The sequence below is a fragment of the Leptosomus discolor genome, chromosome 6 (assembly GCF_034619465.1).
Source record: "Leptosomus discolor isolate bLepDis1 chromosome 6, bLepDis1.hap2, whole genome shotgun sequence".
NCBI classification, from domain to species: Eukaryota; Metazoa; Chordata; class Aves; order Leptosomiformes; family Leptosomidae; genus Leptosomus; species Leptosomus discolor.
In genome coordinates, this window is record NC_141396.1 from 19,252,124 (window position 1) to 19,324,212 (window position 72,089).

Genomic DNA, 72,089 nt, shown 5'->3' on the forward strand with positions numbered 1-72,089 from the left:
ATATGAACTAATGCAAACCATCGGGAGAGCTGCTTCTGTGCGGCTGAGGAGCCGTATCATCTTTCCATCAATAACAAAGTATGATCATCTCTGCAGGATTATTCGTGCTGAGTTGCACACAAATGCTTTGCTCATATGCGTGCTGCATGAAAATCTCATGCTACAAGAAAAGCCACTTACTGATGTCCTGGGTTACCCTCTGCATTTCCTTCAATACAAAAACACAATGAAAAAAACCCAGTCGTTGTGCCTGAATAATAAACATTTTTTCTGCACAGGGAATATAAAATGATAGCAAATATTTGATTTCTTTTGATTCTGTAGTAAAATGATATTGCTTTTTAGTTTAAGTTGTCAGGACCTTCCTTTGTTTAGATTTAACTTGATATGACTGAATCCTTTAGAAATAATAGATGTGCTTTGGAACAGAAGACAACAGCTCAGAAGAAGAGCATCTATCCAAACAGCCGTACTTCTGCCTGTTGCTGAGTGGAGGTGGCAGGGAGTCTGCTGAGGTAGGAGCTGCTGCTCACTTATTTTGAAGAAATGTCTTTATTTCTTAATATATTTATAACATTCATATCCACTACTTTAACGCATTTCAGAGGAGCCAGATCTCCACACTGACGTCAAGAGAAGCAGTGAAAACAGGCCAATAACAATTTTTGGTTTTTAAGGCAGGCTCTGTGGCCGTGCAGGAAGGAGACTTCTTGTTACAAGCACAAATAAGAAAAAGGACATTCATAAAGAAGAAAGTAAGTAAATCATGTCAAAATTAATCAAGTTTTGCTGTAGCTCTTATACTTTGTTGCCAAAAAATGATCCTTCCTGCAGCAATATTTCTATCTGAATTATTAGGAGATTTGCTTGATTAAGGACTGCAAGATGTGGCTTTTGCACCAAAATTTCATTTTGGTCTATTGGCATTGTGGGCTTTTCTCATTCAACCAGAAATACTCAATATATTAAAATGAAAATGAACACTCAGCTACATCAACAACATCTTACTGTTTTCTCTCAATAGTTACAAACATCTATCCAAAACACAGTGACATTTTGTACTTTTGCAAAGAAGCTAAGTTAAAGCAGCTAAGTTAAAGCAAGTGGTGACCTTTTCCTGCCACCTGCAATAATCAAGTATGGCCTTATTGGCCTCCTAATCCCCCTCCATGCCCTGCTTCCAGATTTCTTCCTGGAACAGGGTATTAGTGGCTTGAAAGAGAACAAGAAATTGTGGTAAGGGTAGGAGTACATGCTCTCAGGTGAATAAACAGTGCAATTGAAAAGATTTTGTTTAAATGGAGATGTTTATCATTGAAGAGAAGAAAGGACCAATTTATTCAACTCGCATTTTTACGAGGTGGTTTGTTTTTGTTTATCATCATTGGGGCTTCCTAAAGTTTGGTTACAATTAATTTTCAGTTCAGAGGAGATGCTCTCATTTGCTCATCAATCATTCAGGAAATGAAAGTAGCCCCAACATTCACACACAGAAAGGAGCCTCCACCACAAACCTGCCAGTTACTGCAAGCAGCTCCTTTAACAGAAAACTTCTGCAAAAACACAAGATAACAAAACACACTATTTATGCATCAGACCAAACATAAATACACCCCTATAGCTAATAAAGCAGAAAAGAATTTGAAATTTTGAAAGGTACTTTTAAAAACCCTTCTAATGAATGTATATACGCAGAGCCAAGGAAAATTATGACGGTTCTCTTTGATGTGCCATCTCCTACAGACATGCCTTTTCTTTACCAACAAACCACACACGTCAAACTCTACCTGGGACTGGAGAGAAGCTGTGTCTGACTAGGAATCTACAATTCACTTACAAGGCCTCCTATTTCACTTGTAATTCTTTAACAGTTTCAAGTTGCTAGTCACATGGATTCAACAGTGGGCAACTTCCCTGCATGAATTATGGTTTCCAGTTCAAATTTCCATACTTGAGTAGAGGGGCAGACCCAGTTATTTGAATTTACAGATACAGTCCATCTCCACTGGAGCAACAGAGAGGGGGATTGCAGTACACTCAGCAAAGAGACCAAAAGGTGAGCAAGCATGGGCCACTGGTGCCACTGTGCATAGTGCCACTGAAGCATTGTCAAGGTGCCCTGCCAAGTCCTTGTAGTTGTAATCAGCATAGAAACCCACCTGAAATTTTCCAGAAAACAGTTTCCGCAGGACTGACATCTTCTACAGGTCAAAAAAATGTTCACTATTTCACCTCTCTGTCCCAAGCAGACAGGACAAGAACAAATGCTGACACATCCGCATTTCACACAAGACAGAAATTGTCATTTACAGACACCTCTGCGTTTTTCTCCTTTGGAGAAAAGATTTCATTCTCTGCACCAGAATCTGTCAGCACACACCAAACAATAATGACGTACCTATGCGTAGTTACTCAGCACTATGTACCTGAGCACCTACAGCTGAGCAAGCTACTCACTTAGTAAGCCAAATTTGGAGTCTCATTCCACTTTCCATGAAGAAATGCTCCATCAACATTCCACTGCTTATGCTCCTGTTCTGCCATCACAGAAAGCCTGGTGACTCAGAAGTGCCCACTCGTAGGCAAAAGAACATGGAAGATCCTAGGAAACAGAAGTACAAGAAAAGAAATCTCAAAACCAGGAAAGGTCTTTTTTTTAAAGTTTATTTTGAAGTGGGCTGGCCATAGAGGAAAACTTCTTTCCTCCTCCTCTGTGTTGCTTGAGTTCTCTAAGCGTGCTCTGAGTCCAGACTGTGATTGGGAGGGAGCTCACTCATCTTTGACATCAGTTGTAATGCAGATTTACTAGACTGAACGCATTCATTCTGGTTGAGAAATAGTTTCCTCATTTCACTGCTTTCTTTATTCCCTTAAGTTTCTCTCTGATCTCCCCATGTCACTATGATGACAGAGTGGTGTTTCCAGTCCCAAGCAATCATTCTGAGTATGTATTTCAACATTGTTGTGGTTAATTAACTTGTCAGATAGTAATCCAGGAGCAGTTGGATATATAGGTCCCTCAGATATGCTGCATATTTTATCATTGCCATATCCCTAATTATAACCATAGTTGTGATTAGAATGCTGAGATTCATGTTTTTACACCTCGCTCTTTCCTTGCCAATCCTAACTTTCATTTCAGCCTCTTCTCTCTGGCTCCAGCAGCAAATAAAACACACATCAGTGACAGGGAATGCCTGCCAAGGCACCAGGAGTGAGCCAATGCTGATCCCTCTTCCAGTAACATGTCCTGGCTGAGCGTGTCCAGACTAAAAAGTCATTACAGCCAAACTTACGCATCCTCAAAAGCAGCCAGTTTCACTAAGTGAACAGCACTGTCATCAGAAGCTTCTTGAACAGACTATCTTTAGCCTAACTGAGAAACTAGAAGCAGGTTTAAAACTAGCTTTTCTTTTTATATCGGAGGGCATTTCTTATGCTTAGTTGCAATAATAATACCTAACCCCTTGAAATGCTCATCCTTTCAGAGACCTATTAGGGTCCTTGCAATGATGGAATTCAGACCAACAGACCTGAAAAGAGACAGAAAAAGATAGAAGGCAACGTCAAAAAAGGACTTAGGCAGGACTCAAGTACCTGATCCCAGACTCTCTTTGCTTGGTTGCCTCCTAGCACTGGAGAAAACTCTATTTAACAGATATCTACTTTTTCCAGTTCACAATGCCCAGGTGCCCTGAGCTGCACCACTTTATACATCCAGAACTGTCTCAGCTCAGACAGAGCAGAGGAGCTCAGCATCAACCTGCGCTACACCCAGAGGCAGGACTTTAGCTCAGCCATGTGGCAGGAATCATTCAGTCATGGTGCAGTCGGTTTCCAAGTCTTAGAGGTGCAGGCAGATACCATGGTGGCTCCTGTCTTCTTGTAGAACAGAGGATAAGGTGGGGTCCTCTTAATTCATTATCAGTCTGATGCTTAGCTGCTTCTGCCGGTGGGCAAGAAAGCTGCAATTCTGAGCTGGATGTCTTTGCCACTAGGTGACAGTTTCATCCCCCATGAGGCAATGCTATCCATCCCATCAGCTCAAGCAATGACACTGTTCAGGGAAGAACTCACCATGCTCAGGGCACTCCAGTGCAAGCAGGGAGTTCTGGTTACTCTCTCTGCTGCCAGAAATGCTTGCATATGTTACTGTTCAAGTGCCAAACACAACTCATCTTGGGGGCAGAAACCACAGCTCACAACTTCGCTCTTCCTCATGAGTGCCCGAAGCATTAGTCTACAGTCCTGCAGCTTTTTTGTTTCTTTATATTCATGTTTTCTCTCCTTTTAATTAATTTTGGTTTGGCAGCACGCATTCAAAAGGAGAGCGGAAGAGTGTTCTTCCAGGATAGGCAGTTGCCTTGAAAATAAGACAAGTGGATTTGGATTCTCTCAGGTTGAGGAGGGAACTGAATGTAAGTCCCCTGCTTTCTCTGCAAGGGCTGTAAAAACCCACTGCTATGGGAAAGGTGTGTACCTGACAAGCAGCAAGCCATAACCCACTCCTTGAAGGAATGGACCTTGGAAGTGTCCCCAAGGCAGAGCCAGGACCAGGCTTCTGCAGGAAGGCTTCCCCCTGAAGCTTGAAGCCCATAGTAGGATATTTCACTCAGGTAATTATCCAGGCAACTTCTTGTTGAGCATTGACCTTTTCTTCAGGCTTTCTGACCACTAACCTAAAATGTTAGGGAAAAAAGAAAAATCAGTGATTTTCTCTAAAAATTGGTGTGGTAATAATGATGCTTTAAGGATTGAGTCAATATGTACAAGTGCTACACCGACCTTACAGTTTGGGTGAAATGGTCTTATACTTGATTTAGTTACTTTTTTGGCTGAGAAGTGCTTTTCCCCCATAACTTCTTTTCAAGAAATGTTAGTATTAGGTCTGGGTTGCTTAGAGCTAGTCAAACTGCAAAAAGGTTGTCTCAAGGCATGATCTTTCTGAAAAAATGCCAACAGATACTCACAAGCTGGGCTTAGATTACATGCTGAGTTTTGTAGGCTACTGTGAAGGTGTCAAATGATGACCACTTCAGGCATCCATAGCAAAGGCCTAGGGGCTGGAGAGGCTGTGACCCTGGCAGTCCTTTAAGCCCTACTGTCTTGTGTGCAAAAGCTCAAAAGCAGCTGAAATAACAGTTATCATGTTGATTCAGTACACAAATATACATATTTTTACTTCAGTTTTTGCTCTGCTTTGAGAAAAGTGCAATTTGAAAAAAAAAATCTATGAAATTAAATTGTGTATGTCCAAAAGCCAAGCCTGTTACGTTTTGCTACTCTTCTAACAGGATTTTCAGAAGTTCAACATACCACTGCTGTCCTGTAATAATACTTCATAATATGGTAAGATATGCTGCCTTATGTTTCTTCTTGGCCCAGAGTGAATAATTCAGTGTTGCATGTTTCATAGTCCAAGTCATAAATGTTGAAATTGATTACACAGAGGCATTGGAGTAGTCTCTCATTTTGTTTGCTTAAAGATCCACTGAAATGTGTTGAGACATTTACAATTCCCATGAAACTCAGGCTTTTAACTTGAAGCTTTTTATTTTTTCCCACCCACTGTCAGGACAGCAACTCCAAGGATGCAATACATGTTCAGAAATCACAAGAACGCTGAAAACCCCAGATACTGTCCGAGAAGGTGTGCTAGTTTTGGCTGGAATAGAGTTCATTGTCTTCACAGTAGCTAATATGTGGCTGTGCTTGGGATTTGTGCTGGAAACAGTGTTAATAATTCAGGGACATTTTCGTTACTGCTGAGCAGTGCTTACACAGCATCGAGGCCTTTTCTGCTTCTCACACCACCCCACCAGCAAGTAGGCTGGGGGTGCACAAGGAGTTGGGAGGGGACACGGCTGGGACAGCTGACCCCAACTGACTAAAGGGATATTCCATACCATATGACGTCATGCTCAGCCTATAAAGCTGCGGGAAGAAGAAGGAACTGTGGGATGTTTGGAGTTATGGTGTTTGTCTTCCCAAGTAGCTGTTATGCGTGATGGAGCCCCGCTTTCCTGGAGATGGCTGAACACCTGCCTGCCAATGGGAAGTGGTGAATGAATTCCTTGTTTTGCTTTGCTTGTGTGCGTGGCTTTTGCTTTAACTGTCTTTATCTCAACCTGCGAGTTTTCTCACTTTTACTCTTCTGATCCTCTGCCCCATCCCACCAAGGGTGTGTGTGTGTGTGTCAAGCAAGCGGCTGTGTGGGGCTTGGCTGCTGGCTGGGGTTAAACCACCACAGGAGGGAATATGTGATGAATATTGCTTAAGCTGGCTTTCTTCTAGCAGTGAACAGGTATTACCAGTACACAGGCACATGCTAATTCTCAGTGCTCTGTAACCTCAGTGGCAGTCCCTGTTCCTCTGCCTACAAAGAATATCAGTATTTAATGAAATTTCTGTTTACTGAAACTACCTTTTCTAACTCTCTTAACACCCCTTTTGGTAGCAGAAGAATGCAGTTGGACCCTCCCACCCCTTTCTGCTCCAGGATAAACAAACCCACCCCACTTTAGCTTTCTTCTCCTCTACCATATGCTCAGCCTTCTTCTCAGCCCCCCATTTTAATGGCCCACCACTGAATTAATCGGTCAGTAATTGCACTTGTTTAGAAAAAAAAAAAAATATTGCCGGTCTTCCTGCTGGAAGTAAGCCCAAATACATCAGAATGCAGAATGAAAGACACTAAAGGTGGGGTTTTTTTAAAGGTGAGATTTTGCTTCTTGTCTATGGAACCAGTTGTGGTCAGCTCAACAAGTGCTCCTGTTGAAGTCCGTACAAAGCTGGAGTAAATCTACTACGGGAAATGCAGTGAGTCGAGCATTGTTTGGTGTTCTTCATACAGGTGTAAATGACTCTATCCACTACTTCAAATCCGATGCCAAAGCAGGTTAATGTTTGCCATTTTGGAACAGAGATCAGAACAGATACTTGTGCGACTTCCCTAAGACACCCCCGGTGCAGGAGCTAGTTAATATATAGCTAGTATCTAACAGGCAGAGTGCAGACAAGGTAGTGCGGCCAGCATAAAAAGGGCACTAGCAACACCTGCTTTGAATTCTGAATATGCTGCCTGTGGAAAAAAAATCAGTGGAAGAATTCAGAAATTTATAAACATGTCAGCCACTTAATGGTGTTACATTACATACAATAGTGCGGATCTTCATCTATTTGTAAGTAATGTGCAAACTTTTTATGCAATGCTTAATTATTTTCTCTTCTGCAAGCTGACGGGTACTGAAATGGAGGCTCTGGCGTAGATCAAGGGAGCTGATGGAACAATCTCAGCAGCTTGCTCATTAGACCTCATACGTGACCAGGACTGGGCAGTATTTTCTGCACAGCATGTTCCTCTTCCCCAACCTCACAAGGCAAATTAGAGTACATCCAATTAAGACATAGAGGAAGCTTCAGCTAGAAGGAAATAACCTAATTCATATATCAGTGGGACATAAGGGCGATACATTCATCTTTATTAAAGCAAACAGAACAAGGATAACAATGCTCTGCAGTCCAGGGCCAGAACACAACCCCTAGTGTAAATAGAAGGTTTAAATATTATTCTTAGGAGGATCATCTTTTAAAGAGTTGCCAAAACCCTCACTGGCCAGAGCTAATGCCCTCTGACATGTAGGGAGTTGTATTTTTTTAAATGTTTTGTCTTCATGACAACCTTACCCTCTAATGAAGGGCCATTCCATGCACACCCCACTATAGCTTGCTGTGTTGCAGCTTGCTTTGTGCATGTTTCATACCTTGCAATCCTCCCTTCGTTGGTCGTATGTGCAGCACTATACTTCAATACCACTCTGATCAACTGGTTCCCTGTAATAATGTTTGGAATCATGGAATCGTTTAGGTTGGAAAAGACCTGTAAGCTCATCGAGTCCAACCATTAACCTAGTGCTGCCAAGGCCACCACTAAACCATGTCCCTAAGCACCACATCTACACTTCTTTCAGATAGAGATGGTGACTCAACCACTTCCCTGCGCAGCCTGTTCCAGTGCTTGAGAACCTTCGGTGAAGAAATTTTTCCTAGAGTCCAATCCAAACCTCCCCTGGTGCAACTTGAGGCCATTTCCTCTCATCCTATCACTAGCTACTTGGGAGAAGAGACTGACACCCACCTCACTACAACCTCCTTCAGGTAGTTGTAGAAAGTGTTAAGGTCTCCCCTCAGCCTCCTCTTCTCCAGGCTAAACAACCCCAGTTCCCTCTTCATATGACCTGTTCTCCAGACCCTTCACCAGCTTCATTGCCCTCCTCTGGACACGCTCCAGAACCTCAGTGTCTTTCTTGTGGTGAGGGACCCAAAACTGTACACAGTATTTGAGGTGCAGCCTCATTACCGCTGAGTACAGGAACTTACATCTCTGAAAAATTATGCAAGAAAACCACTTCAGAGATAAGAGTTTTCAGGTGGGCTGGGAAACATTCCTTGTCACAGATGAAATTTAAAAGTTTTTAATTTGCTTGAATGCAGTATGTGTTTTTTCTGGCATTGATGGGGAATGAAAATAATGTTGGTCTCAGACAATGGTAAATCAAAGTCTTTTAAAAAGACTGCATTCCACTGTCTCCTGATTGCACAACAGTTTCATGGAGAGGAGCACAGATGTGAGGCAAAGCAGTGCCCACCAAGAGAGAAGAGGAGGGCATGTGCTGACACTGGGGCACAACCAGATCACCTGGTCCTTCCTGATGCTGCGTATTCACTCTGCAAAGCCCCAGATATGTGGAGTGCTTGCTTTGCTTGCTGCATGCTTTTTCAAAAGAGGAGTATTACTGATGTCAGAGATGCCTATACTGCACAGTAAGGTGGGCAGCAGTGAAAACGAGTAACACTGTTGTAAGGCTTTTACACCTTCCAGCCCAAGGCCTCAAAGCTTCCCAGCTATTAGTGTAGCCTCAGGGTCTCCCCAGGACCCAGCAGTCCTGAGCACAGTGGTCCCCACAGTGCTTCCAGAGTGGCTGCTTGAGCTCGCAGCATCTTACTGAGAGTCCCTCTCCGCTGCTGAGCTGTTTCGGTTTTAGCTCTGTCAGGGAACATTTCAGTTGCATCACTGCAGAGCTATTCTGTTCTACAGGCAGCCTCCCAGCCTAATGCATGAGTTTTAAAAGCTTACTTAGTAAATATCAGATTTCATATTGCTTCATCTACCATTTCCCAGCCCAGTCCCAGGCCTAAGGACAAAAGCAATGATGTAACTTTGCATTTCTGGTCAGATTGCTGCAGGTCTCCTCTCCTCTTCCACCTCTCCCCTCTCCCAAGGTTTCTAAGTAACAAGCATTACCACTTCTACAGCAGTCACTGCAAACCCACATTGATACAAAACCAGGTGAGGCTGTGGCACCTCTTCAGGAACACAAGAGAAAGTGAGACCTAAGACACCCATGAACTGGTAGAAGGTAGAAACAACTTCAGTCTGCTCCTCGGTTTAAAGAGCCAGCTGCCAGGACAAAAGACTCTGAAAAATGTCCTTTACAAAGACTCACGGTAAATGAGAAAGGTCAGAGGTTACAAAGCTGCTAAAGAGATGGTCACTGTAGCTAATTAGATGGGCTGCTGCCTAGCTGTCTGAAACCCAAGGATTTGTCTGTGAGATACTGGATTTTGATTTTTTGGGGGGGCCTCCTGAGTCCCGTGTATTATGCCAATGCAGTTCATAAAGCACAAAGATATTTCTTTTCCCTTTCATTTATTATTCATACTTAAATGCATCACTGTGTTCTCCATTAGGTCTCTTTTCTAGAAAAAGTAGGTGAAGGTATATAACAGATAGAGCTGCAAAATCTTTCATACCCAGCATAAGTGGACACCTGTGAACTTAAAAATGAAAATTATTTCAGTGCAAATTTTTTCATTAGGAAAAAGTTTTAGCATTTTAAATAGCCAGTTCCAACATTTTCCTGATGTATTTTTCAGTTAAAAATTAAACAAAATTCCTATTAGGGTTGTTTTAGCTTGGCATCTCCAAGTCAGCATCTCTCCCCCTTTCTTAGCATGTCTCTCTTCTTTCCCTGCTGGAGATAAGCTGGGGGATTTGCATGCTATTTTCTTACTGACTCATTTTCCAAATATGGCTGTTTAACAAATATTATTTCTGCAGGCAGCCATCCCCTTCAGATCCTTCATAAAGGAAATTACTCAATCAATAAAGTTAATTTGCACTCCCCCCTCAAGCAGCCACCCACCCCAGCAGATGTTCAGAAACAGACTAAAACAAAGCCAGAAACCCACTCAGATCCAAACATCTCTTGCCAACGTCCTCCTGCAGCTAAGGTTGAAATTAATACTTTGTCTATGCTAGGAAGCAATGCAGAAAGCAAGACTATGTTCTGCTGCTTTAATTAGCTAACTGAAAGATTAATAAACAGCAGTGATGAGCTCTGGTCCATTCTCACTATGTTTACAGTCAACCCACTTCTACTATAAATATTGTTTTCATGTTGAAACAAATTCAAAGGTGACATTAACCCTACCTAGGTGTCCCCTGCGTATAGCACAAATGACTGCAGTTCTGAAACTAGCCCAGTGGGACAGAGGAACTGGTCTTACTGCTTTGTTTCATCCCAGGAAGAGGACCACACTGTAAAGGGAGCACAGACTTACCTGGAGATCCTGAGGAAATCCTGCAGCTTATGTATGGATGTCACTGAGGAGACCCTCAAAACTTCTTGAGTAGGGTCTGTTTTTGCAAAGCGGCAACCTGTGGCAAGTAATCACAGGAGGAAAACACACAACACTCTTTTTACATCTCTTTTGATTGCAATAAGATAAATGAGGTTCAATATTGCATATACTAAAAGAAAGGATCTTGGGATCTAATCTAATCTCCTTTCCATGAACATAGTGTTTATGGAACAAGTCCAGAATTAAACTGAGAAAGCTTAGAATTAAACTGAGAAAGCTTAGAATTAAACTGAGAAAGCTTAGAATTAAGTTCTCCTCCAGAAGGGTGTTACCTTGTCCAAATTCTTGCCACATGCAATCTCCCTGAACCTAACATATTGGCAAAAGCAGCACAGAAGTTGCCACTAGTTTGAGTTTCCTTGTCACACTTCGGTAGAAGGGGCACTGGCACCCTTAAGCACGACTGAGTGCATGTGTTAGCTGGCCTTAAACAAAGTTTGGAAGATGAGATCAAAATGAAGGTTTAAATTTAATGTTTAAGAAAAAAAATAAAATTACAGTTGTTCTCAGGCACATTATCAAGAAAGCTTGTTAACAACTGAAGCAGGTCTCTACAGAGGCAGCAGGTACAGGGGAAAAAAAAAAAAAGAAGAAGAAAAAGCACTTGGTTATGGAGAAGGGTATTTCATGGGCAAAACAAACATCATGAAATGACTCAGAAATGCAATACCAACGTAGAGCATAACATGAGAGGTGTGAAGGAACTGGGACCATCAATTGTAAGCCTATGATACGAAGCTAAAACCAAGGGGGAAAGCACTGTGAATAATGATAGCAGGAAAGAGAATAAAAGGAGAAACTGATCTATCTACTCACTATCTACTCACCAGGATAAGAAGAAAGTAATGTGTTCTTAGCCGAGTGTGGCTAACCAGGGCACTTGTAGAATAGGTCTGTTCACATGCCTAAAAAAACCCTCTTCCATCTCCGCAGCATTGGGGGTCTCACTGCCCTAGGCACTGCAGGGCACTATTTACCAGGCATCGCCATTTAAGAGACAAAATTAGCCCATCTCCCAGGGGTTTATCTCCTGAGTTTATCCTTGTGAGCTGAAAGGCAGAGGGGGAACAAATGAGCTAACTCACCCTGTGAGTCAGGGCAGAGGCTGGGTAGAGGGTGCTGTGGCTGCCCTGGGAACCCCCTGCAGGTTCATGCCACCTCACATGGGTGGGATGGGAAATTCCAGAGTAGGGGCTACCTGGGGAGGATGCCCCATGCTTTGGTGTTGTACTAATAAGGAAGGAGTGGTTGAGGACTGACAGCTTTACATTCAGACCTTAGCAACTGCACATACCTGTGACTGCTGGTTTAGCAGCAATTTCCATCCTGCTGACACAGCCAGCACTGGGAGAGCTGGTTGCAGAGAAATTAACCACTGTAATTTCAGGCAGATCTGTTGCTATTAAAAGGAGACAGACTTTAAATGATGAACAGAGCGAAATCTTCTGTAAGATCTCATAAGTCAGCAACTAATTTGGTAGGAGATCCAACCTGAAAGGATGGAAACTGGTAACAGAGTGCAGCTGGCTTCTCAGATGTGCAGAGAGCAAACAGAATAGTCCCTGTGGCTGCTAAAATTAATGGCAAAAGCTCATGGCTTCACAAGCCCATTGGCTGCTTGAACTGAATTGGTAACAAAAGATGATGAGCGAAATTCTTCTGCAATTTAAACAAATACCTGTGACATGTTGTATATAATGAGATTGAAACATGGAGATCCAGCACATTCCTACCAACAGCTCCTGAGTATGAATAACTGCTTCGATCTCTTTGTCCTGCTTATTGCAGGGCAGCAGAGTATCAGATCAATTTACTTTAGTTTTTCTACATAACTACCTCACATAAATACTGTCAGAAGAGTCCAGCTCCATCTGCATCTCCTGTTGAAAAGAATAGATCCTGGAGGTTAAGGATTTTTTTAGGAATCTTTATGACATACGAGAGCTAGAGTTGCAAAGTAGCGTTGGGTGTCTCATCCTGCCTGGGTAGGGAGTCACTCTATTTAACTAACACAAGCTCCTAAAGGTCAGGGCTGATGACAGACTGCACACAGGTGGAGTTTCCAAACCTTAAGACAACCCTTTACACCTCCTCCCCAGATTACCACAGCTGACCTACAGCAGCTGTCTCTGCCATTTAAGCTCGGTTTTTGCCTAACCACTGTAAAGGTATTATTTACAGTTCAAATTCCTGACTTGGATGCATCCAAATCCAGGGGGTGGCTGCTCTGGACTGATCACTAACAGCAGTAAGTTCTATGCTAACAGCTTAGGGCTCAACTATTGTCTTTGTACAGGAAAAAGGCCAGATATTAATGAACATGGAGAACATTATAAAACCATTAACAAGCTTTTTTTTTTTTTTTTTTTTTTTTAAATTCTGCTTTCCTTGGCTTCTACTTTGATGTACAACTGCATTACTTTTTAAGTCTTCTGTAGTTTTTTTTCCATTTAGTAAGAAATTTTCCAGTCACAAAGCCCTCTTTCTTTTGCTGCTGTCACATTTGTGGTCTCTCCATGCCACCAAAGTGGCATGCTCAGTGCTAAGGGAGGAGCTTTGCCTTCTGGCCTTCCAGTATTGAGTTTTACCATTACATTTAGGAAAAAAAATGCCTGGGGCTTTTGGGAAATTGTCAAAAAGTAATTTTTCTTTGAATGCAAAGCACAAACTCTCCATATACATTTCACCATTGACAAAAGCACTGGGTGTGGTGAAAGCTAAACAAGCCTTGATCCATCTGCTTCTGGAGAACCACGGAGGAACTTTTCCTCCCATTCCTTGGGACGGATGCCTCTGTTTGCTTCATGACCCACTCTGGAAGCTGGGCCTTGCACACATCCACAGTGCTGTTGATAGCAATCAGCTTTGGGCCGTGTTGCTGCTCCCCATTCTTACTTAGAATCACTTTGGCATCTGGGCATTGCTGGCTTGCTCGCATATTCATGGAAGCCAGGGAAAATCTTCTTGCCACCTCTCTTTGTGAACTTTGAAGAAGCACAACTGAAGCATTTAAAGGGCTGCTTGGAAAGGATCTATGACACTTTGAGCATTCTTAATGCAACCTTCACGGGTCATCACTCATCAAAGCTGGATTACTCCTCCTTTTCTATGTATTACTGATGCATGAAGAGATACAGATTCAGTTCAGCTTCAGCTCCTCAAACTAGAGATGTATATGTGTCTTGTGGTCTGTTGCATTAGAGGTGCTTGTACCTGTAGGCTTTTAGAGATGTGTATAATTGATCCTGTACTGAAGTGGAAGAAAACACATTTGACTCACAGAGTAAATGGAAACAATCGTCAGCCTGTGTGTGAACTACATTTAGATAAGTTCTCTTAGCAGCAGGTTATAACCCACTATCCTTTTGCTCTTAGGACATGGTATCTTTTCTCAGAAGCTATTAATAGTATGAAGCACTATCTAGTGCTTACTTTCTCACAGAGATGTTTTATTTATATTCACAACTGTGCATTCCTTACCACATTATTTTCTACCACTACCACTCCCAAATAAATATTCTTATTCCAGTGGTTGCTTGCGGGCAAATAAAAGCAGACCAGACAACATAGCTGCTTCACAACAGGTGGCTTTCCTTGCCCAAGATCTATGCTCCCAAAGCATTTAGCAACAAGAAACCTGTGAATCCACAGACTGAGTCTTTCACTGGGTTTCACTGCCTCAGTCTCAGGCTGATGGCCACACCAAGAAGCTTCCTATCTTCTGTCATAGCTAGGACACCTTTTTTTTCTGTCTGTAATTCTATGGTAAGGCTCTAGAGTGCCCTTTTACTTTTTCCAAGGTAAAATTCTTTAGTCACTCAATGCTCACAGTAGCTGGAACTAAGTCTAAGCTTCCTAGTAGTAAAATGTGAGGACATTTAAGAATGTGGGGACATAGTCATACCTGCTGGTCACCTATTTTAACCTGAGTCATGGCTTGGCAGCAGTTAAGAAGATGGGTGATAATAAAAATGTATTTGTTGGTGAAAGGTAATATACTTTGAAACAGTTTTTTTATATATACCCCACAGGCAAACATACTGTATACGATGAAGCGTGGTGTGAAGGTAGCCATGACCCGAGCTGGCACCTTGGCTCAAAAACCACAGCCACTGCTTATCTGCTTGCCAGTTTCCACGCTCTTCACACAGAGCTGCTAATAGCTTGAACAGTGCTGTACCAATGCAGCTACAGTGCTTGTACTCAGCTGGTTGCCTCATTGCTGCTCTGTGGGGTGGCTGCCTGGTATTCCCTTCTGTTGGCATGCTGAGAGATTTCCTCCACATGGTGCTATCTGTGGTGCTACATCTTTGGAAATTCTTGGCCCCACCTGCTGTTGTGCAATTGAGAGAACTCAGAATTATGAGAGCTGAAGACTGAATTTCTTACAGGCTGTTCAACTTTGGCTTTAGCCAGTCTCCTTCTGTGACTAGCAGAAGATGATAGCAGAATAAAGAAAATTAGTACCCGGTCCGCTCCCTTGGAAAGACAACTACTCTCTCCTACCACATCCATCCCCTTCTCAAAATCCAGCAGAGATTAAAGGAACTTAAAAGAATTTAACTTGTCTTCAGTTTCTTTAACCAATGACTATTGTAGTTTCCCACGTTGGCAAATGAACCTATATTAAGGCTTGTGGTGAGAAAGCACCTTACTCCATTTCCTGATGAAAGAAATTTTTTTTATTCCTGAGAATTTGCTTGCCATAGAATAGATCTTGGCCAGGAGCTGCAGGCAGAAATAAGAGTGTTTCGAGGCTGAATGCAGATGGTAAGCAGCTCACCACGTGCAGTTCCTGGAAGGGTTTTTCTGGGCACCTTTTTCTCCAAAGCCAGGGACAGACCTGAACAGATTTCAGTGTGAATTCTGATTTCACGTTACTGTTACCTTGAAAACTTATCTTGCAGCTGCAGCTGAATGTAGTATTACTTTCTTGTGCTAAGTTGCTCTATTCTACTTTCACCTATGGCCACGTTGCCATGGCAAAGTCACTCCTGCATGTGTATGTTTTAAATACATAACCTACAATGCCCTCTGGATTCCTTTGACATGGTAGGCATCTATTTTCCAGGTGATTTTCTTGTTTTAGATATAATCTGTAAAACAAACGGAGAATGTGCTACCAGTAGGCCAAATCGTGTTTCCACATTAGCATCACTAAAATCCGATGTACATGTTGTATGTTACATATGTGAGTACTCTTTAAGCATGTGCCTGTTTTTTTGGATCAAGCATCTAAATAACAAGTCTTTGGTTTCATGCTGTTATCATGCTGCAACATAACTCCTTGTGGTTTTCACAGCAAGTACAGAATATTCAATTATAGCAGCCTTTGGTTGAAAACAAGAACAGTGCAGATTTTATCCTTCATAGTATAACTTCTCTACATAAGATATAGGATTATTTATTTATTTATTCTTGTATTGACACAAATTTCCACTAGCCTGTCACAAGGACCAAACATTTATGATTTTATATGTCTGTGAATAAATAAATAAAAAGAGGTCAGATTAGATTCTCCGAACATGCACATTCATCCTCTCAAAGTATTAGCCAGAGAGCTCTTCAAAAGAGCAATTATTCAAAAACTGAAAAAGAAGTTACATATTGCTTACCTCAAGCAATGTCCTTCCATTTATTTATAAGGTACTCTGGAAGCATCTTTTCACTCTAAGAAGAAAGATTCTGGCAATTAGCAGAACATGAAAAGAGGGGGAGGTTGACTGCTGCAAGTTACAGAACTATTTATCAGTACAGATTCATGCCTTTTTTTTTTTTTTTTTTTCCTTTTGTTCCAGTGATTTTCATTACCAGAAAACAACAATCTGAGCTGAACACTTGCAGGAAAAGACAGGGTCTAGAAGGATTCCGTGAAATTGGTGTTTAACATTATAATGCAATCAACACTGGAGATGAAAAAAAGAATACATATTAAAATACAGGTGCTATTCCGGATGCTGTTCACTTCCAAGGGTACCCATTGGGAGCACATCCCTTTACTTTTTAATCGATTCAAATACATTCCAGAACTTAGAGAAAACAAATGAATGCTGTCCAGATAGCAAATTCTGGATGCTGTACCATAGAAAAATCTATGGAACTATTTAATACAGGCAGTATAAATCCTAAGACACAGCCTATATGCAATGCTATATAGTAGGTTTTACAATAAATAGTAGGAAATCCATTATTTTCAGCTATGCTAGCACTTCTTACATGTACACTAGAACAAGTGCCATTTTTCGCAATGATAAAATTCTCTTACATCAAGGCTGGTGACAGTTAAATTGTTCACATGAAGAGATTTGAGTTACTGTGTTGAATTTTATGAGATCTGTGGAATTAGGCAAGTAGCCCCTTATATCACAAGTGAATAATTTATTTCTTAACATGAGTCATGCATTATCTGTCTCAGAAGAGACTATTAGACCTGCTGTTCAAAGCTGTTTTTCTGCTGGGAGTTCTTCATGAGTAATAAGGTGGTTTACAAATTCAACATCATAACCTAGCAAAGCACAGAAGCAGTAGCGAAGTTCCTAAGCCCACCTTTTAAGATCTTCAGAAATCTTGATGTCAAAGACAAGATGAGCACACAGAGTCGTCTCTTCACATCTGCATCACTTGTGCTAGTTTATAGGGAGGAGCATGGGAATAAAACACCTTTTAGAAAGTAGTCAAGACAAAATCATACCGCTTTGAGAAAGATAGGGACAGAAAAATTAAAGGAAGAAAACTGTCTAGTAACAAGCTCTGCCAGTTCTACAGAGGTACTAGGGCATTAAAATCTGCAGAGGCTACTGGCAGCAGGACTGGAAGCCTGCAGGGACACTGATGCTTGCGGGCTATGCATCTTCAATCACCAAAGGATGACATTAAATCCAAAGAATTTAAAGTGTCTCCAAAACTGGTATTAAGTACAACTTTTCTTAAGAACACGTTCATTATTGTAATTATTTTCCATATCTATCAATGCACGTACTGTAGTTATTTGTGTACTGCAGGAAAGGACAGAACTTCACCTACAAATCGTTTAGAAAAGACGGACAGAGTGTTTTTGAATGTAAGAATGTTTTGTCTTCCTGTGTTAGTTTAATGGGATCAATGCCAAAGCTTTTATGAATTATGGATGCAGCAGTCTTCTTTCCAAATGAAGATGTTGGAAGTCTGCCACTGGAACGAGGTGCTCATATTACATACTGCCAGCAAATTTCTGTTTCTTTAATGAAAACTAGAGTCACTTTTCTTTTGAAAAACATTACTCTTGCCTATAATGATGTTGCATAGCATATTCTCCTCTAGAATGAAAGAGAAAAAAAATAATCAGGATAGGAAGCGATTTGAATCACAGTTCTAACAGGGGAATTCATATGCTGTGCCCCTGATGTAAACAGCTGTTTGTATACCACCTACCTTCCTCCGTCAATAAAGCATAATCTGGGTTTATGACTTATCAGGCATTTGTTACTAGTCCTATGTGTGTTTTCTTCTCCACAACGATTCTCCTTTTAACTACCTGAAACAAAGTAATTCTTTAAAATAATTTAATCACCAAAATTTTTAATGGAAATCTTGCTCGAGGAGACATTGCTCCCTACTTAAGAGCTGAATTTTGCACTTAAATACAATTCAATTCTGTTTCATAGAGTGTAGTAGCATAATGTAAAGTTTGGGGTTTTTGCTACTGAGTGACCCTCAGTCTCAAGAACACTTTTAGAAGGGAAAGTATTAGTCTATGACCTTTGACAAATCTGGAGGTCAAATATTCAACATGAAAAAGGCTCAAAGCCAGTGAGGCTGCACTGCTTCTGCTGCGCAGGTTACACAGCAGCCAACGGGGCCACAACTGCTTCTTGCCTGTCTATCAAACTGCAATGTTACTAACAAATCCCATGGAAAATGTGTTTCATTTAATCACGTGTCAATATTGCAATTAGCATGAAGCAATATACTATATATACCTTCATGTTTGTGTTCACAAGCAATTGTTACCTTCTGCTAATGTCTAGAAGGATTTTACAAGAGAATGTAAAACACTGTTTGTCTCGGGTCATTTTAGTTCAATCAGCAACACTTTCTGTCATTTCCACATCTGAACCACATCTCAGATCTTGTGCAGTGGTACTGCAAGATTCACAGTAGCACCTCAGGTAAAAGGTATGAGTTTTCCTGAATAACAGCTCTCCCTCCATTGTTTTCCTTTGCAATAACTCAGTATATGGTATGAAGACTATTAGTTCACATCAAGGGCTCATTTATAAGGATATCCTCTAGCTTCCAATTTGCATGCACATTTATTTTAGAGTTAAAAAACCCCAGCAACATAATAACGGGTAATCAGAAGGTAAGTGCACAGAACAATAAATACTACTTAAACCATACTAACTCAGAAAAACATCAAAAAAGGAGAGAACAAAAAGGAAAAAAATAAATCTGACAAGATAAAAAGCAGTGAAATGAGGTTTTAAAAAAAACTGTGGCAGAAGCTCTATGGGATTGTTAAGCACTGAAATACACTTTCTTAAAAATGCCTCGAACACAGCCATACTGTGTAACCCACCTGGTTATATTTACAAATGGACTGCCAAATCCCGTCAACCAACAGGCGTTAGGCAGGCTTGGCACCCATGAAAGTTAATGGCAATGCTCTCTCTGACATTAACGAGGACAAAATTAGGCCAGTAAGTACCTTCTGATTTTTCTGTAAGGCAAAATATTACCGCATTCCATTTTCTGCTTCGCGTTTCTGTGAGCTGATAGCATGCTTGCATGATTAAGACATAAAGCTAGTAAGTGTTTTAATTCAAACGTTATTACAAACTAGAAAGAAGTCAGATAAAACCAGATATTTTTTTATTGCACAAAATAAATTATATAGAAACAATGCAACAAAACAACTTGTATTGTAGGCTGCACAACAGATGTTACAACATGAATATATTTATTGCTTTGAGAAAGGAGCAATTCAGTGCTAGTAAGCAGATTAGTTATACTTCTTGCTCATCTAGATTTTTCATAAAATTAATCCAACTGGGCTAGAGGCATCTTGCAGCATACGGGTCAGACCAAATTGTCATTTGTTATCAGCTGTTATAAAGGTGCTGTGAACATTCTTGACATTAGCATGAAGCACTCAATTTAACATCACCGGTACCGAGCCATACAGGTAGGTACGCAATTAGAAATATCATTATATATATATCAGATACATTTATACACAAGATTCTAACCGTCCATTTACAGGGTTTGCACGAGCTGTTGTTCTAAAATAAATCTTGCCTACAAATGGGTGCAGCTTTGAACAGGCACACTTCACTCTACACCAAGAGGCAGGACTATGGAGTTCTGCCTCTAGTACCAACACTTCCCTTACCTAATTGCTCACTAGTGCTAACTCACTTAGATGTGTCTCATTTTTCCCAGGGCCACACTTGGCTTCTAAGGATTTTAACACAAATTAAAAAAAAAAACATTCCTTTGGCAGAACTGGGTGAAATTTACAGTGCTTTTTTAAATACTTCAAAACACAACGTATTTGGTTCTTTACAAGATACAAGACTGCAATACCGGTATTGCACTCAGAGATCAAATGGATTTAAGTTCTCAAACTGCTACTTTGTGGACCCTGAGATGTTAACCCCCGATGAACTCATACAGAAATTAGCTCTTAACAAATTATAAAGCCAGACAATGTGCAAATGATAAAATACATCAAAACCTGATCACCTGCAGATCTTTGTGAAGCATGCATATTAATGAGATAGTCCCATTACAAGTGTTCATCGTCTGAGTGAAATTCTCCCCCAATTTGACAATTATGCAAATATTTACTCAGCTGAGTTTATAACACTGAATTCTACTGCTAGTGTACACACTCGATGTTGCAAAATTATTTACTTATGGGAAGGTTAATATACAAGATTAAATTTAAATAATATTAGCCACCCATGAAAGGAAATTCAAGGAGGAAGTGGAACTCCGGGTCATTTCAAGTGGTAGCTGCAAGGAAAAAATAAAGAAAGTACCTCGGCTGAGGTCAAGCTGAAGAGCTTAATTCAGCATCAGGCTCACGGATTAGACTACTGTAGAATCCCACTGAAATAAGTAAATAGATTTTGGAATGTACACTACTAACTACAAACAAATGTGGTCACCAGTCTTCACTGTACTTCAATAAAATTCTTTGCTTTACTGTTTGGGTTTTTTCCTGAAACTGTGTTAATCTACTACATTGAATCAAAATACAGTTGACTGAGGTTTCAAATAGCTGCAAAATATTACCAGAAATCAGTTATTCTGAATTTAAAAGAAAATACTATTTGTACAAATGCTCAGAAACTTCAGTGATGCAATCATGTTCCATGCATGTACTCAGCTGCAGCTTCCTTTGGAGGAAAGCAAGTATCAAACTTGACTAATCTGGCATACTTTTCCATCTGAAGAACTGTTTTTTAAATACTGTACATAAAATTCTGTCACCATTTTGTAAAAATGTTTATAGGTATAATAGGATACAACTGAATAACCAAATATACCCTAAAACATCCATTAAATCACAAACATCACAAAAAATCAGTATTTTTTTATAATTATCATGAAGTAGAAATGTCATGAGGCAGGATGAAGCTAATATCAAAGATGAAAAACAGCACCACCAGTCTGTGTTTCACAATCAGCTTTCTGATTAGACAGAAAATGTATTATCATAGTAAGATCCAACTGATTAAATTAAGAAATGCATTTAGCCCAGCTGTACTAACTATACAGCTTCACACAGAATAAACATTCCATAAATCAACAGGAAATGCATTTGAGCAACAACAACAACAAAAAAAAGTGATTCTCTAAGCAGCATTTTGTTTTCTTTTTTTTTTTTTTTCCAAAACATTAACATAGATAGATACTGGACTGATTAAATATCTACAAGTGCTTTTCCTTTACAAAAATACATATATTCTTAATAGTAGGATAGACTGTCATTAACAATGACCTGTGTTTTTTTCACTTCAATTTGAATGATTTATAAGCTAAATTTTACAACCACAAAAAGGTTTATTTGTAATATGATGTTATCACTTTTGACAAAAAGCTTAAAACATTTTGTATTTTAAAACAAATTAGCAACATAACATCACACTATGTTCTATGAGATCCTAAGTACTGTGAGGGCTGTTATATTAAAAATTCGTAACTACTGATCAAATGCAAGGAAGCATTAGAACATTATTACTGCTCACCGTAGGCTCCTTTCTTATCATAACTTGGATCACAGCTTATATAAGGACACTTAGGCCCCCATCCCAAAAAAAATCCATTGAGAGTAACTCTACATCATCTGTCCAGTAGCCTGGAACATCCAACAATTCAGGCTTTGCATTAAATTAAAAAACCCACAAAATATTTTCCTTCCAATAATTAAGTCTGCAATAAGGGAGAAAATGATGCATTGCTCTATCTTTATTCTAAGCAGCTTGAATTTGAGAAAAAAAATACGATCAGTAATTTTTTAGAATGAAATATTTCAGTCAGCTAAATAATTAAATTGTCCTATCACTTTCCAGTTTAGCTAATCACTATCCTGGAAAAGGTACTCAAGATATTTGGATTTCTTTACTCTTTCTATTTTATAATGCACAAGTAAAATCATTGTCATCTTGCTAATTAATGGTCTCATGTCAAGGACAGCAATGCCATTTGCTAAAAAAATATCTATAAAAATCTGTAAAACATACTTAATATCTTCTCATTATCCTCCAAGTCTGTCCTTTCCACCCTCCAAAATATCACTGAACTACAACTAGAAAACCCAAAAGTAGCTTGGTGACTATTTTGTGCTTTGGAAGGTTTACAGGATTGACAGCACACTGAAGTTTTTTATTAGTTCACAGGCCAGGTATAGCAGACACATCAGTAATGCAAGCCTTTGTGCTTTTCTTCAGGAACACGAGCCGTGACTGAAAGAGCTACTCTAGGTCTGTTAACTCAACATTTATGCTACTCCTTTTCCTTTTCTATTTTGAATTGGAGACTGCTAGGTGCGCCTAACCATTCAGCTTGGTGACACAGACAGCTACCACCAGTTAAATTCTGCTTGACTGAGTCCAGGTGTAACTCTTGATCACTGCACTCCAGAAAAGTGTCAATGCCGTATTCCAAGTCAGTTTCTGGGTGGCTTTACCTTTGGTATTAAATAGGTCCCTTAAAACTATTAGGCAATCAGATTACTCATAAAAATAGTTTATTTTAAAAAACCTTTCTTATGAACAAACTAAATACCTGACAACAAAGAGTAATTTTAAATCAATTAGTATGTGATATTTCTCAGTAAAAAGAGAGCATGTTTCATTTTACCGCATCAAAATTAATGACCCAACAGCAGCAATGTCTACTATACTCAACATAATACAAACCAGAATTTTTGGAGCAGAATAGCATCATAAAGTATGTGCCTTGCACTTCGATAATAAACATCTTTATTACAACCTCATTTGTAATACAGACCTCAGTATGTTAACTAGCAGCATAGACAGTTTACTGTTGCAGCAATTTTGTATATCGTATAGCAACCTACTCTCAACTCGTACTTTGCTTTCCACTCACTGTCATGAGGAAAAAGGAAAATGCATAGTAACCTCTTCTCTTCACCTCATCCTGTCAACTGTCACATTAAGTTTGTTAGAAGCTTTTGCTAAAAATACACATAAGAGTCACTTCAAAGAAAAGTACGCCTAATGGTTCAGATAAACATGTAAAGTCAAACCAATGCCTGTCTTTGGTTAAAATTAACATAATGACAAAAACTTCCACTTGCAGACATCTTTCATTCCAGAATGCCTCCCCCATCCTGAGCCTGCAGAACTGGGTCTCTGCAAGTACAAAAGTTAGCCTGGACACTTCCACCCATCTATAAAGCTCCTCTGTTTCACTCAGAACTGTACAGATAGAGAACGAAACAATGTCCTTACTCAACTGTAGTAGCAAGCTACCTGAATTCAAAAGATGATCTATGGCACATACCTCAGATGGAAGAATCTGTCAAGAATTCATTCACTAATCAATTTCCTATTCTGTAATTGGATTTTTAATCTGATCTACAGACAGTGTAGACAGAAGTTTAAAAAAAGAAAAATTCAACAGGTAGATCTGCTTATGAAGAAAAACATACCACCATTATAAGATCATCCTTCAGAGGACATTCTTACAGCAGGATTTTTCAGCTGAAGTCTGAAGGCCAGACTACCCATATGCGATAAAACTAGTGGTAAATGCGCAGTTGGAAGATTTTCACATTTCATTCAGGGTGAATCAATCCCCTTGTGTCTTGGAATTCATCCTGGAAAACACTCCAGTAAACTGAAATCTTTCCTCACACAAGTGTCTCTAGCTGAACACCTTGTGGAAGCATTACCTTGTTCACACTGGTTGTAAAGGACTCAAAATGCAGAACTGTGAAAACTTTGCTGAAATCTATGAGAGCTGCCTGATGAACAAAACCTATGAGCTGATTCCTCATGTGCAACTTCTTTGTAACTCCTCAGTGTTTCTACTTTTAGGTCATGAAATGGGGTGGGACATGGGAATGGGCGAAAGATATGTAAGAACCTAGAATTTATTATAGGACAAAGGGTGCCTGAACAAGCATTTTAACTGAGATAAATATTAAAATAACACAGCATGAAGTAAAATGAGAGGGGAATATCCTGCACAATATATGCATTTTTGATGGAAGCGAACAGATGCTTTAAACCTGTCTAGGTTAAGTGAGGAAACTGGACCAAGCTCTTGATTTAAGCACCTCTGGTTATATATTTGCTATGGATAAGCATTTAAGTCTTAACTGCCTTTGATCTTTTCCAGGAAAAAAAAAATTGATCAGTCCATGTAATTGACCAGTATTTCATGCAGCCCCTCTATAAACAGGGCTCAATCTGTTTATTCTGAGACTTCAGACTGGCTTTGAACAACTACCTGTTCTGTAGTATTTATACCAGATATAGTATCTGGCTGAGCTCGATGTTATTCCTTTTGTTGCAAGTCCTCCCAAGAATATGTTTTCTGGGGAGTGAACGCCTCTTGGTGTCTTCAGCGACATGAAAATGTAAAAAACCACCCCCACAAATGGAACAATACAACTCAGTGATTGGTTCAACTAAAGGACTAAAGCCTGGCCTATTTTGTTATTTTAGAAAACAGCAGAGAAGGAAAAATTGTTTACTTCTCTCACAAAGTCATGTCTAATAATTATACATGGGAGAGATGAGATGGAACTCCGGACCATTACTTTGTCTGCAGCAGAGAACAAGAGGCTAGCTTATATCGAAAAGGAATGTGATCAATCTCTTTTCCCCTGCAGGTATACTGGAACGGTTTTCGATAAATGCAGAAGAGAAAAGTCAAGTCAAATTCTTGGAATCTACGGAGAAAAAAAGACCAAGATACAGAATTCAAGGGCTCCTCATGCAAAAAATGAAATAATTTCAATATAAAAGTAATTATTTTCATATAGTTTCTACTGAGAGTGTTGTTTTTTTAAAAATGTTTAAATTATCTAACAGAACACCTTTCTTTTTCTGGTTGTTTCCCATGAAAGGAAGCTTCTCAATATGGCATGTTTATGAAATATTCTTGCTGAAAATATTAAGACCATAGATAAAATACAAAAGCAAATATTACCCTGCCAAATGCAAATAATGGGCTTAAAAGGTATTCTGCATTAATAATCAGGCACTTTGCTGTATATAATATTTTCAGTAAAGTCAAAATAATGCTTTTTATAAATTTTTTTGCACAATAACTGCAAGCTAGCTGAGTATGCACACATATACATTACAGTATTGCATACTCCTAGGACCCAAATCCCAGAAGCTTTCATGTGAACAGTACCTACTACAGCGATGAGTCACTTACATTATTGTAGTAATCTTATTTGGTATTTCATCCAAATAAAAGTATGTTTATATGACAAGCTCCAAGCAGTGTATGATGGAAGATACATTTCTTGATTAATCATCTAATTCCATAATGTTTGAGATATTATAGGATCTTGTTTGTAAATTCTAGCTTACGGTTTGTTACTAGACAACTGTAGCATACAGCTATGCTCAACAAAAAGTTGCTTATGACTTTCATTAATGAGTTACCCCAGAGTTAAAAGCAAATACAAGTTTTTCACTGTTACGGAAAAAAAATGCACTAAATGTGCTAAATGAGAGGCAGCAAGGTTAGGTAGTAGTACGGAATTTTTTAGGTCTTGTTCTTCTGCAGCTAGGTACTGCCAATATGGGAGAGCCATAGAAACACAGTGGCAGCAACACTTACTTTATATCTCTATTCTTTACAAACATGCAGTGGTGATGCTTTGTCATGGAAATGCTCAGAAAGTGTGACTGTACACAGTCACCTGCTCTAGGATGACATATGGTGCAGTTTTGATGGAATGCTCAAGTACTCATTTCACTTTACCCCATCTTTGGCACACAGGAATTGGTACACGCATTCTCATATTCCTATGCTGTTAAGATATGCTTAATTGGCACAAATGAACTAAATACGCCTATCTGTAGACACATGGCACATACATACTATACGGGAGAGAAATTTCCTGTAAAGAAGGCAATGCCTGTGTTATACAAGCTGCCCAGTTAAGATATGTATTTCACTGGCACTTCACTGCTACAAAAACTATTAAACTATAACAGCACTCAGGCACTGTGCCATCAAATCAGAAATGCACAAAGTGTAGGTGGCTAGATCATATGCATTTAATGCCATGATTCTCAGCTGGGAACATTAAATTGTATCTGTCAGTATTTTCCATGCTTAAAATGAAGATTTGCCTTCTGTAATCTAGTTTTAAGTTGCATCAAGAAAATATCATGAATTAAACCAATGTCCAATTCTGATCAAGTGAATTCACGGTTCTCTGAATCGTGAACACAGAAAGTCATTAAACACTCAAATCTTCTATTAGTTGCCATTCAGAAGCTAAGAAAAAGCAGCCCTTTTTCAGGGGTCCTGTTAGGTGGATGCAAACCTCTGTGTAAGATAACTTAAGATGGATTAAAAATAACACGTTCTTCTCTTTTTAAGACAAGTCTGTTCAAATTTGTCAAAACAGCAAGAGCAATTGTTGAGAAAAAAATTGTCCCCTGAACCAAGCAGAAATTATGCTCAAGCATACTACCATTAGTTTTGTGATAAGCTCAAACAGGCATTTTATTGTCACGTGAATCTACAGTGAAAATACTGGTATAAAAACACGTGAAATATATAAAAACTGTAAGGTGTCATTCGTATGTGCGTGTAAATATTTACAAATAATATCCTATTTCTACTGTACAAAACAACTGTATATACTAAAGAGAAGAATGATTTGCAATTAGAATGCATGCTCTGCTCTTCCAAGCTGCTCCATGAGGAGGACCTCTATATGCACAAAGAACCTGTTTCTCCCTAGAGACTCTGCAGAGGAGAAGAGCCCTCCCTACATGGAGTATCTTCTTGTTTGTTTCAAGTTGCACATCATAGACTGGGTGGGCAAAAATATGACCACTTCCCGCAGCCAGCATGTGCACCCCTTCCCATCTATGGCGTGGGCAAACCAGTCCCTGTATCAGCCAGCACACTACGCCTGCAGAAAGGAGCGGCAGCTTCCTAAATGTTTTGCTTCCCCAGGTTCACTGGCATCTGCACAATATGTGCAACCTTGCCCTGCAATGGCAGGTTCCTAAACAGACTGCTACCGACAGCATCTTTATTTCTGCATGTCATATGGGCTTTGGAGTGCAACGGTAGAATTCAACCTATACGGATTCCTCAAATCATCAATGTTAGAACTCCTACTAACATTAAAGGGGCCAGATTTAATCCACAACATGCTTATTTCTCCTACAGAAACATACAGATGTACGTGAACATAAATTTACAAAGGAGTTACAGCCTTGCATCTATATTTTATACTTGATCCAAAGATAGAATTTTCACTTTGTCTTATCTAAGAATGATTAGTTCACTCTACAGTAGGTTCCGAAAAATCGATTTGGTTCCTTTTTGCTGTATGCAAAAAGAGTAAGAAAGTAAATAGTGATCTGCAGTACCAGCAGGCGTGTATTAAGTAGAAATTACATAAAGGTACTGAACTGTAAGTATCTCCACAGAATTTGAAGTGAAAAACTCAACTGACTTTCAAGCAGAGCAAAGACAATGGAAGACTACAGAAAATATATGCATTACTACGCTCCCTGCAACGTTACCAGAAACTCCAGTAAACATTCTATACTGGAACCATTACGCTTGCAATACGTAAGGCAACAATCACTTTTTATCCAGCGCTACCAGGTCTTACAAAAAAAATGACCCAAACAATTATTTTGGTCAGACTGCTTACCTTCAGTATTGCATTACCTCTAATTTTATGGAAATAGTTTTATGATGTGACTTTAATTAATGAAAATTTCTGTAATGAATTCTAAGCTCCATATAGACACAAGAGATATATAATGTAATTAAAGCTACATATTATTTTTTTCTTAGCATGTTATACACCTCCAACCAAAAGGAAACGCTTATTACGAAAGCAATTAATTACGTAAAATTTTGCCTTAGTTGTAATCTTATAGTGAAATTTATTTGTTCCATAGACATTTACATTATTTTTAACTTCATTTTTATGGAGGCTTTATTAGAAGAAATGTAATCTGACCAGAAGCCATTTTCCAAAAAAAAAGCTAGTATCCAAAATCCAACCTTTAGGGAAACCACAGAAGTGCAATCACAAAGGCTGCGATGCTTTTAAGCAATATCAGCAGAATCTATTTAGAAAAATTAAAATTACTGTTTTGAATTACCATGTTCTACATCTCTTGTTAAGGGTAATTAATCTTCCTTCACTGCAAAAGGACTGTTGCACACTCATGAGTGAGCTATACCTGGACCCATGAGAAGTTTATCAAGAAAAAGGTAGTGGCCCAATCACCACTTCTCTAAATATATTTTCTATACAAAATATTTTCAAGGTATAATCCTTAGTTATTTGTACAGTACTCTATGATTTAAACAACAATATTCAGTAAAATAGTAAGTGTGTGAAACTGCAACACCACATGGAAGGAGCACTCCGCCATTTTGCTAGTGTAATCAATATTAGGACCAGAAAAATTTTCTAACACGCAAGCAAAAATATTCCATAGTTTCTGATTCTTGACTGTACACTTCATGATTTTGGCTATGATTTGCAGCACACTCTTGAGATACACAAATATCTTATGCACATTTCAGTAGCAGAATGGCACTTGGCTTGCTCTAATAGAAACAACAGAGATGCAACTGACAATTTTAAGAAAGACAATGTCCTTATTTGCATGCTGAAAATCTGGTTGTGTCCCCCTAATCCAGGCACATCCATTCATTGTGCAATCTGTCGATGGGTAAACAAATAGTGCAGGATTCATCTCAGTGGGATCTGGCCCTTTGGTCTAACCGAAGTCAATTCTAGGTCGATACTGAAGTACCATAGGGTAAGACTGAAAACAAAAGCAAGAGAAAAACAACAAAAAAACCAGACAAGAAAACATGAAGACATAATTCATAAAAAATACAAAGAAAATGCAATTAAAGATTGCCTTAAGAATAGCCAGAGCTTATCCTTAAGTCATATGTATATGACAATCAGTTTTATTTATACGAAATAATTCTATACATTTCAACAGTTAAATCCCCACCTGTACTTCAAATCTATATTTAATCTCTGTCAGACAGTTGTAGTTACTTGTCATTAATGTAAAATTCCCGTATGTGCTTTTATATATTTCATCATTTATGTTTTACAACATATATATACTTGGGAACAACATATATATACACTTGGGAGTGCTCAAACAACTCCTCTTATTTCTGTGTTGCCGTGTTTTGAGAAAAAACAATCTTGAAATTTTATACTTTCTAAACCAAAGACTATTTACAAATTATGTACTTTGATTTTAATACATACGAAGGTTCCATAGCTATACTAGTAGTCAGCACTAGTTAATGGGAGTTAATTGGTATTAAAAAAAAAAAAAAAAGAAAAAGAAAAAATCATGTCAAATTGCTGTCAGCTGATTTTCTGAGAGATGAGGGCTAATTTCTTCACCAAATCCAAACTCCTCAACTCAGATCTAGTGACACATTTTCATCAGTTCCTACTGGGAAAAACAAAGGCAAATCAACTGCCTGGATCCCGGAATTGGACAAAACTGTTGTGGAACAAGAAGCAAGATTGGGTGGATTTCCAGAAAGTGCTGGGGAATACCTGGGCACCTGTTGCTGGAAGTGCTGTGTTACTAAAGACCTTATTTTTTCAGTCTGTAAGCATTTCATCTAAGTTTGAAGTTTTCCTCTTAACTTCATTAGGATCCTGGACATATTCTATAGCATAAAACCCAGGAAAATCTTACTGTCTCAGCAGCTCTATGGGCTTAACTACCCCTCTGCCACAGTTTTTTATTTTTAAGTCTTTTTTATTGCAAATTTGGAAATATAAAGAATTATCACAGAAGCTATCACTAAAACCAGAAATATTTTACTGCATCCTTCAAATGCAATACAGATGAAATTCAGTGACCAAAAAAAGAGATACCACTGCAGAGACCTATACAGGTCAATAAAGTTTACATGCCATGGTAGTGAAATGATCACAAGAACTAAATGTGATCATACTTGCTGGGGTTGTACAAACCAGAGAGCAGAGAAATTTCAACATAAACCCAGAGGTATTCAACAGTAGCAGGAGCATTAAGGAGAGGAGACAGGGAGCACCATGTGTAGTCTGCATGTGCAATTAACAAACATATATATTTGTAGTATCATAAATTATTTGGTCTCTGATAATTTTTTTGCATAGGATTTGACTATCATATTATTTAAATGCTATTTCATATGTTTTTCTCTTTGATTATATAAATTGTCTCTAAAAGTATTCAGCTCTAATTGGAAGTGCACCCAGGCAGAGACAGAGGAGTCACCTCACTGAAACTGCCATGTAAAACAACAAGGCTCAGTGTTTTTGCAAACAAAATTACAAATAAAACGCACTATGCTGGAACAATTCTAATTATTGAAGCAGGCATGATTGCAGTACATCACTCCCATCTGTAGTGGGGAGTGACCTTCTATTTATTAACTTTAATCTTTTGCTCAAGCAAAAATATTATTTCAAACTTCCAAAGTAACTTTGAGAAATTAGTTCAAATCAGAATTCTCAATGAGGAAACTGATATATTTTTTCATATAGGTATGAACCAGATTGTTCAATGAAATATAGAAATCAACTTCAGTTTGCAGGTCCTGGAGGTTTTGGTTTGTCATATTCTAGAGATAAGGCATTATTCCATTTCCAATTTCAAACAATGTGGAAGAAATACAGTATTAGAAAAATCTAACATTTCTTTACTCCATTAAAAAGAACATACGAATTGTCATAAAGAGATGAAACCAATGTAGTCTCTTTTGACTGACACTCTTCAGTTTTGATCCCTTGTCAGCGACTGTCCAATGCTACTCATTACAAGGATGAGACAGGAAGAGGTAGATAATCCTTCCAGACTGATGCGGCTATCAGCTTACAGAATGATATCTCTCTAACAAAAAAATAAATGGCCTAATGTAAAGTAAAAAGAAACCCTAAACCTTTTGAATGGATTCTATTTATTCATTCAATACAGCTTTCTCTGAATGAACAAATATGCTCAGGCCTTGCTCACAGAGTTTTAGCACCTTGTAGTGAGGAATTATAAAAACTCCACAACTCGGACTAAATTGAAGGGCTGACAGGACCTTAATGACTGTAGTATGTACAGTCGTGAGTGCCTCTTACCTGATAAAAAGTGCCATCCTGTGAGCAGACTTGCGAAGATGAGCAGTTCTGACACCGAAACTGCGAAGGAGATGATTTTCTGATCAGATAAGAGGCATCCACAGCTGGACATATACATTTACCATTCAATTTTTTTTTTAATTTTCAAATGTAAAGCTTAAAATTAATTTACTTATTTAAAACAGGAAAGACTTCTCTAATGAATGAATGGATATTTTCTCTTCACTACTCTATCTCTTGTAAGGTCCACAGGTGTGCCAGTAAAAGCTCATGGTGAATAGTACCAAAGATTGAGATAATGGATTTACTTGATCTTCATCCAAAAGAAGAGACTGTTAATTAATTACTATCGCAACTTCTGTTTTATAACAAGACCCAACACAGTCAAGGAAAACAAAATCATAGAAGCCCAGATGTTACTGGGTTTACTACCATCACAATGTAATTTTTACAATTTTAGTTTGTCATCTCTGACTTCAGGGGAGTGATTTAAAACTACATAAAGGAAAAGATTAACAGATACCTGACTACACTATGTGTATGTAAACAGACATTTAACCAAGGTTGTCAACTCTTACATTCGCTTAATGCTAAAAACTACAGTTCTGAGATTTTTGAATCAAAGATTTTAACCAATACAAACAATGTCCTTTTTGTCAAGATGATAGTTACTGTTGCTTCCAAAACAATGCAACTGCCAAAAGTCCATTTGTAGGCAGTGGCTGCAGGATTAAATGTCATGAAAGAATTCCATTATCACCAAAGTTGTTGCCTCAACATTTGCTAATAGTACAGTCAATGCTAACAAAAATACAAGATGGCAAGCCAAACACCCACTGGTTTCAAGGCACTATTGGAAAAAATACTACTTAAAGCTCCTTTATTGCTGCAATATTAGGGTATATTCTGAGTACCAGGAAGCTTAAAAAAAACCAACCAACCAACCAAAACCCACCAACCAAAAAAAAAGTACAGAATGTGTGGAATTTTCTACAGATCAGTACATTAACATATGTTAAGTGCTTAACCTTAACTGCACTCCAATACAGCCTCCACTGGTAGTGAGACACAACGAATCTGTGTATACTACAAAGCAATAAAGAGTGAAGAATAATCAACAGCCACACACAAACAAATGTATAAAAGAAAGAGAAGAAATGGGGATGTGACTTCTAACAAAAAAAAAAATGCAAGGCAATATAAGGGCTACTAAGTCAAACTGAGTATCAGAGCTGAAAGAAATGTCTTTTAATAAGTTAAATACTGGAATTCTAAAATATATACATGCAGCAAGGAAAACCCATTTAGCTGTGTTATCTGGTTGTTAGTGTTACACAGCATACCTAAAAAACCCGGGTGTTGTGTTAACAGAAACGGTAATAAACCAATTAGATTTTGCCAATAATTTTTCACTTTCAGTTTACTGACCAAATAAAACAGATCCTTAATAAACAACTGAAGGATGCAGATTCCCCAACTACTGTAACTCAAAAGGTCATTAAAAGCAAATTTGCAGAAAAAGAACAAGTGCTTGGGTTTTTCAGATACCTGACCTAGAACTCAGAGCAGAATTTACATGTAAACTTTGTACACCTGATATTTTTAAGCTTCAGAATCTACACAACATCCATGATGCAGGATTTCACATAAGAAATCCAGAAAACATGCAAAATGCACTTTTAAATAAGGGTTTTTTGAAGGGTCACAGAATATATTTTGGACCAAGCTGTGAAAGCATTTATATTATCTATAATAAATATACCAAAACATCATTTATTAACAATGTAACAGCATTTACGTTTTCGCCTCTTAGTCTCCATCTTGTCATGTAGATGAATTCCATAGTATGATCCTTCCCCATGATTTCTCCATTGCATAGTACATCCAGCTTAAAATACAATAGAAGAAACAGTAAGACAAAGGGATGCAAAATTTTAATGTCTAAATGAACTTCTAAGTGAATCTCTGAGAGTTAACCAATCCCTCAACTCCTACCATCATACAGTAATTCCATCAGACATATATATCAAACCTGGATGAATACAACATGCTGACAATATGCAATTTTGTACACTAGTATTCCACTTTATTTTTTCACTTTTGTGTTTTCAATCAAGATGTGGACAGAAGAAAGTCTGCTAAACTAGGTAGGAAATTGCTAGCAGACAAACAGTCCCTATATTTATCAATACTACACAGTACCTGTTTGAAGAAAAAGCCTTGTGCTGTATTTTGAAGGCCTTCCTGCTATGCCAACACTCTTTCAAATGCAAAGATACAAAACAGAAGTACTGTAATTTTCATTTAAAAAAAAAAAGTAATTTTTTTTAAAAAAATTAAAAAATAACTATAAATTACAAGGAAAGTGCACTTCTGAGTATAAAAGCATGATTCTTCATTAACTGAAGGCAAAAGAAAAAGAAAAGTAATGACCTTATTGTGAAAAATCACTGGTTTAAACTGTAGTATAGCATCTTACTTCTTCTACCCTCTACTGAAAAAGATTGACAATTCTTTCATTACCATAGCCATAATGCTGGTCTGGTTTTTAGAGGGGAAAAAAAGGTCCAAATTTTGAAGTATGGAGATACTATGTAACACAAGCCACTAAAGTGCCAGAGACAGATTAAATTAACAAAACAAATGACATTAAAATGGCTAGTCAGCATGACGTGATACTGCGACAAACTCCTGCACGTACCTCTGCAATAACCTGTGCACCTAACCTAATTCAGCCCTATCTCTGACCAAAACTGGGATGCTGCCATATGTGCTAAAGGCAGTCTGCAGTTTGAGGAGTCACTGACTCCTGTAAGAGAACTGGCTGAAAAAATAGTCTGCAGAGTTCAAAATTCCTGTATCCCTGGGAAGAGGGGAAGCAAAGGCAGGAGTCTCATACTTTCCAGGTCCACCCAGCATCACATTTTCTACCAACTTAGGAAATCCCCCCCAGGGAACAGTCTTGGCCAAGATCAAATCATTCCTGCAGCAAAGACCCTCTCTCCATCAAATTCCACCTGATTCCAAAGAAGGTGCAAGAAAAGTATCTGCATTTTGAAAGATTCAAACGGTATTGCTCCTCATTGCTCTCTATTTACTGGATAGTTTCTTAAATCTAAAGAAAATGAAACTGCAGAGTAATCGGGCATGTATCTAGTTGAGCCCTCCTTCTCCCCAGTAGCTACCAGGCCAAAACTGTATTAAGTGACATTTTTTTTTATTAGCCACATGGAAAGAGAAAGCAGTTATTTTTTTTTTTTACATAAAAATATCAAAACCTAATGTACCTGTTCCTTCACAGGTAAGCAACAAACTGAAGTTACTAGAATTATATGAGTTCTTTGATTACCAACTTTAACACAGTGACTAAAATGATCACTTCGCATTTAAGGGCAGAAAATATAACTTGGAATATTGAACAGTTCTTCATTATTAAGGTCAAAAATATTCCTCAAGTTCAAATATGATTAAATTTCATAAAAACCTATTACTTTGCAGGGAAATAAAAATTCAAGCATCATCCTTTCAAAATGTACCTCATAAGAACTTGGAAGTTTTAATTTTAAGCTGAGAAACTTTTTGATAGTTCCCACAGTCACTCGAGTAGAACAGCGGATAAATTTCTTCATTAAACCCTAAAGCAACAGCAACAAAACAGAAAAAACATGTTAGAAATTTTGAACCATGTAAGCAGACTTTAGTGCAAGAACAGCTGTAATTGATACCTTTTTTCAACCAGTAACCAACTTTACTGCACTCTCTTCTAATTCATAATGGCATCATAGGTTCATTTTTGTTCACTTTTTTTGCAAAATTTACAACATGACAAACAAGTTCATTTGACCCATCTCTGGTTCTAAAGAAATTTCAAACAATCCAGAAAGAAGGAAAGGAAAAAAAAACCACAAACCCCAAAACCACCAGAAAGTCCCCGAAGAACCTACATAATCTAAGTGTCTCTGTTAGTAACACTGGGGATCAAACAGATGTTACACTTAGAATTTCTTCAGTCCTTGAGAGACAAAGGAAGTAACATCATCCTCAAATAATCTAGGTAAAATACAGGGAAGCTACAAACCTGGGACATTATCACAGATTCTGTGATCCAGAACCTAATAGTTTTCATTCAACAGGAAAGCTGGAAACCTGAGACTCCTACATGGTGATGGAGATACAGATTTCTTACTGTATCTAGCACAGACAGACAGTCATAACACATACACGTTTTCTTGCTGAATCAAAACTTCTTACTGTGTACGAACTCCTGAATTGTATGTGTAATACAGCACACAGAAAATATTAAGTAGTGCTTTATTAGACAAACATAATATTTTTTTTTAATTCTTGTCTTTGTAACCTAATAAAAACATTATTAAAATCTAAGAGTTCTTCCAGACTTGGTACCATTAAGTGATCTTCCCTTCAGAGACAGAACCAAATATCCCTAATTCTTAGAATAGCGGTTAGCAGGTATTACTCTACACATTTTACAGATGGAAGTGACCTGCCCAAGGCCACAGATGACACAGCAGTGTCAGAATCAGGTTTACAGCTCAGAAGATCTGGAGCACAGACACCCAGTGCACAACAGAGCTGAAAAGCAGCTTCATGCTGGCACAGTAAGACAGCAATCCTGAAAATCTGCAGCAGCTCACCTACAGGTAGCTTTTTAAGTACCTCTGTGGTATGCTGTAATCTGTTGTGTAATGCAGTTATATACCATCAAGGCTGTAGACTACGCAACTACAATCCATAAAAAAAACCCCAACACTGTCACAGGTGGATTTCTATATGGAATTGTGGGTTTTTTTACAAAATTCCAAGATGCGTTGAAATGCCTTAAACAAAAAGATTAAATAAGCCTGGAAGTGGAGACAGGTCACCTCACGAAAGTTTATTGTTAATGGTAATAAAAAATTTTGTTCCTGTAAGATGCTATTGTGCCAACAATAACAACAGCACAGATTATCTTTACTACTCACTTTGACTACATTATCTCCTGACTGCCCATTGTTGCGTAAACAGTCAAGGCAGATAGCAATCTGTGGGTCACTCCTGTGATAGTCTTTATCTTCTTCATTTTCATCACACTCTTCATCTACTTTGGGTTTATCAGCTTTTGGGCTTTCATCTGTAAAATATGAAGATCATATTATTTAACTGCAAAATAACTGAAAGTCACAGCAGCAACAAACACATATTTAAAGTAATACTTCATTTTCAAGACCGTCTTTTTTCTTCAAATTAATTTTATACAATTTTATTTCACTGCATTCTTAAATTGATCAATTTACAAATCTCTGAAAACGCAGTTTTACTATTGAAATTTTAATGTAACATGCAAAAAACAATTTCTACGTGACAAAAAATAATTAGGCGAATGGACCACTAATGTTAACAGCTGCCTACTTCTGTTTGTGTCCAGAAAACCCTGCGATTGAGCATGCATCAAGACCACTCAATCATGTGAACCTACTCTGTGGTGTGGCAGTTCACTGTCAAAAAACACTGCTTATAAATAAAGAGTACAATAACTAATTCCAACATTTGTATATCAAAGTAACATGGGAAATCAACTCATATTAACTGTCTGTCACAATAACCCAACAGAGACAAGTTCCTGAAATGTTATCACGAAGTAAACTAAGGGAAGATAAAACTTAACTTCCATCCAATTTTGACCTGGTCTAAGTAATGTCATTGTAAAAACTCCAGGTGTCTCCCTCCAGGATTTTGTAACTAAATAGCCATATACATACTTATTCCCCTCTAAAACCCAAAAATGTTAAGAAAAGAGGAATGGTCCTGATAGTATATGTGACCATAAAGGGTATGCGTGCTCTGCCAAAAACTATGTTATCTCTCTTCACTGATGCTGTTACGTGTTCTATTGATTCCTGGTTTAAAAGTCTAACTTTTTGCAAAAGGCACCACCTCCTACAGTTTTCACAAGTTTAGCACAGTTGAACACACAAATGCTAAGACTAGCAAGTACATCTAGATAAGTCCGTAACGTATGTAAATAATAACCATATAATGAACTATTAAAGTGGAGTACTTTTCACAATTTGGAATACAGTGTACAATAACCCTATTATATACATTTGGTTTTTTCTGCATCCCCAACTTATTTATCTTGATTTAAAACAAAGGCTGCTCTCTGTTGGAATAAAACATTATCACAAGTAACTTGAATAAGCTACTTTTGCATTTCCTGAAAAACTTTCAAATTAAATTCTGCTGTTTTCCTACACTTACCACAAACTTTTAAAGTAATTTAGAAGATTTGAGAAGGTAGAATGAAAACTTCAACAAATATCAAGCTATGCCTAAGTTTCTAGACACAGTTAGTTAATTTTGTTCACTTTTAAGTATTCAAGATGAGTTTGCTCATCATCGCTTTTCTTTCTTTACAATTTTGAAGTATTTTATAACTATAGAAGATTTGTCCATAAGTCCCTACTAGCTATTGACACATTTAGTCGATTGTGTATCATACATGCATTTTGTTCCTATCACCTTGCTATGAACAGAATTTATAGTATCAAACTACAGACTTTTTTTTTTCCTTTTTGTGAAAGTCCAGGAAGAAAACTCTTTTAATCAAGCAGGTGCAGTTTACCTGTCACAGGCATTTGCCTGAGGAGTCTGCCTATGATTTACAGACTCTTTGGCAACGCAAACACATCCACAACTTTCAACAGTTAAGACTGCTGAGTAATGGAGGAAGACTTAGTATGCAGTTTGAAAAGTTTTGAAAGGCAAACTAACTACAGAACTAGGGAAATTAGCAAATTTCCAATCACCAAATCATTCCAGAAACAGTACACGTACAAAAAAGTTAGCATCTTTCAAGTATTCTGATAGAAATTCAAATGCTCCTCCATGTAACTGACACCAGACTATTTACTAAAAAATCCTTGTAGATAGTAGAATTAATGATGTTTTTACAGGCAGCCTCCAGAATCAATGTGATGGTCCATTAGAGGCATGTTATTAAAGTTCAATATGATAGAAGTTAAAAAAGAAAAAAAAAATTAATCTCACCAAAATGGAGTCTGTGTTCTCCAAGTCAGAAGTATCAAGCCAAGAATAGAAGACACAAAGAACAAAACAACCACCCACGCACCTCCACCTCTCTTTCCTTAAGGCGTAAATTGGTGTCTCTTTTTTTTTTCCCCCCTTATCCCTCTTGCAAACCTTGGCAATTGTTTACTTTCTGTGCTTTTCTCAGATATTCAATGTAAAACTGATCCCCAGAGAGTTGAGTCAATGTAAAGTTGTTTGCCCTCTTCCTTCTCCAGCTCAGACTGGAGTGGGTCAATAAAGATTTTTTTCTCTGTATCACAGTATGTTTCCTATCATCACCCATCAATCCTCTCCAGTAACCACTCTTCTAGTGGAGCCACCAATGCCTGAGACACACTTTGTTGTGTGGGGTTTTTTTCCTCCTCATATATGAAAATTGTAAGTCCCAGGACTTTTTTACAGATCTTGGATGCTACGGCCGGGAACTGTGCTGTGACCTGTGGTGCAGGACATAACTGGTGGACTCTTTTAAACTAGACTGACTATGTGATTGCAGGGCACAATATTGACAACTGAAACAGTCCCTTCTTACTGAAATGATTCCCACAAAATAATTTATTCTCAGACAAGATTCTAAATGATTGTTTATGGCAGAAAATAGTTTAAATGCTTATAACTTGTCTCAGTGAGTTGTCTGACTTTCAAATGGTTTGTAAAGCCAAATTTTCATAGCCCAAGGATATAGTCGCTATAGGCACTAACAGAGCTGGATACAGTTGTAGTTACTTAAAAGTATATTTTGAGAGTTAGAGCCTTCCTCTGATTCACAAAACAATCCAGTCACTCAGTAACTGATCTCTATTAGATTTACCATTAAATTATGGGAAAAAGGTAAGAACCAGAACAATAATTTGGTTAAAAGTAAGTCACATTCTACAAATTTGCAAAGTGTATGTTATTTTTTTCTATCTACATATACAGCAGAAAATAATTTTCTAAATGGTCACAAATGTCTATAAAAGTATTTTCTAAGTATTTTTAAAACTGAATAAGTATATGCTACATGGTATGCTGTAGTAAACTAATATAATATCACCTAAACTGTCCTGTGGTTCTTCGTTTTAATTAAATAACAGAGAAGAACTTTGTCCCTTATAATGGACGCTAAACGCAAATCAGCAAAACTAGTGAGAAAGAAAATGAAATGTTATGAAGTTGAAAAGAATATATTATAAACAATTGAGTACAGAAGAGTATTGCAAGACATTTACATGACAGTGACCCTTTACTAAAAAAAGTGATTTCTTTAGCTCAGCAGAGCCTTTCAAAAATTATTAAACATGCCCAAATCAAATAGGCTATGGTATCAAAACCTTGATGTCAAATTAAAGGGGCATAAAAACAGCTGGATGTAGGCCTCACGTACCACCTCAATACTGAGCTTTCAAAGGTCATTGGTCAGCTACTGAGAAAAGAGAAGAGAGGGGAGCGCGCGAGAGGAGAGAGAGAAAGAGAGAGAGCGCGCGGAGCAGAGGGCGCGAGCAGAGGGCGCGGAGTGAGAGGAGAGAAAAGAAAACAGCAGCATTTTGGTATCTGTATAAAACAATTGTTTAGCATGTGTGGAAAACTGTTTTACTACTTGTCATAACTAATTCTTGACAAACTCCTACTTAACAGCTGGTCAAATTCAGTAACAGAAAATAATCTGTAAAAAACCTCAAGTAGTTCTGCATCTTGCTGTATTAAGAAAATTAAGAATTAAAGTACAAAATTGCGTGAGTGTTGAAAGTGAGAGCTTAGGGAAATGCAAATGAAAAATAATGGTAAAACAGTTAGTGTTTGTGAAACTGGTTAATAGATATGCAGCAGTACATGAAGGCCCAGACTACATTTACATAGATTCATTAAGAGTTTCTGTAGTATCTTTGTATTCAGTAAAACAATGTACACGCATAAGTGTTCCAAGAAACAGAGCTTAATGAGCAATGTTACTTAACATACAGATGAGAGGAAAAAAAAATCATTACCTTGTCCATTTTCTTGAGGTTTGTTTTTCTTCCAAAATTCGATCTCTCGCTGCAGTTCCTCTAGTTAACATCAAAGAATAGTAATGTGAATTTTTCAATCACTACCACAGGTATATAATTAGAAATAGCCGCATACCCAAACAGGTACCCAAAACCAAATGAGAAACTTACGTTCTCGAAGTCCAGGCACCAGCTTAAATATAATTTCCTCCAGAGTGTTATCCAGCCTTTCAAAGGGAAAAAATACATTTCATACTAAATAGAAACTAGCATTTTAAATATTTTAGCGTTTAAATAACAAAAACTTTTGAATAATAAAATGAATTGCCAGTTTCTGAATAATGCATTTTGCAAAACCCAATTGATTTTAGCTTGAGAGACAACATGCATGAAAGCCTACCTCAACCACTTCTTGAATGGATTTCTTTTATAAATAACCAAGGAATTTATTTTTTAATGTATAAAGAGAAAAATGAAGCCAAACAGAAAACACATTATAATCTAAAATTTTCATTGTTTTAATTTGTGTTACATACAAACAATTGTGCTACTAAAAGGAACAAACAGGAAAACTAGTATCCAATTTAAAGGTCCAGGTCATGACTAGTAAGAACAAAAATATAAACTCCAGTAGCATATTAAGCGTTCAAGTGCTTTGGTAATAAGGCTGTTATGAAAAACCGAACAGACTATTCCCTACTCATTACAACACAGACAAACCAGTCTTGGCAGGATAAAGAAGACCACAGAGCATCCATGCTGCTCTGGCTAGACAGTTCTCAGTACCCAACATAATTCATTTAAACTATTTAAATCTGCCATGAGTTTGTTGACCAGACGGCAGTATGCAGCACAGGCATGTCCTCTGATATCCTGATATTAGTGCCAGAAATAGCTATTACAGTCCCTTCCAGAGGATGCAGCGCATTTGCCTTTGTTGCTGAAGCTAAAATATTTTTCTTCACTTTTCTCTAAATTTTGTCTATTCTCCTACGCATTTAATTTATCATCCGCTTTCTAATTCTACCCCCTCTCCCTCTCTCACTCAATCTTCGCTTTCCTCTGTCTCTAATTCTGTTTCCTTTTCTGTTCTCTCCTCTGCCCTCTCTACACCTTGAACAGTAACTCCCACTGTCCACAGCCTAAACAAAAACCCACGACAAAACAAAGAACTAAGTAATAGGGCCAGAGAAATTAAGTGCCTTGAGATTCAGTCAGAAGCTAGAACACAAAAATTGCCTTTGGTATATTTTTAATTGGCTTAATTTTTCATCTCAATAATGATATATATCTCTCTATATACATACATATTTGCATATATACAGACATGTACGTGTACATGTTAATAATATACTATAGGCCTGTTACTAAAAGCCATTTTAATAGATAAGAAGATAATTGTTATAATAGATATATAAGAATTCCAGGTTCTCTTCTTTACAAGATTTGTATTTGTAATTGAAGGTTTACAATTAGATCTATTACCCAATCACCTTGTTCTGAGACTAGTTCCCTCTGTTATCCGTCAGTTCAGTGGAGGGAGTCATACCATAAGAACATTCATGTTTAAGTTATAGCCATGATCAATTTTTTAATTGCTGCTTCTTATAAGGACAGAAAGAAAAAAAAAAAATCTTCAGCAAGTGAAACAGACCTCCCATAAAACACAGAAGCATAAAGAATACTTTCTTACAGATCAGAAGGAAACCAAAATCATGGGATATCTGAGCACTTAGCTTCTGATAGATGACAATATACATCCACCTTTCCAAACAGTATGTTATCTCTTTCAGCCCCTCCTATCAACATCTAATGCAAGTAGATGGTACTGCTTTCTATGAAGTTCCCACTGGGAGCTTGGGAACCTGTCTTGGAAATGGAATTCATCTCACATTGTAAGAAAGCTCCAATCTTCATAACTTACTCACTAAGAGAAAAGAAATAAGTACTTCAAAAGAGAACATCATTACTTTAATTCAAAATCCCACTAATTATTCTTCAGGATGGTGTAATACATGCTGGTTTTTCTACATTTATTTTGAAAATTCCAACTTAACACTTTCTAATTTCTTCAATGGCCCAAACCAAAAGTCACTGGTAATGCCAACACAGCAAGAAAACCAGTACACTTAGCAAATTTACAATGCTAGCAGCAAGAACTGGCTTCATACTCCAGTCAATGACTATTTTCTTTCTCAAACTAATGAAAAAGAGCTGTTTTGTCCTTATGAAGCATAAATACTAATCACCACTTTTAAAAATTCAGAAAAAATAGCACTTACCTGATCTTTAAGTAAAGGGAAACTAAACTTAAACTATATGCAAAAAAATAAGAAACTATAAAAAGATTCCCAATTACAGATGCATTTTACTTAATAGTGTTCCTCTTATCCAAGCCTATGAGCACTCCAACAAAGATTTGCATTTCTGAGACTTGCATCAAACCCGTTTCAAAATGAAACTACTTGACATAACTACAAAGTTGGTCTCAGCCATTTGATACGACACTTCCTGTTAACACTGACACAATAACATTGATATTTTAGATACACTTCTTTCCACCCCACCATCTTCTAGCCTCCAAATCAGAACATACAAAGAAAAGAAATAAGCATTTGTCACCTTCATATAGGTTCTTTTTTCATGTCTTCTATAACATTGAATGAGCCAGAAGATCAAAGCTACTTGCTGATAACTGCTAATTATCTGAAGGTAAATGAAGACTATCACTCAGGAAAACTTGCACCCAAAGCAGCGTGTTATCAAGAAAAAAACAGAAGGCTGCCTTCATGGTATAACCAGTGCAGGCCCTATTGAATACTGATGATACAGAATTCTGCTAAATCAAGAAGAAAGGGAATTCTAGAATTTAACACTCTTCCTAGATTTTCATTTTAGAGCTCAATGTTGAATTTCAGACTTAGGCTTGTAGTTTCAACAGACCCTAAGTGCTGCCAACTAGAAGAAAGACAGCTAAAAAACTCACATAGTTATGAAGTTATCCAGAATTGAGTTCATAAAGTAGTTTCTGAAGTTTACCTCAAAGATCTCAGTTAAAAATACTATCTAGAGTCTTCAACACTGTTTCTCAGAAAATGACTGCATTCTTGAGCAATGATGGGGCTGGTCTCTACAGTGAGAGTATAAGACGTGTATTAATTTATGCAGGCAACATCCAAAAAAGATTACACTGCTCATGTGCTCATCTGATTATTAGTTTAGCAAATGTTTAAAACTGTTTCATAAAATACAACCAGCAAACTACTAGCTATATGCAGTTTGTTGGCAAATAAACCCAACGACTCTAAAAGAAGTTTCAGGCAATAATTGCAGAGAAAATAGCTCTTCCCACACTTCTGGCTTGTGGTCTCAACTTTTCTGACCCTTCTGTCATTTCCTGCTTAAAGCATAGTATTCATTTACTAAACATCTACTAGATGTTTCAGCAAATGCATTTTTCAGCTCTATGAAATGGTCCTGTCAGAATAAAAGAAATACTTCTAAAATGCTTTTGTTTTCAGCTTATTAGTAGCCTTATGCACTTTGTACAGCATTTTCTGTTATGGCTGACACAGCGCCTCAGACACTGATAGGAGATCAGAAAAATCGGTACAGTATGGTAAACACCTACATAAACCCTTTCAACCCTACCCTTCTGAAAAACATTCAGATGATAAAGACAAGGTAATAACACCCTTTAGACTTGCCAAATTTAATCTCTCACCTATTCTCTTGGTACAAACTGAAGCATGGGAATTGCTATGCACACACACCAGTCACAAATCAAAGCAAAATATGACAAATTTTAGCAAACACAGTGGCATTAGGAAATAATACCAACCCCAGTAAATTCCAGATGTAAATATTTATTCTAACATGAATGTAAGAATACTTCTTCCTAAGTTCACAACAGTATTACAAACTATTTAATATTGGGGGGGTGAGGGGTGGAGGGAGCATTGGGAGTGAGGGCAGAGAGTGGCTTTTTAGGAAAACATGAAGGTCTTCCACTTATGATGATATTTCTTGATTTTGCTGTCCTACGCTTGTATGATGGCTATCAGCTGTGTTTCAACATTAATAGCAGTAAAAGATAATCCAGAATTTCAAGGAAAATAATTGTTTAAAAAAAGATGTGTTATTGTAATATACAAAACGCAAATTCTCAAGAAAGGATATTTTTAATGCCAAAACTTCCTTTCATGAGTGTCTTTTCATTAATCTGACAGCAGATTTCAATTCAGAATGGTAGATCTACACCCTGTAAAACATTCAGTTACTTGCATGATTCATTTTCTACATTGCTCTTAGATGAAAAAAAGTTGCATGCAGTTTGGAATGCCCTAACTCGTTTGAAAGAAGAAATTCTAGAATTTCATTTCATGCAAAGAATAAAAGGCATCTGGTTCATTTATTTGTTTAATAAAGGTATTAAAATATTTATTTTAATTTGTGCAATATACCCTGTCTTTCTGTGTCTTTCGCTTATCTTTCCTCCTTTTGTCATATCTGAAAAAAACCTCGATTTACATATTATCGGGAGACAAAAAATTGACAGAATCTATGGTCAAGAACAGTTGATATATTAATCGTATTACACAAGATGTATTATAAAAGATGTATTATACAAATAAGCAAAAACAATAATTCCCTTTCAGGATGAAAATATTAAGATTTTTTTTTTTTTTTTTTGTTCTTCCATTTCAGCAAACGTTGTGCAATGTCATCTTACCTTAACATTTCTAGTGGATTGGTCTCATGCACTTGGTTGCCACACCTGGGACAGTCATTGCTGTCTTCAAAGTGTTGAACAATACAAGTCTTACAAACTGAGGGACAGAAAAAAAAAAAAAAGAAAAAAACAACTTAGGCTAAGATCTAAATAACATTGCTTGAACATGACCTAATGATACCAGCTAACTACTCCATGCATCAAAGATAAGAGTATTATTTTAAAGCAAATGATTACAAGGATTCTTATCCACTTCTTGTTCCTCAAAGCCACAGCTCGTTCTGCTCTGCCAAGACACCGAGTTCAGCAGCACAGGTTAGACAAGTGCTGCTTTAGGGTACACAATATTTTTACTACTTAGAATTCTCCCAGCATCATAAAATGCAAACCCCATACCAGGTAGCACATGGAAAGAGTAGGTTCTGAGAAAATGAGTGCTGGGGAGCTCTAGCCCAATGGTGTTGCTGGCAATTCAAAATACTGTTGTAAATACTTATTGTAAGAGAAAACTTCTCAGAAATTGTACACAGGTTCAAAATGACTGTTTCCCTTTTGATGTAGCACCTTCAAAGGCAATGACAGAACTTACAGTACACGTTTAATACCTGAATCTTATAATGAAAAATCAGGATCATGACCATGACAAGTATAAATAAACCCAAAACAACAACAATGCGAATTTAAAATTCAATAAACTGAAATTAAACAAGGTGCTACACTAACATTGCTTTCAAATGATTAATTGCAGACTGTAGATTTTACTGCCATTAATAAGAAGACAGAAGCCTGCTATTATTATATCGTTACAACATTCTGGATGGAGGTAAACTCTATCCTCTGTTTATTATTACTTCACCTAAACTGAAATGAGAACTGCAAATTCATCAGTAAATGGACTGAAAAAATAAATGGACTGCTGCAACTGCAACATGCTTTCTGCTGAAACACTGTCATTTCTTTCATCAATTACCTAAAGAACTAAGAGTACCTCTAAACAAGCTGGTAAATCCTAATTATATGACAATCTTTAAAGAACCTCGAAATTCCTTTAACAAATGTCACCTAACAAGCAAAGCCTTGGTATGCTCAGAAGGGTTACTACAAATCAGCTGATGCTGATAATGTACAGACATTAAACCTCCACAGAGGTGTTCTTTCCAAGTGCTTTAAAACACTAACTTAAGGACACTAACTTCATAGTTTTGGTTGAAATTACATTGAACTTCTCCATTTGAGTCTAATGGACAGACTTCAGAGCGCTCTGGCTGGCTCTTGGCACTCTTCCCAAGCTAAATGGCTCTAGCAGTGCTGGATGCAGGGCTGATTTCTGATGATCTGGTAAAATCAGCTCAGGAAGCCCACAAGTCCTGCCAAGCAAGCCTACTAAGTGAGGGACAGTGCTGTCCTCTGCACGTGGGGACTCCAATACAGCCGAGAACACTGATGCTATGAGAGCACCATTTCAGCCCTCAAAATATGAGATCATATTTTCTTAACCTCAAGTTGTGAGGTATTTAGCGCTGGCACACAGATGCAAGAACCTGTAATCATAGAACTCTTCTTATATCACAGATCTTTTGCAATTTGTTAAATTACTAGACTTAATTGATCTTTGCACATGTATTCCCTAACACTTCCACAGGGTAAGAAGTCTAGTACAGAGCAGCAAATGGGATGTTCTGTACCTATATTTCTTCACTTTTCTATATACTTTTCATAACTAATACTCCTAAAACTAAACATTTTGCTACTACACTTAAAGAATACAAAGAATTTCATCACTCACATGGAAGCCCTCATGCCAGCCCAACAGAGTATTTAGGAATATGCTTAATTTAAAGCACAAGCCCAAATAACTTTTAAAATATATGTAGTTAGGATTTACCTAATCTCTCCTCATTAATATGGCTGAGAATCTCCTCTAGAACTGAAAATAACACAAGTTATCCTTGAAATTGAAAGGATATGAAGATTCTCCGCTCAAAGCTTTTCTCAAGACGTAGTGTCTGCACACGTTCAACCCAGGGGCAAACATCACAAGGCGGAATTCTTCAGTTGATCAGTAGCTCCTCAGCCACCCCAGCTCTCATAACTATCTGAACTATCTTTCCTTCTGCCATCTGCCTGAAGTACAAACAAGCACAGGGAGCAACTGAAGGCATAGCTCAGTTCCTTCATGAATCAAAACACAGCATATACACACAATTATATAAATAGGGAAGAGGCACAGTAAAATACATTCAAAAATCACCTCTCCAAGAGTATCAATCCCCGTTCTCTTTTTTTAAACTAATGCACGAGCTGGATAAGGGTTAGAGCTTTCTGATTTCAACTAGCTACGCCAAGATTAAATAGATGTGGGATTTTTTTCATGTTTTCACCTATATCTATTATAGACATTTTTAACTGTGTTGTTTGCTTTAGATATCAGGATTATTTTTCTTGTAAGATTTTAGAGTAAATACCTAAGAACACAACATTGCTCACCAAAAGGTGTAATGACTCTGCTCTGCAGCGCTTCCTTTAAATGAATATCCTGATTCTAAGCACAACTTCCAGCACCTTCAAAGGTAACAGAGTGTACCCTCATTTCAGGAACACAGCCGTGGAGTCGAAGGGGTGTTGTATAGTAACACGTAATAAACAAAACGCCCTCTCACCTGTAGCTAGGTAAGAGGGTGCATGCTTAGTCCCCTGAGGTCAGGAAGCGTCACAAGTGGGTCTCAAGAGTCACAGATGAAGAAGGAGCATCACTTTCCCAAAGTTGTACTTTTTGAACAGGCATTATCATAAGACATAATGCTCTTGAGAACATGTACTAATGAACAAATAGAAATCCTACGGGTGTCCAGACCTGAAATACTTAAGCAGCCATCAACACCATTCAAGTCCATAGATAGAACTTGATCAGCTGGCCAAACAACATAATGTAATATTCTCCAAAAATGTTCTTGTTTGTCTTCAATCTCTAATTACGGTACCTTTATTTTTTAATGCTACCAGTAGTCCTGAAGACTGCCTCAAAAAAATGGCTCCAGCTAAATCACAAGAATGCCTTGTCATTTGAATTGAAAAAAACCCAACAGCTAATGTGAAATTCTGTTCATGAGAAAGCTAGGATGAAGTGAGGTTTTCTTTCTGAAATAGGCCATCCTGGTACCATGTCATTCATTTATCTTCCTCTTCTTGATAAGTAAAAAATGAGCCAATCATAAAAAGGTCCTACTCGAAACACATGACAGGAAAATCAAAACAGAAGACAATGTGGCACAAAACCATGATGGAGAAGGATCTTTAATTGAGAGCAATATGTATTGTAATCGCTGTAAAAAACTAAAAATATTTCAAAGAGAAGACTATATGCAGACATAGTGGCTAAACTGCATTTACATTTATTTATTTAAGCAACCCAGAGATTTTTAGAAAGAAGATAGCCTAGAAAAGGAAATATTGTGATGAATGGAAGTAGTTAACATTGCTGAAAATTGGTCTTCCCTATTCATTATTGGAGGTGATGTCTTCTTCCTATTTATAAAAAAAAAAATCAGGACATTTTTGGGGCATGATTTTTCTATGAAGTAGAGAGCATCAAAGCAATTAAATGTAGAGACACCAGGTCTGCCTGAAGTAAATCAAAGGACTAAATAGGATTAACCTATTAAATCTGATGTCAGATATAGTAAAAATCTGGAACAAGAGCCCTAGAATAATTTACTGGATGACTTCAACGAGAATGAAAATAACCATATTCTGCCCAAGCTTCTCAAGGAATCTGTGAAATATGCTACTGTCAATTTAGCTCTTCAGCTGCAGCACCTGATATCTCATAATTCTGGTATCTATATTGTGCTGAAGGTGGAGATGATACACTACTTCTGTCAGGAGAAAGCACACAGATTAGTGGCAGGTGATGACAATACTGATGGGAACTGCAAGGTTAAGAATCATTTGCTATCTAAGAAATTCCATGAGTTGGAAAACCTCAATTTAAAGAGTGTGTGCATGGGAAAGACTAAGAAGCTAGTATGACAATGAAATCGTGAAGTCTAACACAGTTATGAATAATGGCCATATGGAAATTCAGCTGAAATCACTGAGGTAAGTAACATAACGGTTTGGTTTACTCTAGACCTTTTCTGACTTCACAGAAACTGAGCTTAGGGATAACTCTTTTTCAATGGAGAAGTGCAAGTGAGATGGAGTTACTCTTCTGCTAAATCCTACAATAAAGCAAGCAGTTGGTCTTTTTTTTTTTTTTTTTTTTTTTTTTGGTAAGCCTCCTGTCAGGCAGAAAGATCAGCATCTCTATGGAGCAAGTCTTTCTAACTCGACATGAATTTTAAATGATTGACAAATAATTTAATAAATGGACAAAAATGGTATAGATATAATTGCTATTGGTCAATATTAAATTTGGAACTGATAAGCCTAACCCTTAACTTTCTCTTATTTGGGAAATTTTTAGCAATGGAGACTAAGAGGATTAGCACAAAAATTCTTCAAAAGCATTACCAGTGGTTTCCTATCAATACCAGAGCGCTTTCTTTTTTTTTTTTTTTTTTTTTTTTCTGTAAGCAATTAGTACTAGCCTCCTTCAGAAAGCATTTCCCTGTGTTTTAAGAAAGCTATGTCTGAAATTCATTGAAGAGAATTTAATTCCCTTCACTTGCTCTTGGGATCTCTGCTCCATTCACGTTAGAGAAATTCTCGAAGTCTGTGATGAGATGACACAGATCTGACTGCTTTGAAAAGGACTCACCGATTTGTCTTATAAAGATACTTTAAACTTGGCTTTGCTAGACTGTTTGTTTATTTTCCAGACTAAAACCAAATAGGACAAATCTGAGCTGTGGCTTTTGTTTACACCTAGAAGAAATTTCAAATTTCTACTGTTCAGAAGAACTCTATGCCACAGGATAGATAACTAACACACTTATTTAAAATCAGATGATTGACTCCCAAATACTAAACACTGCTAAACATAAAGCCTGCTAAGATCCATGATAATGTAACTGGAAGAAATATTTATAATACAAACCAATCTATGGAAAGGAACTGAATTCTTCAGTCTGAATATATTTATGTGCTCTCTTTATACCTTTTTTTGAGAGAAGATGACACCCCTGGAAGCCATGTGTGGTCCAAGAAAGGGACTAACGATTAATGAAGACTCAATCTCCAGCATAAGAGAGGTCTCTGAGCAGAGTACGTACAGAAAAAAACATCATAAGGAATCAAGAATCTTAAGCCAGTTCCATATAGATGTATTCCCTACCCCAACAAACATACAGATCTGGATGAAGTCTTTGTGCAGCCAGCTCAAATCACAAGGTCTTCTTACAGTCTTCTTATACCATGAAAAACACTTGAAATTGTAAATCAACACTGTAGTAATCTAAGACTACTTTTCCTTTTTCTCATGTAAAGCTATGGTGCTATGAGGATTTGCCTGTCAAAATGAAATGTGATTTATCGATAGCAATGTAAAAGTAAAAAATACACATAAATTCTAGCTCTCAAGAATAATGAGCTGATAGGTGATACTCCTATAGTAGGAGTAGGATCATCAACCAGTATTTTCAGATGTGATAGGTATAATCATCCCCTGTTATTCTCAATATAAAACGGAACATTTTTCAAAGCCTATCACTTGGAAGTTTCAGGGAACAGGATGAAGTCTAAGTATTGGGTGAAAAGGGTACGGAAAAAAGGGAATCTTTAAACACAATTAATTTATGGGCAAAGCATGAACACAGGCTAGGCGATAAGTGGACTGAAAGCAGCCCTGTGGAGAAGGACTTCGGCGTGCTGGTGGATAAAAAGCTGGACAGGAGCTGGCAACATGCGCTCGCAGCCCAGAAAGCCAACCGTATCCTGGGCTGCATCAAGAGAAGCGTGGTCAGCAGGTCAAGGGAGGTGATTCTGCCCCTGTACTCCGCTCTGGTGAGACCCCACCTGCAGTGCTGCATCCAGCTCTGGGGCTCCCAGCACAAGACAAATATGGACCTGCTCGAGTGGGTCCAGAGGAGGGCCACAAATATGATCAGGGGGCTGAAACATCTCCTCAGTGAGAACAGGCTGAGAGAGTTGGGGTTGTTCAGCCTGGAGAAGAGAAGGCTCCGGGGAGACCTTATAGAGGCCTTCCAGTACTTCAAAGGGGCCTACAGGAAAGGTGTGTCGGGGGGTGCTCTTTATCAGAGAGTGTAGTGATAGGACGAGGGGTAATGGTTTCAACTGAAAGGGGAGATTTAGATTAGGTATTAGAAAGAAATTCTTCACTGTGAGGGTGGTGAGACACTGGAACAGGTCGCCCAGAGAAGCTTGGATGCCCCCTCCCTGGCAGTGTTCAAGGCCAGGTTGGATGGGGCTTTGAGCAACCTGGTCTAGTGGAAGGTGTCCCTGCCATGGCAGGGGGGTTGGAACTAGATGATCTTTAAGGTCCCTCACAACCCAAACCATTCTAAGACATGATTCTATGACATACTTGGTTCACCACCTTGGAGGATGGGGACAGGACCCAACCCAAAAAACCTTTAATGCTTCCAGTAGATTAAGAAAACGACATGGTTTCACTTGGTTTACTGTAGGTCACAGTGCGGCAGCAAACAGGCAAAAGAAAACAGCTCAACCAAAATGTACACAGTTTGCAGAATTTTGAGGTATGTGCTACACATGCCAGTGAAATGAGGACCTGAATTTCATGGTTGTACTATGACACTTCAGATAAGCCACAATAAAAGTTAAACTCACATAAGATGATCTACTACAGCTGATAAAAGTACTTGTGTGACATATGCTAATTGGCTGGCAACCATAACATACTATACAATGCTACATTTTCCAATACAAATATACTGGTTCACACATTCTTTCAGATCTTTGTAATCAGCTGAAAAATACAGATACAATGTCAGGACTGTGCTGTATGTTATCTTAAGCAAACAAAATAAGTACATATCTTATGCATATCTACAGACCTAATTTTTCGATGGGAAGACTCTTCCTAGGTTATTTTTTAAGTGCTGATTAACAAGGTATCTAAATAAAACTTCTAATTACATTTTTTAAACAAAATATTCTACAAGAGAAATTTTAATTAGCTAATTGTGGGACAAATCCTTTGTCAGAACTCATCCTTTGAATTCTTCCAAGGATCTCCTCTCTCAAAGTTAATCACTCTTTGATCCAGTGAGCAAAAGAGGGACACAGGATACACACAGCTAGTGGAACATCAAACCCATCTCAGTGATAGCACAGAGATGTAACAAGTAATTTGGCATGTTTAATGAAGTATTTAATTAGCTATCTTAAACCTGCTTTAAAAGCACCTACTTTTACGGAAAGTGTCTGCATAAAAACAGGACAGAAAACTTTAATATACTTAACTACCCTTCTCAGAAACTATACATGTGAGACTACTCCACTGTTAATTACAATTACCAGACACAGCCAGGCTGGATTCCCTTATGTTAAAAGGGAGAGATCATTTTAATACGTTGTGATCAAGAAAGGCTTTTTGGGTTGAAATCATCTATTTCAAAACAAGACAGATCTGCTAACCTTTTAGACTGGCTACATGCCATTGACAAGCTTCTGCAGGAGAAGGAGAATGAAAGCAGCTCAGCTTGCTTGTCTGAAAGTGGGAAATTTTGCTGCAGTAAAGCTCTTTTGGAATCTCCTAGTGAGAGCATACATTTTTAGCAAAATCTGAAAACCACTCTGGTTACAAGATTATTAGTTCAATATTGAAAATTACATCTCTGGTCATTTTCCTGCATGGAAGGACAATTCTGGAAGTTCCTAGACTGCACTGGTTGACAATTTAAGGCAAATACCAGAGAGACCAACTAGGAGTAATGCACCACTTGATCTACTGTTCATAAACAAGGAAAAACTGGTGATGAATACAGCCGCAGATGGCAGCTTGCCTTGCAGTGACCACAGGATGACTGAGTTCAGCATCTCGAGGAAGGATATAAAGTTAAACAGCAGAGCTAGGATTCTGAACTTCAGGAGATGGGACTTCAGTTTGTTTAAGCAACTGCTAGTCAGATTTCCCAAGGAGGATATCATTAGAAAGAAAGGTACTTAGGAGAGCTGGCTGGGGTTTTTTAAAGAAAATTTATTTAGAACCTCAAGAGCTAACCAGCCCATTGTACAGTGAATTTTGTCAGAAAAACTGCTTAGTGCACAGAACTGCTTGGTGCAAAAGCTTCCTAATTATTATGCAAAAATGGAGCATATTAGAAGCAGAAACAAGGATGGGGAACAAAAGGGTATAAAATCATTGCTCTGGCACTTAGGGACAAAATTAGCAAGGGCAAAGACCAGCCATAGCTAAAACTGATTAGGGACATAAGGGGATTCTGCAAGTAGGCTAGAAGCTGAAGGAAGTTCAGCCAAAATGTGGGTCTGTTAAAGAAAGAGGGAAATCACCTAGGAATAGATCATATAGAAAGAAGTACTCAATATCTTTTTTGCCTTGGTCTTCACAGGCTGAGCCTGATCCCCAGTCTCCAGGCACACCAGCATGATTTGGGAAGGAGAGGGATGACCAGCAGCCAGGGAGCAGCAGGTTAGGGTCTACTGAGAAAAGCTGGATGTATTCAAATCTATAGACCAGGTAGGATTCACTAAGCTGAAAGCTTATCACCGTAATCGGTGATTATGGGAGGTGCCCAGTGACTGGAAAAGGGTTGTGTGTTATGCCCACCTTTAAGAAAGATGGGAAGGGTGACTTGGGTAACTGTAGATAAACAGTCTCCCCTCGCTCTCTGGAAAGATGGCAAATCACATCATGTCCCTTGGAACCAATTTACAACTATGTGAGGGACAAAAACGTAATCGGGAATAGGCAATATTGATTTACCAAAATCAAAACATGGTTGAGGCTAGTAGGCGATCTACCAACAGCCTATACCATTTGAATAGCAGTTACAGGAGTGACGGAGCCCAGCTCTCCTTGGTAGTGGCAAGTAGTATCACAAGGAGCAATGGTCACAAGCTGATGTTTGGCACAGCATTCAGAAAAACTTCTTCACTAGGTAGATAGCGTAGCACTTGAAATGGTTATTGAGAGAGGCTGTGGAGACCCTATGCTTGGAAATTCACAACTCAACTACAGAGCCATGGCTTGCCGTGGTGTAGCGTGGTGACTAACCCGCTCATGCACGAAGCTGGCCTAGACAATATCCAGATGTCCCTTCCAGCCAACACTTCTACGATAGCATAAACAGTCTGGTACCTTCTAAGACACCAAAGAAAGTTCCCAATATTTTCCAAGTTTTGTAAGTGCACACTGTACTAAACAATGGAGCAACTCAGGAGACAGATGATGGGACATACCCTTTAGCTCACATGTAGCCTGCTTCAACCAGTAGTTCTTAAACATCCTTGACAACTGCGTAAAAGACTAGGAAAAAAAGGTCTCGGTCTATACGACAAAATCAAACAAGAAACGAAGTACTGAATTTGCAGTAATACAAGCATTTCCTTCCCAACAGAGATAGGAAAGTTTGTATTGCTGCTGCCCAAGGTGCACTTATCCTTCCCAGTAAACGGTGGAGTTGTCTGTCCAACATTTCCAAAAATCCCATCAGAAACATCTCTTATTAAAAAGGCACATATTTCTCAGAGCAGAACTTTACTACTTAAAATTTTTCAGCAACATAGAAGATGTGAATTAACTGCTAACTGATTCGGTTATTACTGATCACATTAGTTCCTCTACGGTCACTGGAGAATACCTATGTCAATACATGCTTTTCATCTTATCCAGAGTAATATGTTGTACTCCCAGTATCTAATGAATTTATGCCGCTTCTTAAACCGTTAATATCTGCAGATTTTGATCTGTTTGTCTGATTTGTTTTGAATTACAGCAATTAGCAGTACAAGACAAATACCAAAGGACAGGTAAAATCACTGCATTTTGTGGTAAGTATTTGGATATATCTGAAGAACCATACCGGCACTTCAAAAAAAAAAAAAAAGTTGAACTATTTTCTAAAAGCCAAACCGTAAAATAATTTGTCAGAGTAACTCCCTGAATTCTGTCACATATAGATCACCTTTTCCTCTACAGACATAAGACTTCCTTATCACCACTTGTTTTTCATTTTCCTTTCCATCACTGTAAGCTTCAAGTTTTGGCAAGTAAACTTTGCTTTAAAGAAACACCACCTTCTTTCCTGTGATTCTACTTAATGACCCAAACACATGGCAGCTTTTCTGTGAGGAAACCTGTGCAACTATATGGCAGCTTAGTAAAATTCACATGGGCTCATCTGGGGGCTAGGCAGTAACAGAGCTCTCTCAGTGAACAGCTCTCAATCTACAAGTGAACAAAAGAAACAGATGCTGCTGAGAAAAAAACGCTCCTTCTGCCATTATTGTTTTGTAATGGGAGTGAAAGTAAATAAATTAGCTAAACAGAAAGATACCAAAATAAAATTTTTTTTTTCAAAGTCTGAGCTGATTTCTGATGCAATTTTTCCCCCCACCCCAACCGTTTAAAAGTTACTACTGTTCATTATACTTCAACCATAAAAAAATTAAGTAATGTTGGAATTTTTCCATTTTTCTTTAAAGGGAAAGATAATTCAATAATAGCTAACATGTCTCTCTCCCTCCTGTTTTATTTAAGGTTCTCACATGGACACTTGGCTTAACTTCTCTACTCCTGAACTTAAATTCCTTTAACAAGTAACCCAAAACAGAAGACTAATACCACAAAACATACTATAATCTTTAGCTGATACTAGACTTGGAAAAAGACAGTTCAACATAATTTTTTCTTAAAAGCTAAACTAAAAATAGTATTATTATAATGGTAAACAGTATTATCTTTGTACTATGAACAACATACAGGAACGATATGTTTTAATTTTCTATGTGCTTGATATACTAGAGACATAACACCATAATGTAAAAACCAACAGCAAAGACAACAACTGCGAGAACAACACTGTGCAAAAATAACAGGAAATGCTCAGACAAGGCTTTTAACTGATATTTATCAAAGGTTTAAAATGCAAAATCTACCAGAAAACATATAGTTCCCCCTACTCTTCCTTTAGAAGAATTCAGATTTTATTTGAGAAGATGCCAAATTCTCAAGAAGGTCTAGGGAAACTATCTTCCATTCAGGAATAAACACAAAAAAAATTAAGCTTATAAGTACCTCAGCTTGTGGAAGTAAGATGACTGAGTTTGATAGAACTATTCATACGTTTAATATAATTCACAAATACCAACGTTTTAGAAGTATTGGAAGCACAAGACAACCCAAATAATTTTTCCTGAGTCAGTTTCATTCAAAGAGATCTGCTCCCTAACAAGTATTTTGTCAACTTTCAAGCATTTCCATGCACTATGCCATGGAACGCATTACAGTGAGATGTGAGCCAGTACGGACCAAACTGGCATATCCAACATGCACAGTGCCAACACATATATTGGCTTAAGTTTCAAAAGCATAGTTATATTATCAAAATACCACACCTGACCCAACGATCTTACTGGTGATCAGCCAGGCCATAGTGGTACATGTTTGGTGCTAGAGTCGGCACAATCACCACTATCTTGGGGGAAAGAAAAGGGGTATCTTTACTCTACAGGTGTTAAGAAGAGTCAGCACGCCCTCGAGACGGCAGACCAGTGTCTAGGACACCCCACAAGAGACTGCATAGCATTTCACACAACACTTCAGAAGTAAACAAAAGCCAGCACAGAGATCATATTGAACACATAACACTTAAAGGAAGTATCAGCTATGAAGGAGGGAATATTTTGCAAAGTACTACTTACAGGTATGGAGGCACTCAGTCACTGTAGTTGGCTTGATGAGATAGCCTTTACAGATATAGCAGGTGATATGAGGATTGAAATCTTTCACCAAGTGCTTCCTCTGAGTAGCCATTCGTGGGGTGGGAAATGCTGGCAGAGCGCTGGGGGCCAGAGGAGCACGTCTGAGAGGCTTCGATGCCCGCGGTTCACGAGAGCTGCGGCGCTGCTCTGGGCAACTGGACTTCTCCAGGCATTTGCTCTTAATTCTGGAGGTCTCACAGGGACATGGCTCATACCTCCTGCTCCTGCGCCAGGCGAGTCATTTTCCTACCTGTAACACACGTGGAAAGAGAGAGGTGCGTAAGCCTGGCATCACAGTGGCGACGCCCCGGAGGACAAGTGTCGCCATGAACTCGGCAGCGGCACCCGGGTTACTATTTACATAACAGCAGGCGTCCTCTCGGCAGCCGCGGTCCGAGACAGCGCCCCCGCCCCCGCCCGGCTCCGGCCTCCGGCCGGACAAGTTGCCGGGCGCCGCGGGGTGGCGGTGACAGGTGCTGGGGCCGCCGGCCGGCCCCGGCGGGGTCCGCGGCCGCCCCGCCGCCCACCCCCGCCCGCAAGGCCTCGGAGGGCCTCGCGGGGAGGAGCCCGCCCCAGAGCCGCGGCAGCCCGTCGGCTGGAGAGGGCGGCGGGCGGGCTCCCCCCGGCCGCTCGCCCGACTCCGGTCCCTCCCCCCCCGCACCTGCAGCGCCTCCCGCCCCCGCCTCGGTCCCCCGCGTACCTGGCGCAGCCCAGCGGCCTCGGGCAGGCGGCCGCCCAGCGAAAGAGAAAGGGAAACGGCGTGCGCCTCCCACCCCCTCCGAGCCCTCCCTCCTTCCCTCCCCGCCAGGCCGCCGCGGCCGGTCCCGGGGCGGGCGGGACGGGCGCGCAGGCGCTGCTCCCCGGCCGAGCCCTGCTGCGCCGCGGCCCGCAGCGCCGCTCCGGGGCGGGAGCCGCCGGGAGCCCCTGAGCGGCCCCGCCGCCCGGGCACCGGGGATCAGAGGGGGGTGGCCGCGGAGGTGAGGTGGAGGGCAGGCGGGAGCGGGAGGGGCGGCGCTGCCGGGCGCAGGTAAGCGCAGGAGCGGCCGCAGCGCAGCCCGCGGTCCCAGCCCGCTCCCCGCGGCACGTCCCTCGCTCCGCACACCGCTTCTTAAAAATAACTTCAGCTGCTGCCCGTGGAAGGGTGAAACTCGAACCCATTCTTCCATCCCTCAAATGCCCAAGCGCTGGACTAAGTTAGGCCCAAACCCTCTAAACCGTTGGACATGTTACACGTGCCTCCCTCTAACCGGGACGAGCCAGCCGGAGGAACGAGTGACAGCTGTCTCCGTGGTTCCATGCATCTGCATTTGCTCCCCCGTTCACAGAAATGCACCATATTACCAGGAAATTATCCATAAATCCAAAGCTGCCTTAATGGTAATTTTCAATTGCACTATTGCTAGAAAATTTCTCCTATGCTCCTTTTAACAATAAAAACCAAAATATAAGGAGACGTTTCCTGTATGAGCTGCAATACCATCACACTACCTGTGACTGTGTTAAGTCTTTGCTTTTCCATTCTGCGTTTGAAATAAATACTCATTTTGCATTGGCCCTCCAGTACAGTTTCCTTTTCATTCTTGGGTATGTGCTGCAACAGCAGAAGGCTTTAATAACTCGGGCCTTCTCCTGCCATCCATTCCTACTTCGGGAATATTTACCCTCCAGTAGATCTCCATTTATATCAGTTCAGTTGCCAAGCTGACTCAGGTGCATTAAAACTGTTACAATTAAAGTTACAGTGCAGTGCTGGATGCATGATAAACCTGACATAGAGTAATTCAACAGAATGTGTGTAATTTTTCCTGATACAATGTTCATCTTGTATGAGATTATTTCTCCACAACATGAACAAAAGCTTGTAAAGCTACAAATCTTTTGAAACAGCATGTGGTATAGTGTAACGAAAAGTTGTTTTGATGGTTATGGCCTTCTATTGTTAACCATTGTTTGCATTATTATGCCATAAAGCACACACTGCCGAGTCAAAGGTTAGAGGATGCTAAACTCTAACAGAGAAAGTAGACAACATAGAGTATATATATCTCATGGGAATATTTTAATTAGTAGTCACATTCTGTCAGTTTAGCAGAAGTTAATGTTTTTCAGAATGACCATGAGAGTGGCCGTGCCTGAATGTAGACTAAACACGATACAGCATTATTAAACTTATATACACGCATTGAAAACAAGGAACTGCTGATGCTCTCCTGGCTGTTTCAAAATGACTGCATCTGGCGAGATTTGTTTTAAAAACAAACTGGATTATAAGTGAGATTTCAAAGCATAGTTTATCAAGCATCCCTGTTGAAAAAAACCCAAACCAACAAACAAAAAAGATTTTCTAAACAAACTTATCAGCTAGACTTATGTTTACACAATAATGGATACATGATGTTTTGTTCGAGCACATTACAAACACAGAGCTACAGCATTTGTTATACTGTGTAGCCCATACACTAATAATGGTGCAGCAGTTGTGATACAGGTTCCCACAAGCCGTAATGAAGTCCCTCTTTTAAGGACTACCACTCCCATGCCAGGTAAGTGACAGTGTACACGATAAATTCTTGCCTCATCTCCCCACAACGTAGGAGCTTGGTCCTGCTGGTACTAAGCTGTCTTTATGGGACGCTGAGTGCCCTTAACTCTCACTGAGCACAATGGAAGCTGAGACATTCAGCACCTTTCAAGATTGCAACATAATGAACAAAAGAGAAGCAGTGCAGAAAAAACTCTCATTTCATTTTCAGAAGAAAGTAGTATAACAAAGATTCTTAAATACTTACTTCTACTTTGTACCATGAGGAAGCAAATGATGTTAATAAATGCTTATGAATTAATTATAATTTCAAAGGTAGTTAACTCCAGGCATTGCATACAACAGGTTTGTTTAAAAATACAAGGACACATAAGCGATGTGAGCGTTTTGATCTACTTATAGCAGTTAAAAGGTAACAGAGGAATAGTGTTTGAATCAAATGAGGCAGTCATTTTCACATTATGAGAGAAACAGAATTAACAAAATAAACTGAGCTAGTCAGAGTAAATATATATCATGTATTAGTGACAGCAAATGTGGTATTACAGAGAGGGTGATTATAGCTCTCAACTCAGTGATGAAAATACAGCTGCTCTCATTTTTCCATGTTTCTTAAACTTCTGACTTTCCTATTGACTGACCTGTACTCAGCAGTTCTCAGTGTCCTCTAACACAGTACTTATTTTAAAACTATGTCCTTTTTTATATACATGACCTCGTCTAACACAGAAAATAAAGACTGTGTTCTAAGCATTATCAAAGTAGAAGAGTAGTTTGTTGAAATCCTTGAAGAACTACTGGATCATCCTAATGAGAAACAGAGTACTTCTTTACATTTACTACAAATTAAATGTACCTTTTTAAAGGAACAGCCAGGACACGTAAGAACTTGTGAACTCCAAGCATTTCATTAATTTTACTCATTAATGCAGCTCCAACATTTTTGAAAAATACCAATGTTTGATGTCAGCTCTCAAGTAAATTCCAGAGAGAAAATAAACATAAGTCAATACAGCCAAGTTCTCAGTAACATTTGAAATCAGTGAATAATTCTAATTATGCAAGTAGATCCACAAGTACAACCTTACCTCCCTACAGAGCTACACTGGAGTCTGCTTCTAGGCAAGTCTCCAATTACCCTCCAGTTATCCTAAGAGTTACTTGTATTTTGTAGATGGAAGAATTACTGGGACACATCTGGATTGGGAAAATAATGAAAAATAAACCCTACCCTACTTTTCTTAACAGACGTTGTGAAGCAATCTGAATGATATTTAGAGGAAGCCACAGCATTCACCTTCACTGAATACTGAGTCTCTAGACATCTGATGGAAATGCCATTTTACAACTTTTAAAATCTCGAAAACAGAATTTCTTAGGTTGGAAAAGACCTCCTGAGATCATCTAGTCCCACCCCTCTGCTCAAGCAGTGTCAGCTAGAGCAGGTTGTCCAGGACTGTGCCCAGCTGGGCTCTGAATATCTCCACAGATGGGGACTGTACCACCTCTCTGGGCAATCTGTTCCAGTTTTGACCACTCTCACAGTAAAAAAATGTTTTCTTGTGATCCCGCCAAGCCTTCTTTTCTCCCAGCTGAGCAGTCCCCGCACTCTCAGCCTCTCCTCATACGAACAATGCTCCAGTCCCTTAATCATCTTTGTGGCCCTGTGCTGGACTCGTTTTCTTGTACTGATAAGCCTAGACCTGGACACAGCAGTCCAGTTGTTGCCTCACTGGTGCTGAATAGAGAGGAAAATCACCTCCCTCAAACTGCTGGCAACTTACTTGAAATTACTGCATATTTACTCAGGTATGAAAACCAGACCAAATATAACCACTTCTGGATCTTTTATTTCCAGTGTTAAATTCCCTATCCACTAGAACAGTATCTAGAATAGAACCATATGCTAATTGGGTTGGAGGGACCTTTGGACACCATCTGGTCCAATGCCCCTGCTCAAAGCAGGTCTAACATTAATGTTACATCAGATTGCTCAGGGCTCTATCCAAATAAAGTGTGAATATATCCAAGGATGGCAATTCTACAGCCTCTCTGGGCAACCCATTTCAACCCTTGGCAATCCCCATTGTGGACTTTTTTCTTTAGGTTCAGTTGGAATTTTCCTTGCTGCATCTTGTGTACTTTCCCATATATATGAATAATTTACTTGCAGCAAGTAAACTTAACTCTTACTGTCATTATCACTGTCTTTGCCATTATCTTGGGATCATGTGTCATATTTCTTTGCTTTTTAGGCAAGAAGCAGTAACATTGTTCATTGTATAAACAATATTTCTATGCTCAGAAAGAAATCTTTGAAGATTCGTTGATTTGATAGGAATTGATAGGAATTAGGCTATTCTTATCCCCATCTCTTATTTGTTAAAATGATCAGCAATGAGGTGTTGCGTTTCTACTGTAAGGGCTTTTTTTCATTCCTACTAAGTTCTACATAAGACGCTGTATATTAGCACATAATAGCACTTCTGGGATATATACAGCATTTCTTTCTTTATGCTTAATCTTATAGCCTAAAGTAAAGTAGCAAAGCAGGTTGTAAAATGCTAACATCTGTATCATTATGCCACGGACAAATAAGTAAACAAGACAACTGCATTCAAGATACATTTCAAGAGTAAGGTAAGATTGTGTCACAAAGTGTTCCAACTTTGTTGAACTAATTTCAAGCACATTTTAAAAAGTAAGAGAAATCATAAAGCAAGTTCCTACAATTTTTATAATTGGCTGCTAGTAAAAGAGAAGGAATCAAATTAGTGACTCTACCAAGGGAAAGATGAGCAGATCTGTATTGTTAAACAGTTCCTTGGCACACTGAAATACTGATCAGGCACAGCACACACTGTCTCTCCCCAGGTAATGAAACACAGAAAATAAGTAAGGAATAAGACCATAGCAGTGGGAGAGGGAGATTACCGCTGCAAGAAAAAAAAAAAAAAATCACAACTGTGAAATGACATTGACCACAAATTGTCACTAGCATGAAAGAGACAATTTAACTTCAGCCACTTGTATGTAGAGGTCAAAGTGAAAAAATACCCAGTTTTGAACATATTATTAGCTGACCATTAAACATACTGAGGGAAGATCTTGTGACCAGCTTGACATACCTCCCTGTGAATAACAGATTTAAGAACTGTTGTTACAGTCTTCAGAGTATTGCAAATTTTAAAATACCCACCTATCACAGCAGAATTCAAACTATTCAGCTGAAAGCAGCTGTATATTTAAGAATTAAGGGCAATGGGCATATTTTTAAAAAGTATTTTCCTTGTGTTGCCTTGATTATTTTGTCACTATTTTGTATTTTTCTTTTGAAGAATGGTTTTAATAGGCATGACTGTTTGCATCAGACACAAACACAGCAACTTTCGAGAGAAAGCGGGACAAACTTCTGAAATACTAGTGACCAAATTCTCTATTCAGTTACTCTAGTGTCCAACTATGAAAACTGTGATCAGCTGTTGCCTTCTGTTTTGTTTTGTTTTTTTTTAAGCACAGTAAAGGTGCAGTATAAGCTGCCATGTAGACAAGCTGATTCTTCATGTGAGAATAACGTAATCAACATTATTTTGGCATCAAAGACAAAAATTCTTCATTACGGTATAGAGCCTTGCATTGTCACAGAATCACAGAACCACAGAATGCTAGGGGTTGAAGGGGACCTCGAAAGATCATCTAGTCCAAGCCCCCTGCCAGAGGAGGACCACCTACAGCAGGTCACACAGGAACGCATCCAGGCAGGTTTTGAATGTCTCCAGAGAAGGAGACTCCACAACCTCTCTGGGCAGCCTGTTCCAGTGCTCTGTCACCCTCACAGTGAAAAAGTTTTTCCTTACGTTAATGTGCCACAATAATTTTTTTTCTTTTCTTTTCTTCAGACATAACTTATTTTTGGTGCTGTAGTGAAGAGGGTTTTGCCTTTGAACCATCAAAGATTGCTCACAGGGAGTGACACAACAGCCGGAAGTATACAAGATGTGCAATCAAAAGGCTTCTGTGCCTCCATTTGCCTGTCTGCTTGGTTTCAAAACAATGATCTGCACTGGAGTTAGGATCTGTAGGCAACTAAAATACTGGTGGTATCCTCAGCCTGTCCTGGTTTTGTCTTACAGCACACTGTAGTTTCCATGCACTTTAGTCTCCTGTACTACATCACCTTCAGTTTTTTATAGGGTATTCAAAAAACTATTTTGTGGTTCATGGTATGTTTTGTGGGCTGAAATGGAGGAGGCCTTATTTCACAGTTGCCTGCAAAGAATGACTAAAGTAGTCTTTTACAGTCCTGTGTTTTACATAAATTTATAGCAATTCTATAGTATAAGTACTTACAGCAAGAAATGGTCACACATTTTGGTAACAGCTTAAAGAAGATGCATAATTCGAAACAACCCCCCTTAGTTCTAAATCAGCTGCTCTCCATGCACCACAAAGATCTTGCATCTTCAGAAGTGCTTTTTTGGCCTCTGGCCAGTTATTTCACTTCCACTGAATAGCTTGTCGGACTTCTCTGAACTCATGGAAATCACACCTGTGTTGCCATTTCTATTATTGTATAATCTCTAATACTTCTTAACTACTTTACCCGTATTGCCATCTGATTATACGCTTCTGCCAGTTCAGCTTCCTTTTACGCTGCTCTCTACAATAGCATCACCTGCTCATTCTGTGGCTTTTCCAGAAAAAATCTACTCGGGAATTAATGCTACTTCAAGTCTCCCTGCTAATGCACAATGGAAAAAAAAAAAAATCAATGAGTGACAATCAGAGCCACATTATCAGAAAAACACCAGTGGTGTAACGCACAGGCCAGCCTGAGTATAGGTGTTGTCTGTATGGGCAAGACTATGTCTTCTCCATAGATCTCCAGGATCTGTTGGTCATGCGGCAAACACTTTGCCAACTCTATGTACGTACCTTCCAGGGGAAAAGTACCTCTGTACCAGTATAATGATATGTTTCAAGTTTTCAAATCGAGTCTTGAGTTTATGCTTTTCCAAAAGACATCCTAATGGCTATTTGCTATAACTCAATTGCTCTTTTTTTTAATCCTTGTTTCTGTCAGCATTATTTTGCTTCTTCCATTCCATACTGCATTATATATATATAAAATATTTAAATATATATCATAATATATTTAAAGATATATTATAATATATTTAACTATATATTATGCATATTATATTTTTTCACTGTTTTTTTCCCTGAAAATATCAACTCCACTTACATCAACATATACAGCTCAGCTTAACACTAATGTGAAGTGTTCAATTAGTTTTATAAGTGTCATCCTTCAGTCTCTGGGAAATGGAAAACAAACTGTAAGAAACCTCCAATGACTCCCGCTAAAATTGTTACTAACAGATTTTGTTTCTTACAGTTGAAAACTGGCAGGAATGCAAATCAAATTGTATCACACATGTCAAACAGCTTCACAATTATGCAATCAACTTGCACTGCAAATTAAAAACAAGATTTGATACTAGATCTTAAGTCAAAACAAATTTAAAACTCCAATAAGCTCAGCAAAAGCAATCCTCAAGAAATCTGCTCATGCCTGTTATGATGGCAAAACCAGCAAACAAAGAGGCTTGAAAGGAAATAGAAAAGTAGCAACCCAATTGCTTCATGTTTTGCAAGACAAATTAATGACATTCACAATGTCTTGGGGAGTTAACTACCCTACTTTAATCGACTTTCAATAGGAGTTCTTTCAAGAATAAAACCTTTAAGTTATTAACACAACGTTGGATGGACTCCATTTCATTTCAACTGCATGGGAAGACTCTCATTCATGAGAATCATCACTTTGCCAATTAAAACAGTTGGCTTCATTGGAGAAAACCTAATACAGATATCTGCAAATTTCATTTTTAACTTGTAAAATAAATAGAGAATATTTTTTCTGAATAAAGTAAGAGAAAATAGGGGGCAGACCAAACCACTCCAACCTTAGCTTCACATCCTCACATGATCTTTTTGACAGCAATTTAGCATACATACAGAGTCAAACTCTGTGCAGACTTGTTCCATGTGATGCAGTCCATCCAATCATAAGACCATAGCCACAGCTGAATTTAGCCTACTGAGTTAGATAAACGACATTATCTCCGCCTTTCCCTAAGAATAAGCAAGAATAGAAGTTCTTTACATATTTTGGACATTTGTATCAGTTCTCATTAACAAATGAGAGTCACTCCAAATAACATTTTACTGAAAGCATTATCTTGAAATGTTAATAATTTTTATCAGATATACTAATGGAAAAATATTAAGCAAAACGAATACTTTTAATTGATTCTTCATTTGAATAATATGCCCATTTTAGGGACAGACAAGCTCAGGATTCTAGCCAGAAGCTATTCTCAAATGAACAATCATTCCTCGGCCCATAACTTGGCATCATATGCCAGTTCTGCAGTCACATTAGCTTAGGAAGTTGACAGTGCTGGTTTCCCAGCTTTAATGCCATGACTGCAGCAAATCAGGAAAGTTTGCATAAGTGGTGCCTGTGTCTGACATTATCATCACTGAGTTTTCTAACAAAAGATGTATAAAACAATTCTCAAGAATGCAATAAAATGTTTGAATTTTTTTTTTTTTTTGCAATTACAAAATCGTGGCCTTCAGACTCTGCCTGCATGTAAACAGCATATTCTGGGTTGATGTGCATTTAATCAGACTAAGCACAAAAAGAACCAGAAGTTGCATCTTGAGCGTCCCTTTTGTAGTGCTTGGAAGTCTGGGTTCAGCACAGTGCTAATGAGATCACGTGGCTTTTAGCTGAGTAGATTATGGCAGTTTGGGCTCTCTCTTCTTAGGCTCTGGACAGAGCAGGGCTGAGTCCCTCCCAGAATACAAAGAATACACACAATCCTCCTTTTAAAAAGCTGTACTGTCTGCAGAACTTCATTCTCACATTACTAACTTGTCTAGTCTCATCAACTAGACAGGATCATGAACTACTTTGCTAGAAAATTCTGTAGGAAGAAAATGATGGTAAGAAATGTGGGTAATACATTGTGAGATTACATGCTTTTGAGTCTAAGAAATCAGTTCTTAAGCACAGTAGCACAGGGAAAGCCCTTCTAGAGATGCAGTTGTTTGAATAAAACCAAATCATTTCTGGTTTGGTCCATAAATATCTAATGGCACTTACTGAAAAGGTCTGGCAAATGCTCAAATTGGATCATTCTATTAAGATTCTCGCTTTACATTTAGAAAAACACATCTTTATTTCCTCTTCAAAAAGCTGTCATTTAGCAAGAATGACATTCTTGCTAAATTCACTACACTCTCCTGCAGGGGCATCTATACTTAAATGGCAAGTGAACTATGTTTATATCACACATTTAGGCCTTGATTCTATAAACACTACCATTCATGCTTCACTATGCATGCCCATAGTCCATGCAAGTCTATAATCCAGCTCATTAAAGTGGGTGACTATTCACTTGCATCACGCTTAGTATGCGAGTCCATGCAGCAGTGTACAAATATATCTAACAGTCACCTCCTTATATTTTATAAAGGTGTATAAAACCAGCAGAGAGCATGCATCATTCTTTACTATTGTTTCATACCTCACTGCTATTTCTAATCTGTATTGCAAGAGTTCCAAATCCTATAGTCACGGTCAAACACTAAGAGATTCTAAGAGATGAGACTTATCTCAGATATAATACCTCAGCTTGAGGTTGCCAGCTCCCCCCCCCCCTTTTTTTTTTTACAGTATGAAGACATTAAAAAAAAAAACCAAAGAACCAACAACAAATAAATCCCAAACCTTTTCACTTTCAAATTTTTCACAATTGGTAATGGACTGAGCTGCCTGTTAAGTGCATTTCAAGGACATTTTTCTAAAGTAAATGATAAACTATGCTAAAGATATCAGACAATATCTGACCCTTCTGCATTACTACAACCTGTATACACTTTGCTGAGTGTTTTCAGATGTGACTATTTTCTTCAGCACTGTGACAACTTTAGGTTCTAGAGGCTTAAAGCTAGAAGGTTTCACCTATCAATTTACATGGCAAATCTCACTCCATTCCCTAATCTGATATCCTTGGTAGGCTTTTAAGAATAAAAGGCATAATACTCTTAAAATTATTTCCTTTTATCACAAATGCATAGATGGAAACATGAATTTTTGACAACGTATTTGGCTTATGAGAACTTGTTGATACACATAACACATAGCCTGCTCCTATCACCATCATGCTATTTAATAATTCACATTTAAATACAAGACCTTAGTTGCCTCAGCTCAGTAGGAATAAAATTAAGGAGATTTAAATTTTCTGAGCTGAGCTGAGCAACCTGGAATGCTGTCTAGTGTTTTATCCTTGTGTCTTTTTAAACTTGTCAGAAACACTGGTGCCATCATAACCCTTCATCAGTCAGGAACTAAAATAGTATTTCAGGGCTATGTCTTCCACAAAGCAGCAACTTACCAAAATCACGAGAGAAAGCATTGTTACAAAATACATCAAAAAGAGATACCTTCAAACACAGACTTCCAATTTACACTTTTACCCAATATATTTTAAATCTATTTTAAAATTTCTTCATTGCATCTGTTGGTCTCTGCATTTTACCAGTGAAGTAATTTCCTCCCGTCCCTTTTTAAAAAAAAAAAAAAAAATACCAGCGAATAGTGTAAAAAATGCAAAAACAGTTGAAAACCCTCAAGGTGAGGTATTGAAATTGCTTCCCAATAATCCTGTTTGACATTATTGTCCCTCATTCAATAAGGACAAACTAATGAATTTCAGTACAGAGACTAAATAATATTCCTGAAAACTACAATTTTTGGTACAATTAATGTGGTGCTAACAAAAATCACATCTCAAAGACTGTTATAAAGAAGAGAAACAGAAAGTATACTGTTTTGCTGGAGATAGATTACATCAGGCACTTTTCTGATGCAGGAAATAGTAACTCCACAGTTTGCCTGGAGTCTAGGACCACCTGCCCAAATCTTTAGAAACATAATTTTTATTTAGTAACTCAATATTATTAATTTTAGAGCAAACATCCTCACTATAAACATGACCTCTCAGTGATGTTATTGTTCAAACCACTGGCACTGATGTAAACAGAAGCCAATTTAAATGGTACTTAGCGCCTAAAGAATAATAAACTTGTGAACACTTACAAGAATACTGTAAGTAATTTATTTAGCATGGACAAAAGATGATGAAGATCCCTACTTCTCTGATAAGTATCTCTTCTTCAAAGCCACAGAATACAACAGCATTCATCAGACAAGATGTAAATATTGACAATAAAAAGTGAAAGGTAACTGCTACTCTACCATATAATTTTCTCCCTCCGTTTATGATTTTATCATACAAAGTCCTTGAAGAGCCGCTAAGATGATTAACGGATTGGAGCATCTGTCATATGGGAAGAGCTGAGAGAACTGAGGTTGTTTAGCCTTGCTCAGGGGAGTTCTGATCAATGTGTATAAATACATGACTGGGGAAGTAAATAAGACAGAGCAAGAGACTTCTCCATATTGACCAGTGACAGTGTGTTCAGTGGACACAAACTGAAACATGGGAAATCACATTTATATATAAGGAAAAACATTCATTGTGAGGGTGGACAAACACTGGCATTGTTTGCTTGGTGAGGCTGTGGAGTCTCCAGCTTTGGTCACCAGACTGTTTGTCTAGTTGACCCTGCTTTGAATAGAGCAGCTGGACTAGACAAATGGATGGTGAGGTGGACTGAAAACTGGCAGAACTGCCAGTGTCAAAATGTTGTGATCAGCAACACAAAGTCCAGCTGCAGGTCAGTCACTAATGGGAGTGCCCCAAGGGTGGACAGCGGAGCCAATACTGCTTAACACAGAATCATAAAATCATTAGGTTGGAATAGACGCATCATCATTAATGACCTGATGATGGAACAGAGTACATACTCCTCAGCAATTTTTCAGATGATGCAAAACTAAGAAGAGTAGTTAATACACCAGCTGGTTGTGCCACCACTCACAGGGACCACAAAAGGCTTGAGAAATGGGCCTACAGGAGTCTTATAAAATTCAACAAAGGGAAATGCAAAGTCTTGTACGTGCAAGGAATAGCCCCACACAACCACATGCTGGGGAATAATGGGCTTGAAAGCAGGTTTGCAGAAGAGGACCTGGGTGTCCTGGTGGGCATTAAATTAAACATGAGCCAGCAATGCACACTTGCAGTAAAGAACGTCAATAGCCACCTGGACTGCATTATGAAGAGCATTACCAGCAGGTCAAGACAGGTGGTAAGACACATCTGGAATGCTGTGTCCAGTTGTGGATTCCCCAGTAAAAGAGACATGGACATATTGGAACAAGTTTAGTGAAGGGCCACAAAGATGATGGGGGGGGGATTGACATCTATCACATGAGAACAGACTGAGAGAGCTTGGAGTGTTTAGCCTGCAGGAAAGAAGGCTCAGGCGAGATCTAATCATTGCCTATAAATTCTTGATGGAGGATGGAGGGAGAAATAAAGAATACTGAGCCAGAGTCTCCTCAATGGTGCCCAGTGAAAGGACAAGAGGCAATGGAGACATATTGAAACACAGGGAATTCCATGTAAACATCAGGAAAAAAAAGTTTTTACTGTGAGGTCAGTTGGAATTTTTTGCCCAGAGAGGCTGTGGAGTCTCCATCCTTGGAGATTTTCAAAACCCAAGTGGCTAAGGTCCTGAGCAATTTGCTCTAGTTGACCCTGCTTTAAGCAGGGGTGGTGGACTAGGTGACCTCCAGAGATCCTTTCCAACCCCAATGATTCTGGGATTCTGTGAAATACTAACCAGAATTACTGAATAGGTTTGGAATATGCCCACTACATGCAGTTCTAGGCTACCTGTGAACAGAAAGTGTTAGTAATTCCAGTTGAATCTGAACTGTATCAGAGGTGTATGTCATGGTGAATGCTGGGTTCTTGTCTCATGGCCGTGACACCGGTCCCTCATGAGTGTGCAGCCTGGATACTAGGGATACACCCAAGCATGCACTGACACTGTCACCTCCTTGTCTTCATTACCGTATGGAATCCACTGTGATGAGCACCCTCATGTAAACTAAACAAAAGCTACTGGGTTTTCCTAAAAATCATTACAGATCAGTATCATTATATTACACAGTAGCTCTGTGTCCATTCCCATTTGCTCCATGACATGTCTAAAAACTTTAAATTATGAAGAAGCTAAATAATGTAAGGACAGATTTACCATAAAAGTAAGCTTCCTGGAGTAGTGCACAACAGCAAAATACACAGTCCTGTTAAACTGGGTTAATAGCCAGTTTGCATGTACAAACTTCCCTCCTCTTTCCCTTCATTCAAGTTTTTCCCTTTCTCTTGTCCCTTCTGCACTCCTCTCCTTCTACAGGTTGCTACATTTCTTAGAGGTACCAAATTTTAACTCAAAATCTGATGAACAAATTTACCTGTTAGCTTCCAGAAAAATAATTGTGTTTTCAAAATATTATAGCCTTCAGGTAGAGGTGTTACTCCATGTTACTTATGTAACAGGAGTCTAAATCCTTCTTGAAGAGGAAAGCTCAACAATGTCAAACTGCAGAATATGTGCTACCATAGTACAGAAGTCTACTCAATCAACTACGTTTTATATTCAATGCACTACTTGGCTTTTGAACACCTATAGCCCAATTGTCATAGAGGAGAATATAATTTCAGAAGTGGGCAATTCATGCAGCAAATGGGCTCTTTGTTAGAGGTGGTTCAAGATGAGAATGAAGGTAACTACATTTAGGGTCTGGGCTATGTATTAGCACTATCCAGCCCTAGGGAAATCTGTGCAAATCTGTATTGACTCAAGCTTTAATTATGTGTATTTCTTGCTTTTCTTAAAGCACCAAGGAGATCATACTTCTTGGGAATTCTGGGGCAACTGTCAACTAGTATTCCCCAGCAAAACAGCTTTGTTGAGCAAAGCATCCACCGAGGCATGCCTTCTGGCCTTCTGTGGGTAAAGGAAAAATCTGTGTATTATGGGGCAGGGACAGCCAAGGGAAGACAGAGGAGTGAAAAAAATTGCTTCTACAGGAAAATAAATCAGAAGGAAATCTAAAGGTTGACTGCAGAATTTAGTAAAGGAGTAAAACAAAAGCTGATCAAAATAAAACAAGATTTTTGAAAGGAAAAAGCAGATCTACTCTAGATCAAATCTAGCTAACTCCAATAATTATGGAAGTGAACATACAGAATGTATATCAGCATACCCTAGCCACACCAGGGTCCAGAGCAAGCTAAGTCCCATTTACTGAAACACCTGACACTATTTTTACTGCTATTTAAC

The 72,089-nt window shown here is 38.5% G+C and overlaps 1 protein-coding gene across 2 annotated transcripts; it reads right to left on the reverse strand.

Moving 5' to 3' along the window:
- Window positions 1-28,277: 28,277 nt before the first annotated feature.
- Window positions 28,278-57,946, reverse strand: PCGF5 (polycomb group ring finger 5). Of its 2 annotated transcripts, XM_086466635.1 has the most exons (10): window positions 57,909-57,946; window positions 57,149-57,458; window positions 45,341-45,437; window positions 40,780-40,835; window positions 40,609-40,668; window positions 36,535-36,683; window positions 35,089-35,187; window positions 33,351-33,440; window positions 31,553-31,612; window positions 28,278-29,222 (listed from the first exon to the last, which is right to left on the reverse strand). In XM_086466635.1, the coding sequence occupies exons 2-10, from the start codon at window positions 57,258-57,260 to the stop codon at window positions 29,175-29,177; spliced, it is 771 nt and encodes a 256-aa protein (XP_086322761.1). In that variant the 5' UTR covers window positions 57,261-57,458; window positions 57,909-57,946; the 3' UTR covers window positions 28,278-29,174. The 2 variants fall into 2 exon arrangements, with proteins under 2 accessions (XP_086322761.1, XP_086322762.1); XM_086466636.1 differs by lacking the exon at window positions 31,553-31,612.
- Window positions 57,947-72,089: the final 14,143 nt, after the last annotated feature.

Bases quoted from the DNA above. Each gene is read 5' to 3' on its own strand.
- PCGF5 (XM_086466635.1), bottom strand. From the start codon at position 57,260: ATGGCTACTCAGAGGAAGCACTTGGTGAAAGATTTCAATCCTCATATC. The intron at 40,836-45,340 runs GTAAGATGACAT...TCCCTTTGAAAG, and splicing joins AATCCACTAGAAATGTTAAG to GCTGGATAACACTCTGGAGG. The intron at 36,684-40,608 runs GTAATGATTTTT...CATATTTTACAG, and splicing joins ACCTCAAGAAAATGGACAAG to ATGAAAGCCCAAAAGCTGAT.